General features: G+C 42.0%; 2 protein-coding genes and 1 long non-coding RNA gene across 3 annotated transcripts; all 3 read left to right on the forward strand.

The window, feature by feature from the left end:
* The first annotated feature begins 8601 nt into the window (after positions 1-8601).
* Positions 8602-14431, forward strand: LOC115681351 (transcription factor MYB1-like). The gene is made up of 3 exons (XM_030605271.2): positions 8602-9530; positions 9615-9744; positions 13810-14431. The coding sequence occupies exons 1-3, from the start codon at positions 9413-9415 to the stop codon at positions 14288-14290; spliced, it is 729 nt and encodes a 242-aa protein (XP_030461131.1). The 5' UTR covers positions 8602-9412; the 3' UTR covers positions 14291-14431.
* Positions 14432-32149: 17718 nt separating this feature from the next.
* Positions 32150-38389, forward strand: LOC130136704 (uncharacterized). The gene is made up of 3 exons (XM_056306827.1): positions 32150-32555; positions 32586-33140; positions 38378-38389. The coding sequence occupies exons 1-3, from the start codon at positions 32244-32246 to the stop codon at positions 38387-38389; spliced, it is 879 nt and encodes a 292-aa protein (XP_056162802.1). The 5' UTR covers positions 32150-32243.
* Positions 38390-39614: 1225 nt separating this feature from the next.
* Positions 39615-39860, forward strand: LOC130136699 (uncharacterized). The gene is made up of 2 exons (XR_008815476.1): positions 39615-39695; positions 39758-39860. It is a non-coding gene; the product is annotated as an uncharacterized LOC130136699 (long non-coding RNA).
* The last annotated feature ends 32229 nt before the right edge of the window (positions 39861-72089 follow it).

Genomic DNA, 72089 nt, shown 5'->3' on the forward strand with positions numbered 1-72089 from the left:
AGAATCTGACCACCAGATTGACTTCAGATTCTGACTCAGAATCAGAATCCTCCTCCTTCACCTCCAGCACCAACACCACAGAATGATTCAGCTTCATCTCAAATTGCGATTAAACTGGATGGAACCAACTGTGGCTTATGGTCTCAGGTTGTCGAGATGTACATCACAGGCAAAGACAAGCTGAGGTATATCAATGGAGACCTCCCTCAGCCTTTCCCTATAGATCCTGTTTTTTCGGAAATGGAAAACCGAGGACTCGACTGTGAAAGGATGGCTCATCAATTCCATGGATCCGGCATTGATTGGAAATTTTATCAGATTCCCTACCGCTAAAGCTGTGTGAGATTCTGTAGCTACCACTTTCTTTGATGGCACCGATACTTACCAGGTGTATGATTTAAAGCGCCAGGTATCATGACTCAAGCAAGCTGGAGGACCAATCGAAAAATACTACAATGATCTTCAAGGACTCTGGCGTGAAATTGATTTCCGCAGACCTAATCCTATGGTGTGTCCTGCAGATATTGAGCGCTACAATAATGTTGTTCAAGAGGATAGGGTTTACCTTTTTCTGGATGGACTTGATGATCGTCTCGACAAGGTTCGTGCAAATGTCTTGCAGATGCAGCCTTTCCCCACAGTTGAGGAAGCCTACGCACGCGTCCGCAGGGAAGATGTGCGCCAAACCGTGATGCTGACCAATGCCGATGGCTTTCCTACGGGTACAACAATTGTCTCACGGGGCAGTCGAGGAGACCCGTCTCTACAGTTGATGGCAAGCAGTTCGATGGGTAGAGGTGGGCGCTCTCGGTCTGCTATCAAGGCCAAGTATCAGGTGCCCGGCGGCTGTTCTCACTGTGGCAATTCCAAACACACTGGGGACATTTGTTTTAAGCTGCATGGATTCCCGGATTGGTGGGACGATTTTCAAGCGAAGAAGAAGAAATCTGAAGCAGAACTGGGCAAGAGTGCAAGGCAGGCATCCTTGGTGACTAGGAGTTCGTCTCTTTCCTTTGTCCCGATGGTACCTTCAGCTAATTATTCCACCCTTCCTTCTGAAGGTAATTGTGGTTCTATTTTTGTCACTACTCGTCATGGTGGAAACAATGGTTGGAATATCGACTCAGGCGCTACCGATCACATGACGCCTGACCCCAATGACCTAGTCAACCGTACCTCACCGTGGTGAGACAGTGTGTATAATGCTAATGGACATTGCCATCCGGTCACCGGGGCTGGGAGTGTGACTCTCACGCCATCTCTTTCTCTATCTAATACATTACTTGTGCCCTCTTTGTCCAACCGTTTATTGTCTATTGGACAGATTACTGATGAGTTGAATTGCCGTGTTCTTATGTACCCAGACTTCTGTTTGTTTCAGGACATTCTCACGAAGGAGATTATTGAGCGTGGTACTAAGAAGGAGGGGCTATACATTGTGGATGATCTCAGCTCTGGCTGGGCTTATCACACTCCTGGTCGGTCTGTTAGTAAGGAGAAGGATGTTTGGTTGTGGCATCGTCGGTTGGGGCACCCATCATTTAGATATTTGAAGTATTTGTTTCCTGAGTTGTTTCGTGGTTTATCGGATTTTGCTTTTCAATGTGAAACATGCAGTATAGCTCATCGTGTTTCTTTTTTTTTTTTTAGCTCTAATAAAAGTAGCAAGCCTTTTTGTTTGGTTCATTCTGATGTGTGGGGTGCATCTCCAATTACTACAATGTCTGGAATGAGATGGTTTATAACTTTTGTTGATGACTGCACACGTATGACATGGTTGTATCTGATGAAGCATAAAGATGAGGCTCCTAACATATTCCGTATGTTTCATAAAATGGTTGCCACCCAATTTGAAGCTCGTATTCAGATTCTTCGCACGGACAATGGTGGGGAATATATCAATCAACACCTTACCTCTTATTTTAAGGAACATGGTCTCGTTCATGAGACCTTTTGCACTCAAACCCCTCAACAGAACGGTGTGGTCGAACGAAAGAACCGCCACATTTTAGAGACGGCGAAAGCTCTTCTGGTCGGCGGCAATGTTCCAAAAAGGTTCTGGGATGCAGCGGTGGTCACAGCCGTTCACTTGATGAATCGTATGCCTTCTCGTGTGTTGCAATTTCAAACTCCATTACAAGCTCTATCCCAATTTGTGCTTCTTCCTTCAGTCTTGACAATACCCCCTAAAGTGTTTGGGTGTGTGGCTTTTGTGCATCTTCACAAGAACCAACGCACCAAACTTGACCCGTGTGCGGTACGGTGTGTATTTATTGGTTACGGGACTCACCAAAAGGGGTATCGCTGTTATGATCCGACGACCAAGAAGACACATATTACCATGGACGTGACTTTTCTAGAGTATGAGTCCTATTTTTCTCCACCCCGTTGTTCCTTTCAAGGGGAGAATTATAGTGAAAAGAAAAATTGATGGGACATTGGCATGGAGGGTGCGGAGTCAGGAGGACATGTGGAGTCCGAGGTGCGACTGGGTGGGGCTGGACCATTAACCAGCTCACGAAAAGTTTCAATGGTGCAGTTTGATAAGGATCTAGGCCATGGTTCGATGGCAGGCAATGAAGGGGAGGGTACGATGGCAGATGATGAAGGAGAGGGTGATCGTTTTTCAGCTGAAAGTGGGGATGACCAGCAGCCTATATCCACACCTAATGAGCAAGATCAGCCTGCTCCTTCGCAAATTGCCCCTTCTTCAGTACACGACCACTCTCCTGAGAATGATCCTGAGGTAAGCTCTCTTCCTGATCTTGAGGTTTTTGATGATTCTGATTTGGTTGTTAGATATAAACTCCTTGACAGGCATAACCGGGGCAAGCCTCCTAGTTGGTACTCACCGGATGTCGAGGAACGAAGGTCTAAATATCCCATTGCCGATTTTGTGTCAACAAGAAGGTTGTCGGAATTTTCTAAGGCTTTTGTGTCAAATGTATCAGTTGTTCGAATTCCGAATGGGGTGGGGGAGGCCTTGAAGGATCCAAAATGGGTCCAAGCTATGAAGGAGGAGATGGAAGCATTAGAAAAAAATCAGACTTGGAGACTTGTAGAGTTGCTAGAAGGGAAGAAAGCCGTGGGGTGTAGGTGGGTGTTTACCATTAAACACAAGGCAGATGGTACCATTGAGAGGTACAAGGCTCGATTGGTCGCAAAAGGATACACACAGACTTATGGTGTGGACTATCAGGAGACTTTCTCTCCAGTTGCAAAATTGAATACTGTGCGGGTTTTGTTGTCACTTGCCGCAAATCTAGATTGGCCATTGCATCAGTTCGATGTGAAGAATGCATTTCTTCATGGAGATTTGGAGGAAGAGATTTACATGGAGGTTCCACCTGGATATGGGTGTGTTGGTAAGCCGAATGTTGTTTGTAGACTGAAGAGGTCGTTATATGATTTGAAGCAGTCACCTCGTGCTTGGTTTCGTCGGTTCAGCTCAGCCATGAAAAAGTACGGTTATTCCCAAAGCAATTCAAATCATACTTTATTTTTAAAGCAAAGCCAAGGTAAGGTGACCGCCCTAATCATATATGTTGATGATATGATCATCACAGGAGATGATACTGAAGAAATTTCGAGGCTTCAAGAGAAGTTGGCAGAAGAGTTTGAGATGAAGAACTTGGGAAGACTGAAATATTTCTTGGGTATTGAGGTAGCTAGGTCTAAGGAAGGAATTTTCTTGTCACAGAGAAAATACGTACTTGATTTGTTGGCTGAAGTGGTAATGTTGGACTGTAAGCCCGCTGATACTCCTATAGTGCAGAATCATAAACTTGGGGAGTATCATGATCAAGTGCCGACTAATAAGGAGAGGTATCAAAGGTTAGTAGGAAGATTAATTTATTTGTCTCACACTCGCCCAGACATTGCTTATGCAGTAAGTGTTGTGAGTCAATTTATGCATGCTCCTAGTGAAGAACATATGAATGCAGTATATCGTATCCTTCGATATTTAAAATCGGCTCCAGGGAGAGGGATAATGTTTGCAAAGAATGGTCACCTTACAGTGGAAGGATATACGGATGTGGACTGGGCAGGGAACGCATCAGATAGAAGGTCGACGTCAGGTTGTCTCACATTTGTAGGAGGTAACTTGGTCACGTGGAGGAGCAAGAAGCAAAAAGTTGTAGCCTTGTCCAGTGCCGAGGCAGAATTCCGAGGAGTAGCGAAGGGGTTGTGTGAGTTATTATGGCTTAAAAAGCTGTTGTCCGAACTTGGGTATCCACCAGAGTCTGGGATGATGTTGTTTTGTGACAATAAAGCCGCTATAGCTATCTCTCACAACCCGGTTCAGCATGATCGAACCAAAAATGTTGAAGTTGATAGACACTTTGTCAAGGAGAATTTGGATGCTAAAGTAATTCAGTTGCCTTTTGTCAAATCTGAAGATCAATTGGCTCACATTTTGACCAAAGCTGTGTCAAGTAGAGCGTTTCAGAGCTCACTTGTCAAGATAGGTATCGAAGACATCTTCTCACCCACTTGAGGGGGAGTGTTGGCGTGAGCTGTATTTCCTACAAAATAGGGATTTTTTTATTTTTCCTTTATTACAGTTTTTTCCTGATTTATTGAGATGCTAGGGTTATCCCCTGTATTGTATATAAGAAAGATTGTAATGATGTACAGTATTATTCAATATAGAGAAAAATATTCTTCTACAACTTAATTACGCTAAATAAATCTAACGCCATTTTCATACATTTTCTCTTTAATTTCAAAAATATTTTACAAGTAGTCTTGGTAAATTTTAAATTCTAAACCACTAACATGTGATATGTGACCATGTGGGTGTGCAATCAATACTGTAGCACTCAATAAATTAAAGGTACTAAATAAATTGCTAGAAATGGGGCAAACTTCAAGAGGCGATGAACAGCAACATCACGGACTTTGAACATAACAAGGGGATATTTAGATCTTTGAGCTCGATTCCTTTGGCAAAGTTAAAGAACTAGGTGACGTAGAGGTTTCCTCAAATTCAACGCATTCCGACTTAAAACGAACACATACTTACCCTTTTCACGTGACCGCACGTTAGACTCTCTTGCAGTCCGACCAATAGGATTTTCTCCTTCAAATATATACTTTTAAATATTATTTCACCATCTCCACCATACAAACTCAAGAACAATGTCTTGCCGTACTCTCCATAAGATTGGAGCGCAATCCAATTGTTAATGAATGCATACTCATCAATTTCGTGAAACTGCAAGCTGGAAATTTTCTAGGGGGTTGTGGGAGAGAGAGCTCATGTATGTATTTTTTTTGTTTTGTGCTCTCTTGTGTTTTTTTTTTCTGTTGTGTATTGCCGAACTCCCTCTTGTGAACCGTTTTTTTAACTTCAAGAGACCAATGTGCTTATATAGGCAAAGATTGCGGCTTTTCTTAAGATATCCCTTTCCTAAATTGAAACAAAGAAATTGTGTGATACATTATGTTGAGGAAACCTTCTAATAGATTTTGAAGTTGACAAACTATTCATGTGTTTCATAAGTCTGATAAATACCTTGAACTATTTTGATTCAAGAAGTTATTCTTGGAAGAGAAGCATATGTCAATCTTAATTTTATTCAAGTTCAGATTGTGGAATTTACTTCAAGTAAAAAAGGTTCAAACTTTATACTGGAGATGAAGAACTTCAGACGTAGAGAACTTATTATGTTTACGTCCTGACACAAGTTCAGAATGTAAGTCCACAACGTAAGTCAAGTCCAGAACGTGGCACAAATTCAGAATGTGACATAAGATCATAACATAAATAAAGGCTAGTGATTTGGTTTGAATTTCACATTTATAAAGATTTGATTGACTCAATCTTGAAGATTGTTTTGCAACGGTTTAATATGCAAAACATCTTAAATGATTGGCAAATCGATCTCGAGACAAGTTACTTTCTAAATGGAGAAGCTATGCTTATGGAAACCAAGACTTTTGTTATATGGGTGAGCAGAATCAACGGAGATTCAGATTTTGTCCCTCAACGGCTACTCAATCTTCTTGATACAGTTCTGTCCAACGGGTAAATTGGAAGACGATCCTCTAAATACTGTCCAGTGGCTAGATTGGAAGTAGAGGAGTATAAAAGGAGAATAAGGTACCAAGGAGCAGAAGCAAGAGACAAAGTCCAGAATCTAGAATTCCAAAGTCTGAGCAAAGTTCGATCCTATATACTTATCTTTCTTGAGCTTAAAATTGTAATCATTTAAAAGGTGTAGACAGTGTCATAAGTGTGTGCTTAGGTGTGAGATAGTGTGATCTATCGGCTTTGGTATAAGCAGCACCAGCTTTAGGTAGAAGCGCTTGGGTATAAGTGGCACAACTTAACTGTGATCTCTCATTGATAATCTAGTAGAATCCAACAAGTAAGCTATTAGCATGGGAGAGTGGACGTCGGCTTGATCTAAATCGAACCACTATACGTCTTGTGTGCAAATTTTCTCATCCCTTAAAGTCCAAAGATTGTTTAAAATCTGAACGTTGTACTTCAAGCTCAGACTTTGTACTTGATCTTTTGAATTCCACTTTAAATTTATCAAGAATTGTTAAAAACACATGTTCAACCCCTCCTCTAGGCGATCATTGCTAGCCACCTCATATTCAAGATAGGAAAATAAAATATCTCTTTCATTCCCTATTCAATAACCAAAATTTTGAGCTCAATATTCTTTATTATTCTTCAATTAAAAAACACAATCTTTCCTAATTTGACGTCCCTCAGGTGCATCCCTATGTGAAATTTTGGCTATTATGGGCTTGCCCAAATTTTGTATTCTGTTGGGCTTAGTCCAGATACTGCAATTAAGCTAAGAGCATCCTTGCTTAACTTAATCCAATTATGATGCAATTTATGTTGGCTTATTACTACTAAATGACAATGCTCCTAATATGTTGGTGTAATCTAACAATATTTTTATTTGGAGGTCAAGGTCGATCCTTAATTTTTTTTTATGTAATGAATAGGATCACCAAAATTTAGGTGTCAACAAGTTTAGAAGAGTGGACGTAGGCTTAATCTAAGTCGAAGCACTATAAAGATCTACGTGCACAACCTTCTATCTCTCTGTTTATTTCTATATTTATCTTATAGGAGCAACGCACTTGACATAACTAGTTCATTCTCGCATATATCAAACTGTTTTTGCACATATCAACTTGATTCTCTTTATTCCGCAAAAATATATCAAGTTTCATTATATAACATATCCACCCCCTCTAGGTTATATCTATAGCCATAACAAGGTCAACTTCGATTCATCATCCAGGGAGCCTTAGATCTGAGATCTAGGTTGTGTCGAGCACACCTGAGCCTTCAGTCTCATCTCGAGCTCGTTGCCACTATTGATGAGGACAATCGACGGCTACTACGACACGAACAGTGATTGTGACTCGAAAGAGAGTGAATGAAGGGTAAGGGAGAAAGAGGGCATGTTTGTGTTGAGCCAAGGGAAGAATGGAATGACAATGACAATGCAAACTTGGGAGTGGCGGCACTACGGCAAATTACCAAAAAAGTTCTAAAATTATTATAATTGTGCCAATTCAGTCCATTTAGCCAATTTTGGCCTGAAATTACTGACATGGACGTTGGGCGTCCTACGTGGTGCAGTCAGAGCTGATGTGGATATTTTTAAATAATATTTTAATTATTTTTCGAATTATTTATTTATTCTTTATTTTTTCCTTTTTTCTTTCTTTTTTTTTTCTTCCCTTCTTCCTCTAGTTGGTCATTGGACCTCGGCGACTAGGCAAAGGCAAGGGGCGAGGGCCGGCAAGGGTGAGGCTTGACCTTGCCAACAACGACAAGCTGGGCAAGGCTCAACCTCGCCGGATTTGGCGAGGGCGAACCTCGCCAGGGGAGGGTGAGGCTCGCCCTCCCCAGTGGCTGGCGAGGTCGATCTTGCCAGTCGGTGCCGAGGTCTAGCGACCAGCTAGAGGAAGAATGGAAGAAAAAAGAGAAAGAGAAAGAAAAGAAAAAAAAAGGAAAAAGAAAAGAATAAATAAATAATTCGACAAATTATTAAAATTTTATTTAAAAATGTTCACGTCAGCCTGACCGCGCTATGTAGGATGACCGGCGTTCATGTTAGCTATTTCCGATCAAATTTGATCGGATTGACTGAATTGGCATAAATGCAAAAGATTTAGGACTGTTTTGGTAATTCTGTTGGTGGTATGCGATGACTTGCTAGGGCAGCCGAGCGTGGCAGTTTGCAGCTACTGTGGGTGCATCAACAGAGCTTAGCAAAGAGAGATGGGAGAATCAAAGAGAGAGAATGAGAGGAGAGGTTGGGGTTTTTTTGGGATTTAATTTTGAGTTTGGGATGGAAATTATAGATGGCCGCATGGTGGGGGAATAGTCCCCCTAGCTGTTTATTGTCTGGTAAAGGATAAGTTTGGATATCACTCGGATACAAACTCAATAATTGAGTCATAGTCTTGATTCGCTGCACCATATTGCCACTCTCCCAGCGCCCCCCAAGGGGCTGCTTAGCCGCTCCAGACGTCTACCGAGCCCAAGCTTCGCTCCGACTTCCTCGGAGGAACAAACTTGGTCTGCATAACATCATCCCTCGACATGCCACCTCTGATGCAAAAGTGTCGGTCGCCACTAAACTTAATTCTCTCTGACCTATGTCACTATTCACTAACCCAAGTTATTCGACCATACTGTCTTTTCTACTTCTCCTGCCGTCCCTATGCACCTCGCCTTACTTGTCACCCAAACCACCATGTCTTGCGACGGTCCCCTCCTACTCACAGTGCAACCCTTAAAAGTAGAAGCCTAACAACCCAGAAATCAACCACTTTTCTGATTCCTTGCATGACCTAGGTCTATTCGAAGGATGTTAAATGGTTTGTTCAGGCATCTTCACTCCGTGAACCCGGCTGCTATTGAAACTCAGAGACATACAACATAGTGATAGCATAGCTTCAGCTTTTTAAGTCTCTCTAGCATCGTAGACAAATCTTATAAAAAAAATGGATTGATTAGTTTAATCAAGAGCAAGAACAACCACTCCACATGGCGACAAAAGCCCCGTCAAAGCTCCTACAGAGAAGCACACTTCCAACGGCTAGGATCCAATTAGACTGTTAGTTGACTGGAATGGAGACAGAGAAAACTCTCGCCATCGTTGGAGCCACAGGAATTCGGAGATGGTTGTGTGTGGATGTTAGACATGCACGACACTCACTCTCACTCACTTCGGTCGTACACCCGCAACACTTTATACATGTATCTGGACAGATGGGCCTTACTGAACTTTGATCCCCTGCTTATATATATGGCTTTTTCAAGTGAACCTTCGTTCAACACGTGCTCATACTTTGGTCCTGAATTGTTTCTGCACCAAAAAAGTGTGTCCGCGCGCGCGCGAGAGAGAGACAGAGAGAGGAGACAATGAAAGGAGCAATAGGAGTGAGAAAAGGTGCATGGACTGAGGAAGAGGACGTGTTGCTGAAGAAGTGCGTGGAAAAATATGGTGAAGGAAATTGGCACCTAGTCCCTCACAGAGCAGGTATACAATTGATCACCCCAGAGAAAGAGAGAGCTACTTTCGCTGTTACAATAAGAGTATGTATCAATGGGTTTGAGTTTGCAGGGTTGAACAGGTGCAGGAAAAGTTGCAGGTTGAGGTGGTTGAACTATCTGAAGCCCAACATCAAGAGAGGGGCATTCCAAGAAGACGAGGTTGACATGATCATCAGGCTTCATAAGCTTCTTGGTAATCGGTGAGTAAAGCTCTCCCAAGTTCGTGTTACTCGTCGCATATCATATACATCATGATGTCAACATGTCAACACTAATAAATCATCCATCTCTTCGACCATTTCCTTCGGGTCTTCTAACGTGAGTTTCGCCGGCGGGACCATCACAAAAGATAGAAAAGACTGGGTTCAGAAAATATCGTGTATATAAAAGAGACTTGAAGGACTTGTTGAGTGCATGAATATGAAGCCCATCTGCTTAAATATCCATTTAAAATCGAGCATATACATACATACATAAATATATTTATCTATATAGATCTCATACTATTTCCACTTTTCAAATTGATGTAGAAACTAACTAAAATTTAAATGGCCCAAAATATCCCTCGCTAGCCATTGATGAAAGCGGAAAAGTATACTTTTAATATAGATAAATAATTTAATGATTTTTATCAACCTTTCATATATTCTTGTTTCTTCTTCTTTTGTGTTCAAATCAGAGAAGTTTACATGTTCGTTGTTTTTACGAGAATCATCTCAGATTCTAGTATTCTAATAAATTTAGTGATCGGAAATTATAATTGAAAAGAATATTAATAAAGTATATTTATTTTACAATGTCCCTCTAAAGTTAAATCTCTAATAATTCCTTGTAATATACAATTATTTAGTTCTCTAGGGGAAGTCTTTTGTTAGCGTTGTGAACTCTTTATAATAATTATTTATATTTTATATATGCTATTTAACAGAAATTGCCGACAAAGTTCAAAATCATTATAGAAAAACCTTTATAGAAATCAGTTTAAACACATTGGCAATAAATGAAAATCTGTATAAACATGAACGGAAAACGACATAAGGTGGTGGAATAAAATATGATTGTTTGGATTAATGCGGACAGTCTTATATTTTTTTGACAATCTGTGAATTTTTCGTTCTTAATGAATAGCAACTTTCACCCTTTTCATTTGTGATTTTGATTCAATAGCTTCCTTGAGGTTATGTTCGTCAACTCGTTAAGTTGGAGAACATTTTAGCCATATGAAGTGTGTGGAAATAGGCACACCTTTCAAACACGTAATAAAACTTGCAGAAATAACCTTAGGTTGGGCCACTTGCTAAAATACAAGAACTGAGTTTTGGAATCGTAAGAATGTCAACCTTCACGTCTTTACCTTTTTTTTTTAAAAAAAAATTGAAATCAATGCCCTTCGGTAAACTTCAACATCGAGAAAACATAGTGCTCTCTATTCTCAACGTTGTTTAAAGATGAATTCAACGAGCTCGTGTGTGGAAAATGCTCTTTTACATTAAGTCGACTAGCTTGTCATTTGGCTATCATTAATTAGTCACCGGAACATTTATGGTTTTGGAAGCACCTAGGCACTAGTCGCTTAAAACTTGAGAACACCAGAAGTTGTCTAAAACACTATTGTATTAGAGTTCGTCACGTCACAAAATATGAGTGATTGAGGCAATTCAAAAGTAATTTTAAACCGCATAAATGTCAATTATCTTTAGATGAAGATGTTTTAACTCCCAAAATGGTAAAGCAAGATTAGAATATTTGTCGGATGAATAAATAGATACTGGGTCAGTGTATATGTGTCTCGTTTCGATCAGGCGAATCCCACATTAAGTCTAGCATCACGTGTCTAGTTGAGCAAGTAGTACGAATCCAACCTTTTTTTGTTATAAACTCGTTTAAGAACTTCTTTTCCAGGAATGAACTTGCGCCAAATACCTAGCTGAAATGATGAGGCAATGAAACTAACAAAGAAAAAAATCTTGATGGCATTAAACCTACCAAATAGAGCAAGTGGCGTCGGCAAAGGGCAGAGAGCCCATCTTGATATGGAAAATGAAAGAAACTTCGTGAAAATAAATGTACAAATATTTAGTGGCCCCCGAAAAATGCTTCTTGCCATTATGTGGGGTCACGTAAATTTATGATGATAATGAAGAAAGACTTGCTTTTGTACGGTGAACTTTTCGGTGAGAGCCACACTTTATAGAGTTTTTTTCTCCCTCAAAACACTTTATAGAGTTCAGAAGGGAGCAATTTGCCACGATTGATTTTTATGTACCGATTGCTTTTTTCATGTTCGTCTAATCAATACAATTTCACCGAAATCTGATTATAGTTCATCGATAAAGTGTAGACGTGACAACCACATGAAACCTATGTGAAATTTAAGTATACACAATGTCGATGTTACGTGGTAACCGAATATATGATGATTGATTGACCATCGTTTTATCATTAACTACTCAATAATTTTGATGATCGTCTATGAAAATTAGAAGTATCATATTCTCCATTAGAGTAGAGGTTATAAGTAGTTAAGTGTTAATCATCAATTACCAATAAGACAGGGTGAAAAGGAAACTCTAACCGAGAATGAAATTGATAATATTGCCTATTGAATGCCATATGTACAGTCTCTCGATTTATTGTACATTGTACTGCAATCTGAGTCATTTAGTTTCAAGGTCTTGTGTGTTGCCATCAGTGAATTTTCCGTCACAATTTTTTTTTTGTTTGTGGCAAACGTATAGACTTTTAATAGAGGGTATAATTGTCAAAAATGAAAGTGTGCCATCAATTTTGCCAAAACAGTCTAGTCTTTTGCGTCTTTGAATTTTCCTTGTAGAACTTTCTGGTCTAATAGAGACGGTTGGACGGCTAGATTCGATTGATGTAGAAGCAAGTGTCGTGTCCAAGTAATGTTATGGCCCTTTAGGTTGAACATTTTGCTGGGGAAAAAGTCAAACTTACCTAAAGGGTATTTAGGGAAACGTTACGAACAATTATTACACAAAATTTGACTAATCTCAATTAATCTAAGGGTTTTGTCAAAAAAATATTCCGATGATGCTTGATAAACAACTAGATAAGAAAATCTTGCAATTTCCAATTCACTGACTGCCCTTGTAATATATACAATTAATGTATTTAAAATTGAATATCTAATCAGAAAGGTATGATTAACAAGTGCTCAAAAACACTTATTAATAGAACTCATAAGAATAGATGAGTAACTTGCTTTAGAGGTGAGAGATGGTCTAGTAATACTCGTTGACATTTCCAGATGCAAGGTCATGAGTTCAAAACTACTTGTTATTGTAGTTCATGTATCTCAATTTGGGGAATGATTTATGGACTTCTAGCACTTCATTGAGAAATTATGGTGACATGACTCGCCAACCTCAGACCAATGGGCCATGAGTTAGGCAGAACGAAAGCCCTTTCACAGTCTTAGGTTCGAACATTACATAGCGAGGCGTGGAATTCTCTTGGTAGTGCTTAGAGGGAGCCGTCAATCTGGTTGTCGATGCTCGCCTTTTCGATTAAGGGAAAAAATGGAAAGCAAGAGGTGGCATATGTAAGGCAATTGAAATGATATTCAAAGTTATGCGCATATGATGTATATATATATATATATATAGAGAGAGAGAGAGAGAGAGAGAGAGAGAGAGAGAGAGAGAGAGAGAGAGAGAGAGAGAGAGAGAGAGAATTTTCAGCTGTGAAGTTGTGGATTCCTGAGGTAACCAAAAGGAAGAAACAAAAAACCAAAGTGATTCGATGTTTTGTTTTCAACTGAGAAATGGATACAAATAAAAATGAAATATTAATGTCGTAGTCAAAGTTCTGGACAGATGAATCAATCTCAAATTAGAAATACACTATCAATTATCAATGTGCTAAGAGCACTGAAATTACAAGCTTAAGGGACGTGCATGTCCTTTTCTTAACCAATATTAGCATGTGTGATGTCATTTAAACCTCTAGTAATGTTACTATGATTTGACAATTGAGTTAATTGGCGATATGGGAATCGAAATAAGTCCATGCCCTGCACGGATAACTTAAACAAGCAAGACACAAGTAGGCACATAGAAATATCATATCATATTAAAATTTAAGACACGAGAGGGTATGCAGAATTATTTATTCCAATTCGTGTGTATGCTAACTGAATATAAGTGTTCCATTTTACTTTCGATGGTAACCAATGTTGATCTAATGAATCATCCTTCCCTAATTCTCATATTCTAGATGATAATCTGTCCAAGTTCTTGCAGATGGTCACTGATTGCGGGCAGACTTCCGGGAAGAACCGCAAACGACGTGAAGAACTATTGGAACACACGTTTGGCTGAAAAGTTCGTCTATCACAAGCCGAAGGAAGACAGCCGGCCCGGCAAATGCGCCACCAAAGTGAACGTCATCAGGCCTCGACCTTGGACCTTATCGAAGAGCTCGGCATGGTTCATGGGAAAAGCCACCCTGGTGGCTTCATGGACTCCACCAGGTGAAAACCCTGGACAACCATCCCCAGTGTTGTCTCGTCAGGACAAGGAGAGCACGTGGTGGGAAAATCTGTTCACCAACAGCGGCCCCGACGAAGGACTCCTCACCTCAAGAAGCACCTTAGAAGGACAGCCGGACGCAAATTCTTGGCCTCGGGAATCCATGGAAGAGAGACAAAATGGTTGGAACGAGCTCTCTTTCGATGCCGACGTTTGGGAACTTCTTGGCAATAGTCCTCAAGCCGTTATCTAGCTGTGGCTTACAAGCTATTTCTACTGGGCCAAAGTTGAGTCGTTTATGTGCTATGTAATTATCTAAAAGTGTGCTATAACTAGACCATTTACTAAACTTGCGATTGGTGCATCTGACTATAAGAAGAAGCTTGTTATATAAGTGACTCCTTGCGGTATATAACGGCTGTAAAGGAGTAGTCACGTTCATCTTAATAAGTCATATAATTGGACTATGAAGTTCACGATGGAAATTGTTGGTATTAACATGAGAATAATTGGTCATTCGAATGGAATGATGAGCTGCAATAAGATCAGCTCTCCACACAGAAAAGCAATTGATATGAGGTTGGGCCTGTGCCCATTGACACCGGGCCCAAAATTTGAGCCCAAATGTAAACTACTCCATAGCAAACACAATATAATTAGCAAAATCCATCGATAGAATATCTAATAAACTCATCAATCATGAGAGTCATAATTGTACAATCCACAAGCCCGCTAGTGGAATGCCTGATGAACTCGTATCTTGAGCTTTCAATTGAATGAGTTTAAGTGGAGTAGATGACGCGTGGACACAATCAATTGACTCGAAATGGGAAAGGATGTTGAAAATTGAGTCATGGTGGCTCCACTGACCAAATGATTAAACGTAGCTAGAGAAGAACGGGATCTATGAAGGAACAGCTCATAAATTATAGGAAAAATCTGTGAACGGCTCTCAGCACATTCAATGCAGACAATAGATTGTGAGCAAGAGTCAAAAGACATCACAAAAGACATCACAAATCACAAGAAGCTCATCGGATCTCGAAGAAGATCTTTCGAATTGGGTTTTTAATTTCTTAATTTTAAATTTTCTAATTCCGGTACTTGTCTTGTAGAAGCTTTCCAACCATGTCGTGCGAGGTTTTTACTTTCTCTATGCATTTTATAGATTTCCATTGAGAAGTTTATGTTCAAATACAGTCATCGAGCAAGTATCTCACGTGTAATTAAAAGGAAATAAACACAAAACAAATCAAAAATGTCTTTCAAATAGAAATTTGAAGAAAAAAAATGTAAAATACAATTAGGGGAGAAAGAAATTACGTTGGCGGTGACTAGGGGTCGATGGACACGCCTCTTCAGACTCGAGCGAAGCTGGCCCGGACACCATTGCCACCTCCTCTGCTGAACCAGACCAAAGAATGAGAGATGGTGTGTGTCACCAGTGAGCAAGTGAGGGCCATGGCCCTTGCCACTTGCCGGCGAGATCCGTTGCAACCTCGCCCGATATGGACAGGGGCAGCAGTGGCACAGCTGCAATCAAATTGGAAGGAAGAAAAAAGAGGCGCAATCAATTTACAAATCTATCGCCCTACCAACACCATTTTTGCATTTTGCAAGTATTCCCACAACAAGAACCACCACATGCATCATCAGTAACATCATCAACAAGAAGAAGGGATTGAAATCCTCAAATCTCTAATTGCGATCTCGCCAAGAAATTGAAAACCCACATTGTAGCTCCACACTGCAACCATAACGCGGCCTCTTTGTTCAAGGTCCACATTGGCCAAAAAGATAGTACTGGATGACATTTAACAAATTGGAAAAGGACAAGGTGATGTTGGCTAAAAGTATCACCTAGAGGGGGGTAAATAGGTGACTTCAAGATACTTGACAAAATATTACGGAATTAAAAGTGTCAAGTATGATATAAATGCGACCGGGAAAAACAAAATGTTAATATAAGCAGATTCTGATGATATTCAACAGTGTAGTATAGTGCTTCTATCAATCAGTAAGTAAATAGGATCAAAGAGACAAATAACAAAACACAAGAGTTTATAATGTTTTGGCTTGGTGTAAGCCTACATCCACTCTTCCAGTCTAATAGCTTACCGGTTGATTTCACTAGAAATTTTCTTGAAATTACAATAGAATATGCTGCTTATACTCAAGCACTTCTCCTCGAAACTAATGCTGCTTATACCCAAGCTGATAAATCTCACTATCTCACACCTAAGCATAGCTATAATACTGTTAACACTTCTCGAAATAGTACAATTTGAATGCACTCAGAAGGCAAAGTAAAGAATGAAAAGCTCTCTTTAAATTTGGATTCATCAACTCATGATCTCGTAACCTCTTCCGCACCTTGGTCTTCTTTTATACTTCGCAGCATCCAAACTTCCCGTTGGACAATCCTCAAGAGAATCAATCTCCAAACTAGCCGTTGGACAATTGTTTTAAAGATTAATTAGTCGTTGAAGTCAATCAATCAGAATTCCCGTAGATTTGGTCACCTATACAATCAAATCTTGGTTTTCAGAAATAGAGTAACTTCGTTACGGAAAGTATGCCTTTCGGTTGATTATCAATCAATCAAGATATCTCGCATGATTAGTATTATGCAGATTATATAATCTTCTAATTAAGGAATCCATGCTAGATCACTATCCGTTAAAGATAAGGTATTTTATCTTGGAAGATAAATAAAATAATAAGTATCTCATGTTGTGCTATCGCTCCACGTATAACAAGTTTCCTGATGATATCGGACTCATATGTATAATAAAGCTTCTATTGATATCCAGCCTTCAGTATTCTGCTTATATCCATCGTACATTGGTTATTTCCAGCTTACGCAGTACGCTACTCATATCCACACAGTACGCTGCCTATATTCAAGCAATAGATAAATGTGGCATCTTGGATATATTCAATTGTTCTTCTTGAGACACTTTGATTACGATAGTGTTGTAGATCCTAAAGGCTTACACCTTGGCATATCCAAGATTATATGTGCTCCACATAGGTTCTTCAAGTCAATTAGAATTTTTTCACTGATCATATCAACATTTCTTTTAACGTGGATATTATTGATATCAGCAAAGTATATCAACTTCACTCCAACTTTTATCTTCTAGTCATTCCAAGCATATTGGCAATCGTGGCTCTACCTCGCTGTTCACCCATTCATGGTACCTTCAAGCTTTACCGGAACCCTTGTTTTAGGCTTGTTCACCTTCTACTCAGGTACCTCTAGCTTGTAGACACCTCTACACCCAATGCCTTGTTCACTATTGATAAAATAGTGTACTCCTCATCTTTAGATGATCCTATTAGGACATCATCTACAAAACGACTTGTGCATCTTTCACCTAGCTACTCAACCATTAAGCACATTAGTAGTTTTTGATTATTTTGTTGAAGGATTTTCACATAACGACTAGTACTAAAGGCTTTTCCCAACACAAGGACGACCGGCACCTTTAACCGTCCTTATTATGAAATAATAAAATTAAATGGTTAATTAGAAAATAGTAGGATATCATATTTCTAATGCAAGGCCAGGTTAATTCTTGGAGCATCCAAAACTTTGGTCTTGCGAAAACCCTATTTGTGACCCAGTTAGGGCACTCAAATTGCCCTTCCATCCCGACAGAAACTCAAGTGTTCCTTTCTCATTGATTTCAAATGATTCACTGATCATTTATCTTTGGACCATCCAAGTGTTCCCGATTCTAACATCTACATGTGACCGTACGCCCTATATATTAATGAATACGCGTGACCATGGCCCCATGCTCTTTCGTTGTCTCGCGCAATGCTTGCTTCTGCATTTCATATGAATTCCGTGCTTAATTTCAACGCCACGAAAATATGTAGAGCATGTTTCATCAGAATGCTTTACTTTTGTTGAAATTAGGGCACGATTCATATGTTTCATCATTTTCAATTTGGCCACAAATATTCCACGAATAAGACTGATAATCGGGGGGATGCAACCGAGCCTGCAAAACTGCCTAGCTGAAGAGAGAGCTGCATCGCATGAATGACGGCAAAGTTGTACCAAGGAAGGTTTTCCGACGTTGAGCGCGATGGACTCAAGCTTGAGTTGCAGTGGATCCATGTCCCCGGCGATTCAAGGGGATTGTGAATATATGTTGCTGCGTTTAATATCCCGCAGGAATTATGTATCTTCAATTGGACTTGAATACATATAAGAACATAATACTACCAATTATATTCTGGCTCTTGGATTTTGGTTCCTTAGGTTATCAACTGGAGTGATAGCAAGAAATTTGAGCATGTCATATTCATCTTTTTGTTCACAATATATATGTCCGTTTTCTTGTAAAAAACAATGGTTAATGAGGACATGGTTTTGGAGAAGGTTCTCAATCCATTTGCCGCACCTTTAGTGTCTCTCTGGTAGGGGTGTAACCGCTTGGACCGGACCGGAACCGGCAATTCCTGTGGGGACCGGTCCGGTTCCCAGTTCCAATTTACAAGAACCGGTGAGTACCGGTCTGGTTCCCGGTTCTAGACGTGGAACCGCCCACTCACCCACCGGGACCGGACCGATAATATGTATACACATCATTTTTTAGAAAGATTTCCAACCAAAAAAAAAATAACATTTTAAGAAAAATGAAAACCCTAAAATCTCTAATCTAAAGTTCAACGCTCATCAACTAAGTGCTCGTCTCACCTCTCTCTCTCTCTGTCACTTTATCCTAGTCATCTCTCTATCTCTCATTCATGGTCTCGACTTTTACGCTCATCGTCCATTGACTCACGGCCTCAACTGTCATCAACTCACGACCGCACCTCCGACCGTTCATCGCCTCCCTCTCTCGCTCTTGGTCACCTCCATTTGCGTGAAACTTGGTGGGACCGATTCCATGGAACCAACGAGCGGTTCTCGATTCCAATTTTTCGGAACTGGTTCTTAGTGGGCGGTTCCTGGTTCCATGTTGGGAACCGCCCACTCAAACCATGCTCACCCCTACTCTCTGACGCTCCTACAAGTATTGATAGGAGGCTCTTGCGGAAGCCCTGCCCGCCCTTCTTTATGTTGAGGGATTCCTCATCATGACAAGCTTTGAACGTGCAGGTTCATTAAGTCCAGCAATTCTGAGGTAGGGATCATTAAAGACATAATCATTGTTAAAACCGGTAGTAAGGAAAAGAATTATTGTACTATTTGACTCTATAATGTCTTAAAATTACGAGTATTTATATCCGAACATTATGTACAAGAAAGGAAGTCATCTAAGAACGAAACTAGCTATACTAGGAAATGATGAAATAACAAAATCAATTTAAATCTTTGAAAATTTCGGAATTTTTACAATATTCTCACATCCCTTCAAACTCACCGTGGTTTCAAGGAAACCAATAAAATTATGGAGAAGAAACTAGGAAATTGTGCAGGAGGTGGAGTTCGATCAGCAAAAGAGGCGCATGGACAAGATCAATGGATCCTCGGATTAGACGTTGTTGAGTAAGAAGTGACAGTAGCTCTCAATGTGTGTATAATGCACTCATGAAAAATTGCATTTTCTGGGCGATCCAAGTGGTGGCTTTGTTACGACCAAACAAATAATAATAATAAGTGGTAGCTTTGCTATCGCGCCAATTAATTGTGGGTGACTTCTTAACAATACCCATGTCTTCCAAAAGACAACGCAGTTACACAAGTTCAAAAATCAGTATTAGAGCCAATTCTATTGGTCTCAGAGTTCGTGCACACTCCAGTTCTACTGTGGGGACTTGGTTCACATTCTTGCCCATGTACAGTCGTGCCGATTACGGTCATCTCTCCCTTGAGTAGCCCTGCTAAAACACGTTTCATCCACCGTCTCTATCGTCGGTCGAACCGGCTCGCAAAATAAGATTTGAGGCATATTTGGCTTGAGATATTGCTTCAATCCATAATTCCTTCGCTAAGATCTCATGTAATGACTACATTATCCACTTAAAAAGAATGCCTCTATAGCTATCACGAACAAATAATGCTTCGTCAAGAGAGCTGGATTGAAAGCCAAATTGCCTGACGGTAGTACTGCTAGTGATTTGGCTCGCTAATTTCAATACTAAGGTACAATTAATATGGCTGGGACAAGAACACGGACAATCTATTTTCGATTTTCTCAGCCAAGTGCAAGCGGCGTGGGATCAGTTGGTACTCTCTGAGCCTACATGGGAGCATAACAATGACACGGGAAATTATCAAAAAAGTTCTAAATTACAATTGTGTCAATTCATTCCTAAATATTTTTTTACCGATTCAGTCTTAAATCTTTTGCATTTGTGTCAATTCAGTCCATCTAACCAATTTTGGCTGGCCGATGCTGACGTGGAAAATTTTTAATAATTTTTTGATTTTTTTTGTTATTTTTCCTTTTTCTATTTCTTTTTCTTTTTTTCTCTTCTTCCTTCTTTACTATATTTTCCCCACAATGGCCAGTGAGGCTCGCTGGCTACTGGGCGAGGCCAGCCTCACCGGCCGCAACTGGTGAGGCCATGGCCGTCTTCGCCGGCAACAGCGCCTCGCGATCTAGGCGCAAGGCCTGAGGGCCACGGGTGAGGCCACCTTCGGCCGTAGCCCCTAGGCCTCGCCCTCGCCAGCCACTATGGGGAAAAAAATAGAAAAGAAGGAAGAAAAGGAAAAAGAAGATGAAAAAGAAAAAATATATGAAAAATTGAGAAAAAATATATTATTAAAAGTTGTCCACGTCAGCGTCGATCGGAAGGCTAGTACTGACCTATGTCCACATCAGCACTGGCGGGTCAAAATTGGCCGAATTGACTGAATTGGTACAAATGCAAAAGGTTTATAACTGAATTGGCAAAAAAAAAAGGTTTATGACTGAATTGGCACAATTGTAATAGGTTTATGATATTTTTTATTATTTTCCCATCACGCAGCTGTATTTACCAGCTGGAATTAGTCAACAAATAAGAGCGCACTATGCTCAAATTGGAAAGTGCTGATGCAGAGCTAGTTAGAGCCGATAATAAGAAAATGATTATGTATTTATTGACCCTATAATATGTTGCAATCAATAGGTTTTTGTACCCTGAACAACATGAACGAGAAAAGGGAGCAATCTTCGACCAAAAAAAAAAAGAAAAGGGAGCAATCTAATAAGGAAGTTAGTTGTCCAAGGGTTAACAAAAATTACGGAATCAATTACAATCTCATCAATAAAGACTCGACTGTAGATCGTGATAAGGTCCAGTGTGGGTACACACACCCCACACATGTACAAAAGCAATGCACGTACAAACATCATTATCACAAGGGAAAATTCCAAATAAGGACTCGAAGTGCTTTCATTTTCTCAAAAAAGGGTCTGAAGTGAACCATGTGTTAAATAAGGACCCGAAGTGGCATTATTTTCTCAAATAAAGGCATGAAGTGAACTTTGTATTAAATAAGAGTCTGAAGTGGTCATCTCAGTCTCAAAAAAGGGCCTGACCTCACCGGAGTCAAGGGCATTTTCGTCTTTTCTTTTTTTTCCTTTGTTTGTTTTTTTCCATAAAAAACAAACTCAAAAACAAAAAAACAAAAAAAACAACAACAACAAGGGGGAGAGCCCTCCCCGCCGATGGCCGCCGCCTCTTCACCAGTGGAACAGCGACGACGGCCGGCGGGGTTGCCAGCAACCCTCGCCAGAACCAGGAAAGGGCGGCGACCCTCTCCCATATCTAGGCGAGGATCGGTGCATAGGTCTAGCGGCCCTCTCCTATACCTGGGCGAGGGCCGGCGACCCTCGCCCAAATCTAGGAAAGGGTCACTGCCCTCTCCTAGTTCTAGCGAGGGAGCCCTCGCTGAGGCGCCGACCATTGCTGCCGTCCCACCGGTGATGGGGCGGCGACCACCGGCGGGGAGGGCTGGCTGCTGCCAACCCTTCCCTGTTTTTTTCTTTTTTTAGTTTTTTTAAATTTTAAATTTAATTTAACTAAAATTTATGTTAAATTTATTTTTGGACAAAAATGCCCTTGGTCGGACGGAAAATTTGGCCGGCCGGCGGGATGAAGCTTTTATTTGAAACTGTTATAGCAATTTCATGTCCTTATTTGAGAAAATAAAGGCACTTCATGCTCTTATTCGACACAAAGTCCACTACAAACCCTTATTTGAGAAAATGAGAGCATTTCGGGTCCTTATTTGAAATTTTTCCTTATCACAAACATATATAAGTAGCAGATTGTACATGAACATGACTGTTCTTGGCATAGAACAAGTGGGAACTTCTATTCTCTCTCCTAACATTGGAAACTTGGCTTTTCAAAACAAGGAAAGACAAACTTGGCATGGAAGTGGTATATACGAAAACACATTGGAAAAAAAAAGAAGTAAACATGTTCTAAAAAAGAAAAACACATCGAGCGAAGCAAGGTCTTCGACAGGCTAATATATATATCTTCCATTTTGATTAAATATATCTTGAGCAAATGACTAAGAGAGTTGCATAGTTTTCTTTAACATCCCAAAGGGGAAAAAAAGAAGATAAATGGGGTTTCCATCTTTGGTGCTAAATCCCTTTCCAAGGATCTGCTCTTGGATCTACATTTCCCGTCATGTTCCCATCATCCCTAAGCTTTTGAGCTGCGCTCACAAAAGCTTCGTTTTCTGCACAAATCAGAAGTTAAAAGCAAATAAGAGATGTGTTGCGAAAATCACCAATATGGTAATTATTGGGAAAATCCCCTATGTTGTTTTGAAGATGACAAAGACAATCAAAGGCTATTAATGTGTGTATTGATTGAGTAATACCCGGTGATATATGCACGAGCCGAGATGCAGATGTTTGTCATAATCAGCACCAAAATATTTTGATATGAGGTTTGCTCTGCCACTATCAAGATGAGATGCTGATATCTAAGGTGAACAAGATATTAGGTAAATGAAGATGTCTACAAGCTGGAAGGATCTTCAAATAAGATGAACATTTGGAAGGACCTTGATCGAGGGTGAACAAGCCGAGAAGAACGAGAATATTCATGATGGCTTGGAGGTACAAAGATCCGGTGAACAGTTGGATGGACCTAGTGATGGTGAACAAGCCTAGAATGAGGATGTTTGGTAAAGCTTGGAAGGATCATGAAGATGAACAGCTTGGTAGAGTCGAAATTGCCAATATTCTTGGAAGGACCAGAAAGATCAGCATTAATATCGGGTGAGAGCAGCTGCCTTATACAGGTGAAGTGGAAGACTGTGATGATCTTTAATGACTAGGTGATATCCATGGTGTGATCCATTGGGAGAAGATCGCGAGATATCCTGATACGTTATTCTGTAAACAGCACCACCGGACCTAAAGATTAACCGATTGACGATATTTATATCGATGCTGAGACATCAGGTCATTAGTGATAATGGGTCAATGAACATTTAAGGATGTTTTAGATTATAGACGTTGAAGGGTGGAACTGCGCAACGAGAAGATCAGGAAGTCTATCGGGGAACAGGAGCAAGCGTCTATCAAAATTGTCAGAGCAATTAGCGTAGGGAACAGTAGCTACAAGACCTATTTCCGGGTAGCCTCCAAATGTTCAAGATAAAGGGCCGTATGGGCAGTTCCATCTCTAGACAACAGCACCAACGGATCTCTAACGGCTAGTTGATCTTCTCAAGCAGGTCCAACGGGAAGATTGAAGATGTCTATTTAAGAGAAGACCTTCTAGGCCAAAATGTTAGAGAGAGCACAATGTAGAATCCGAATATTTGCTCTTGAGCTACTTTCCTTGTTGATATTGTTTCGTTCTCTCGGAAGATCTTCACTGTAATGATCTTGCCATATAGTAATCATGTGAAAGATCAAGTGTACAAGAGTAAGTACAGTAGCTAAGTCCTGATAGTATGATCTATCATTTGTAAAGGATCAGCACTTGCCAATTGTAACTTGTTGAGCAGATTACTAGTGCAATCCAGCCCGTATTGCGGCTGTTAGTCTGGAAAGTGGATGTAGGCTTGGGGATAAAGTCAAACCACTATATATCTGCTTGTGAATCTTCTATCTCTTCACTATTAGCATTACCTGATATTTATTATCATGATTTGTCAAACAGCAGCACGCATCTAATTTCTACAAACAGTTTCTACCAATGTATTAAGTTGAACTTGTTATATTTCGCAAATGATTTTCATAGTTCTTAAACAACCTATTCTCCCCCCATCTAAGTTGTATTGTTAGCCCCAACAAGATGTCGCTAGAAGGAAAAACGATGCAAAATAAAATGGAAATTCAAATGACACGACAAAACACATGTACACCTAGTGTGTGGAGCCGCCCCCAAAGAAAGATGTGAACTTCATTTGATGCAATGACACTGCACCAACTGGGATGATGTCTTGAGCACTAGGAAGATTAGAGTTCGTGTGTCTCTAATGCCTTGCCATACCCCATCCCTCAAATACCTGCCCGTTATATCTATGTGTGAACGCATGCGCCTATCTTTATGTAGATACAACATTATTTTCCACTGTTATGATTGTTGTGAAGAAATCGTATCAAATAGGTTCTTAATTTTCTAAAGGGTTAATACCATGAAAAACCTCAAACTGGTACACTTATGAGAATTATATTCCAAACTAATTTTTTGACTATCAAAAACCTCAAACTGGTACATCTATGATAAATTTACCCTCCGTTTCTGTTAAATTGGATTACTACCACGGAAAATCACAAACTGGTACATCTATGATAAACGGAGGGTAAAACCCCAAAACAGTACACCCATCAACTATCACATATCATCAAACTCAGTAATTTGACTGTAAAATTTAACCGAAACTAACGAAGGGTAAATTTGTCACAAGTGTTTTAGTTTGGGGTTTTTTGTGGTCAAAAATTAGTTCAGGGTAAATTTATCACAAATGTACCAGTTTGGAGTTTTTAATGATATTAACCCTTTCGTAAAAGAATATATAGAGATTTTTTTTTGTCGCGGAATAAATTGTGAGTTTCATCGCTTAAAATATGATAAATGATTAGGTGACTGTCCTTAAGCCATTGTGAGATTAACATGTTCTAGACAACAAAAAACTAAATAACACATAATTATAAATTATTGTGGGGTCCACTTCTTCAAGAATTTGTTGCCCAGAACATGTTGTTACTCTCACAGTGGCCCCAATACTGTTATGCTAGCAAAGCCCTTAAAATATTGAGTTTTAGTGGCTTGTAATAATTATTAGGCTATCCTGAAAACATTTGACCATTTGCAGATGCTACAATTGTTGATGGTAAAATCGCATGAATAAAAAGTTTGAATTTATCCTTGAAATGAGACTGTCTTTCTTCTCCACCCCACAATAATTAGTATTTCCATTATCTAATATTTTATTCATACGACATTCTATGTCGACTTATGAAGAAAAGAACTCATGAAACCGATCGTTAGACAATATAATATGTACAAGTAATGTTACTTTGAATTGGCTTACAATGAAAATAAACTGATTTACAGACGATCTATACGACCAGATGAACTCTAAATTTAATATAGATATATATATCTTGTCCTGACACTATAATCTATAATGGTGAGCAACTGGGCCAGTTCTGTTGGGAAAATCTCCTATGTTGTTTTCAAGATGACATTATAATCAAATGCTACTAATGTGTGTATTGGTTGAGTAATAGCAGGTGATTTATGCATTAGTCAATATGCAGATAGGGTCATAACCAGGTGATTCTGATATGAGAAGTACCCTATCACTGTCAAGAGTGCTCTGTCCATATTGAGGGATCGTTGCCCATATCAAGGGTGAACAAGGAATTGCACGTTGAGGTGTCTAAAAGCTGGAAGTACCTTTAAATAAGGTGAACATCTAGATGGACATTGATCAAGGGTGAATAACTCGAGAAGAACGGGGATGTTTATGATGATTTGGAGGTACTAAGATTTGATGAATAGTGGATGGATCTGGTGATAATGAACAAGCCTAAAACGAGGATATTCGGTGAAGTTTGGAAGGATCATGGAAAGCGAACAACTTGGTAGAATCATATTCACCAATATACTTGGAATGACCAGAAGATAGAAAATATGATCGTTATCAGGAGCAGCATATCGTTATCTAGGATAACAAATTGTTGGCAGGAGAAGCTCCCTTTATCGACAAGAGAAGAATAAGTCTGTGTCATATTGATGATATGTACGAGTTCAATGAAGACTGACAAAGATATCGACAAGAGAAGAACAAGTTTAATATAATGAGGATTTCATGAAGACTTGGAGGTTCTATGGTCAATCTTTCATCAACTTGAAGTCTTTGAAAGCTGACATACTCAGAAAGATCGTTGGATAATTGATCACTAGTTGTCCACACATTTTGACCGTGGATAGGCACCAACAGACTGGTGATAATGAGCATGTCCTAATTATGGGTAATAGATCATTTTGATATCAAGTCCTAGAAGGTGCTAGTCACTTGCTCATCGGATTGGAACGTTGGTCACAGCGAAAATAGCCGTTGACAAGGCTTGGAATTCATGAAAAGAGCACTGGAGTTGAATCGGAGTATTACCAATTATGAGTAGGAGATGAACTCTTATTAGAGCAAACTATTTGTTTTGGTAAACTGTCACCGTCAGAGAGACATTCTGAAAATTACGAGAGTCACGTTCTGCTGCTGGCAATGGTAAAACCAACGGCTACTTGAGGGATTTGAGCTGAAAATGGTCATCTAACATTATTGATTTGATTTTGCTGCTAGCATTTGTAGAACCAATGACTACTTGTTCATCAGCAGCATACACACCTGATATCTATAATTTGATTCTCCTGTTGTTTGAAATTTAACTTGTTATCTTCCATAAAAAATTTCATAGTTCTAAAATAACATATTCACCCCCCTAAGTTGTATTGGTAGCTTCAACAATTGGTATCAGAGCTTTGTTGCTAGTTATTTAAAGTGTTTTACTGCTAAGCATAGAGATCCTTATCTATGGCTAACATTATTGGTGTTGATGCTTTTGAGGTACAAGCTCCAAGCAAATCGCCTTACATTGGTGGTACCAATTGTGGATACTGGAAATAGAGAACGAGAGCTTATATCAAAGTAATCGAACTTACAATGTCAGATGTGATCGAGAATGGAACAAGAATTCCTCGACCAGTCGGAGACGAACAACCACTAGCTCCACTTGCTCCTACTCATGACGAGATTCAGAGAAGACTTGCACTAAATGCTAAAACTAAACATTTATTATATTGTGCATTGACTATGTCTGAATTTAACCAAATTTCTTCTTGTATTACGGCTAAAAAAATCTAGGATAGACTTTTAGTTACATTTGAAGGAACAGCCAAAGTAAGAGAAACAAAACGTATATCCAGCTTGGACATAATGGGACATTAAAGATGGAACCACATGAAAATATCAAAGAAATGTTCGTGCTCTGCAATGACAATGTGAGTGGACTTGCTAAACGTGGCAAGATCTATATAAATGAGGAACATACAAGCAAGATTCTTAGAGCACTACCAAAAAAATGGGTTTATGTGAAAACATTAATTTGTGAAGCTCAAAAACTTCAACTCTTGACCTTGGATGAGCTTATTAGAATTTTCCTGGTTTACGAAATCAAACCAAACATTGAGCCGAGATAATCCAAAGGTACAAAGTCTATTGCATATAAAGCTAACACTCTTCATGTAGATTCCAAAGGATCATCCTCCAAAGATGATGACTATTATGATGAGGATATGGCTTCATTGATTCAAGAACTCCCAAGGTTCTTAAAGAAAAAAGAAGAAATCCAAAGGTAATGACATCGTCTATTCAAAGCTCAAAAAGAGGAAGAAAATTAAAAAAGAAAAAGTTTCAAGCGAATCGGAATGGTAGTCGACTAACAAAAGCAGCCAACATGAACAACACTAGAAAGAGGTAAATAAGAGCACTGCCTAGGATCTATGAAAGATGGTGACCAAATCTAGTACTATCCAAATCCCGATGCTATCAACGAAGGATCTTAAGTAAGGATTGATAAAAAACAAAATTCAAATGTGTCGTATTTGTTAAACACCTACATTGGGTAAGAGAATCTAACCTTCATATTAATCCTCTAAAGTGCCTTGCAAGTTTTGAGATGAATTTTATATTGATTCTTGTTGATAAGAATATTTGATAATTGCTTAATTGTTTATGATTACATATAATTCATATTTAAAATATTTATTGTCATAAGTATAAGGTATTACATGCATTTATAGCAAGACATGGCATGCATAATACTTGTATACGATAAAAGCATCAACATCTCCTTATGAAACAGCTGCTAGTGCTACATGTCATATTCTCAATGCATTTGTGATTCTTTTTCTAAAGGAAAATCCCCCTAATGTTGAAAGGAACCATTGCATGCTTTTTCATGTATTTGGATGCAAATGCTATATTCTCAAGAATGCAAATGATAGTATTGGTAAGTTTGAACCAAGATCAAATGAATGTGTTATTCAACTACCAGTAGAGCATATCGAGTATTTAACAAAGCTTTATAGGAAGTGGAAGAATCAATAAATATTAGGTTTGAAGATAAGTTGATGGGTACACGAGCTGATAATGAAGAGGAAGCTGTACAATCATCAGCGACAACTAATGATATCAATCAAAATCAGCAATTTCCCGTTGGCAAAGGTAGAACCAACGGTTTCTTGAGGGATTTGAGTTGGGACAGTCATCTAAGGTTGGATGTCAAAATAGTCAATCCAAGAGAAGTAGTGGTATTAGGGGAAAAAAACTAGCCCATTGTTTTAAGTGTTCTTCATTGCTCTGTTTGTGTTGGTAATTGTTGTGTATTGCTAATTATTCTCTGTGTAGTGTTCTTACTGTTTGTAATCATGACAAGAGCAAGTAGTGACAACAGTACTTGCGCCCCAATAATGTGATCTATCAGTTGATAGGAGCATTACATGTTGATTGTAACTTATCTTAAAGATTACTAGTGGATTTCAGCTTATTGTGGCTGTTAGTATTGGGAGTGGATGTAGGTTTGAGGATAAAGTCATATCACTATATATCTTCTCTCTCTTCACTATTAAGATTATCTGTTCATTAGCATCACACGCACTTGATATCTATAATTTGATTCTACTGCTGTTTGAATTTTAACTTGTTATATTCCATAAAAGATTTTCATAGCTCTAAAACAACCTATTCACCCCGCTAGGTTATATTATTAGCCCCAACAGGTTCAACTCGGAAGAGAAGGAGACCAATATGGTTCGATTCCCGACTTTATACCCTAATCGGCCAATTCTACCCGTGAACTTGGAAACTACAATGCCGGTTTCTAGGTAAAGGATGGAACCGAACCCCTTTTGAACTGGTTCAACTATAACCCTAAGTAAGTTCTTTCTCTTTTTTTAAAACAAAAAATATTTGTTGAAATTGATTATGTTTGACATATTATCCTTAAGTAAAAGAATTGTATACATGTTTGGTACGAGCATATTGTATATATTATAAAATGAAACAAAAAAAATAAAGTTCCTAACAACTCCGAGGTTGACTAGAACTGACTTGGAACTGGTTCCAGGGTCATTACAGTTCCAAAAAACTAGGAACCGATCTTGACAAAGTATGTTCCAGGTCTGGAACTTGGTCACCCTACAACTGATTACCCCTAATCATTTCTCCTTGTTTATAGACACTGGCTTGGAATTATGCAGTATATTCATGAAGCGTGTTTAAAGTATCATTTCCATAGATTATTTTCTCGATGAATTTGAAAAAGTATACTCAATGTATGTTTCCAAGAGTAACCGCCGCAAAAAAAAAATACATGAGACACACCCAAATTAGACAATGTGAAAAGGACATTCTACATAGTCTGTGTCCAAAGTGGAAAAATCCGGTTTCGACCTTTATCGTGAGTGCATTTTCTTGAACTACCTAGAAGGGATATTCTTTTCCCGTGAAATTATCTTAACATAGTAGTGTCATTTTCGTGCAATAAATAATGCATATAGGATATTTACATTTTCATCTGTTGGGTTTCGGCGCCGTCTTTTACAAAATAAAAGATAAAATAACAAAAATGCATATAGTAGTGTCTCGACCTTGTTGTGTATTTCCTGTTGAGCATTAATAAGGACAAAAGGATATCAAATATCATAAACAAGTGGCTTCAGGAGTTCTCAGTATCATAGCGCTGCCATGAAAGATGATGGCCAGAAGATCAAAAACGTCTTGAAATGGACAACCCTGTTCGTTTGAGGCCACAACTTCCAGCGTCTTCCAATTGAACGTCCATTACTCAAGCTAATTAGTATATTTCGAGCTCAAGCATGTGACGAAATATCATGGGCGCAACCTATAACATGAATGCAACTAGGTATGGTAAAGTAAAGTGATTATCTATGCAGAAGTGAACCATATATAGTCTTTTCATTATAATTTGGCCAGAAAACAGTCATAGAATATCATTTGTAAAGAATTTAAAGTTTAGTCCATGTGACAATTGAAATCAAAGCTCCATGTCCCAACTGAAGAGTTGCTTGCTCATTAGAGAAGTTTTAACTCGAGCAAAAGCTCAAATGCCGGAAATTAATGAATAGCCCTTTGCTTAACTTCATACTAGTGTTGTTTTACTGCATAAGAAAGTTATTTTGATGCATACTTTTCTTCCCGCTATGCTCTTTAAAGGGAGGAAATGAACGAGATAAAAATAAAATAGTATGACGCTATCAAGCATATGTCGGAATTTCGTATATTCCTAAGATTATCTTCTCTTTCTTCTCACTATCCTAATTTGCTTCACGTGGAATTTTGAGACGAGTGCTTTACCGACACTACAAAAAACACATGGATTTTGCCACGGAAATTTGCGACGGAGAATTTTTTGTCGCTAATTTGCGACGAAATTTGCGACGGATTTTTTTTTCCGTCGCAAATTAGTGACGAAAATTATTCGTCGCTAATTTGCGACAGAATTTGCCACGAAATAAAAATTCGTCACAAATTAGCGACGGAAAATAAATCCGTCGCTAATTCCGTCGCAAATTAGAGACGGAAAATTGGTCATCGCTAATTTGCGACGGAATTAGCGACGGATTTATTTTCCGTCGCTAATTTACGCAACGAAATTTACTATTTTGCGACGAAATTAGCGACGGGTATTTTTACCGTCGCTAATTTGCGACGGAGAAAAAATTCCTCGCTAATTTGTGACGGATTTTGCGACGAAAACGAATTCGTCGCTAATTTGTAATTTATGACGGAAAATAACTTTCGTGATATCCACCCCCACCCTCAATTTCTCTCTCTCTGTACTGATTCCTCATATCCCCCCTCGCTTTTCTCCCTCTTTCGTTTCTCTCGATAAACCTATCCGTGCGCGCACAAATCAATCTCGGTAAAGCTTTTCTACCGGTAAGTATCATAGCTAACTTCGTGACTAATTGGCGACGAATACGGTTCGTCGCAAAACTATTCATCGCTGGATTCGAATTTTTTTATTTTATTGACTATTTTTTTGTTTTTTTTTCCTAACTTCTTCGCCGGTAGCCGATCCGCCGACCGGCGACCAGCGAGGCCGCTCGGCCTCCCCCCATGGCCGTCGACCTCGCCGTCGCCCAGATATGGGCGACGGCGAGGTCGACCGGCGACAATGGCGAGGCCGCTCGGCCTCGCCCATGGCCAGCGAGGTCGAACTCGCCGGCCTCAGCCGGTCGCCGGACCGGCGACCGGAGAAAAATATAGGGGAAAAAACAGAAACAAAAAAAAATAAAAAAAAAAATTCGAAAAAAATAAAAAATTATTAAAAAATGAATCTTAAGTTATTTTTCTTTTTTTTTAGGTACGTGTCCATTTGAAGGTCTCGCAATCCAAGTGAACGTTGCAATTCTCATCAAATTGACCACTTTCTACTACAAAAATTTCAGTCAAATATTTGAGTAAGTCTTCTTTACATGGTAATTTTTTCATTTTTTTCAATTTCAAAGTAATTGTTGCGTCAAAAATAAAATTTTAATTTTTATAATTTTATGGTTTTAATTAAGAACAGTATATATGATATTTTTAATATTTTACGAGATTTTTCTATTTTTATACAGACACAATGCAAAGAGACAGGGCTTGGATGTATAATAAGAACTTACCTGAACGTCGAGGATTGACCGATGAGTTTCGTACTGGGTTGGAACTATTTTTAGACTTTGCTAGTAGTAAATATGAGTTCATGGATGGAAATAAGTTAAGGTGTCCGTGTAAAAAGTGCAGTAATGGTAAATTTTATGTGTGTGATAAAGTTAGAGAACATCTTTGTAGATTTGGGTTTACTCCGAACTATTATAATTGGACTTGCCATGGTGAACCATTTATATCTGATGAAGGATATCGAAGAAGTGACCAATTTTTAGTTAGGGAAGAATGTAGCTATTATGACCAATTGAACCCATACGAGAGGATGGTGATTGATGCAGCTGGTCAGAATTTTGTTTCAGAATCGAACCATGCAAGTACTAGTTTTACTCCTACACTTGAACAAGTGGTTACTAGTCATGCATCACAATTCGAAGAGATAGGAGTAACGGGTTTTGATGAGAATGTGTGTAATGGAACTTTTCCATCTAATCAGTTCTGGGAAGTGTTGAAAGCAGCAGATGAACCTTTATGGGCAGATTGTGACAACCACACTAAGTTATCAGTGACAGCAAGACTGTTAAATATCAAGGCAGAGCATAATGTGTCTGCGGATTGCTTCAACTCTTTTGTTGAAGTAATGCGGGAAACAATGCCTCATGATAACATCATGCCAAGTGATTTTTACGATATGAAAAAGCTAGTGGATAACTTAGGTCTTTCGGTTGTAAGGATTGATGTATGTAGTAGGGGTTATATGTTATATTGGAGAGATGATGAAAATGCAGAATCTTGCAAATTCTGTAGCCAACCTAGGTACAAGATTAACAGGAGGCAGGGTCGTAATCAGAAGCGTAGACCATGCAAGCAAATGTTTTGTCTACCCTTAATCCCCAGATTGCAAAGGCTTTATGCGTCTCAAGCCACTGCTGAACACATGACTTGGCATGCAAATCATGAAACAGAAGAGGGTCTAATGTGTCATCTTTCAGATGTAGAGACATGGAAACATTTTGATAGAACATACCCTAAGTTTGCGATAGAGCCTCGAAACATCAGGTTAGGTCTCTGTGCTGATGGATTTGCCCCATTTGGGAAATCAGGAAAAAGTTATTCATGTTGGCCAGTTATCTTAACGCCGTATAATCTTCCACCTGGTATGTACATGAAGACACCTTATATATTTTTAACATTGATTGTGACTAGCCCGCAAAATCCGAAAAAGTTAATAGATGTTTATATGCAACCATTGATTGAAGAGTTACAACGGCTATGGGATGAAGGTGTCCTTACATATGATATTTCTACCGATCAAACATTTGTAATGAAGGCTGCTCTTCTTTGGACGATAAATGACTTTCCAACTTACGGAATGTTATCTGGATGGAGTATAGCTGGGATCTTAGGATATCCGATATGTTTGGAGAGATCAAAGTCATTTAGATTAAAACATGGAAAGAAGCCCGGCTATTTTGACTGTCATAGACAATTTTTACCGATAAATCATACATTCAGAAGGAATAAAAAAGAGTTCATCAAGAATAGGACTGAAAGAACACCTTCACCATTGAGGTTGACCGGTGATCAAATTTGGGAGCGGGTGTAGGACTTTCCAACTGTTGTTCAGAACCCTCACGGCACGACTATTGCGTACGGAAGTACACATAAGTAGACTAAACGCAGTATATTTTGGGATCTACTATATTGGAAGGCCCATCTTATTCATCATAATCTTGACGTCATGCACATAGAAAAGAATGTTTTCGACAATGTCACAAATACTGTGATGGATGTCACCGGAAAAACAAAAGACAACTTGAACGCAAGAAAAGATATGAGAGATATTTGTGATCAGCCAACACTAGATGTAGATGCAAGCAGCAGGGCACCAAAATCAAAAGCAGTTTATACATTGGATAAGGAGCAGAGACGAGTTGTTTGTCAATGGTTGAAATCTATGCGGTTTCCTGATGGATATGCTTCGAACCTCGGGAGATGTGTTGATTTGAATGAATGCAAGTTGACAGGTTTGAAGAGTCATGATTGTCACATATTTATGGAAAGACTAATTCCAATAACTTTCAAGGAAGTTCTACCGAACTTTGTATGGGGCGCCATTACAGAGTTAAGTAATTTCCTGCATGATATTTGCTCGACAGTGTTAAAAGCATCACACATGGAGAAACTAGAGAGAGATATTCCAATTATTCTTTGCAACTTAGAAAGGATATTTCCTCCATCGTTTTTTGATTCGATAGAGCATCTCTTAGTTCACTTGCCTTATGAGGCCAAAGTTGCAGGTCCCTTCCAATTTCGATGGATGTATCCATTTGAGAGGTAAAAAAATTTTTAAAATAAAGTTCAAATTACTTTATTATATATTATGTTCCGATAAGCTTCTTTCTATTACAACTAGATTCTTATATCATTTGAAGAAAAAAGTGAAGAATAAGGCATGTGTTGAAGCTTCAATTTGTAATGCATATATTGTGGAAAAAGTGACAATATTTGCATCATACTATTTTGAGCCGCACGTGCAGTGCAAGAGGCAGAGAACACGCAGAAATGATGAAGGCCCCATTGATCCCAATTGCAAATCATTCTCTATTTTTAATTATCTGGGTCGACCAAGCGGCGCATGTAAGTTTCGTTACTTAACAGGCGAAGAATGGCATGCAGCCCATACATATATTTTACTGAACTGCCCAGAAGTCGAGCCATACTTCGAGTAAGTGTAAATTTACAAATATATGTATTCTGTGTCAAATATTTGCTATTATATAAATGGTATTTATTACTAGGATTTTCCAAACTTCAATTTATGGACTACCACCAAATGAGTTTGACCGTTTGTGCGATGAACAATTTGCAGCATGGTTCAAAACATATGTAAGTTGCCTATGGACCAAAACCAAGTTATTAATATTTTATACATCATATATTATTGACTTTGCGTGTGTAACCTTAGGTTCACAGTAATCATGATGAACTTGGAGAGCAAGGATTGCTATATCATCTGTCATGGGGTCCAAAGTTAAGAATACGAAGTTGGCCAGCATATTTCATAAACGGATATAATTTTCACACTCAAGAATATGGAATGGGAAAAGTCACAATGAATAGTGGTGTGTGTGTTCGATCATCTAATGATGGCAGTTCAAAAGATGATTTTTATAGCTTGTTGGATGAAATCATAGAGATAGAATACCATGGGCTATTAATGCGGGTTGTGTTATTTAAGTGAAAGTGGTTCGACACCGTCAAAGGAATGAAGGTGTATACAAAGTTTAATTTGGTTGAAATAAATCACAAGAAAAGATATATGAAATATGAACCATTTGTCTTGGCACAACAAGCAATTCAAGTATGTTATGCATCATATCCTAGTTTGAAACGTGACAAAGCTGATTGGTGGGCTGTATGTAAAATCAAAGCATGGAGAAAAATCGAGAAACACTGGAAGGATAGAGCCTATCAACAAGAGGAAGTTTGTAACACAGTTGAAACTGAGGAATATAACATTCCAACTTTATGAGATCCATGTGGAGCAATGATAGATGTGGATCCAACTGAAATTTGCGAATTAAATGTAGAAGGTGGTACAGAATCTGATTTTGAGACGGATGATGAAGATGATGCTCATGAAGAAGATGAAGATCAAGATCAAGATCAAGACGAGGACGAAGACGCAGATCAAGACGAAGACGAAGACGAAGACGAACACGAAGACGAAGACGAACATGAAGATTAAAATTTTTGTGACAAAACACTAATGATGTGTAATTATTATTGCGACATGTGTTATTTTGGTTGTCATAATTATTATTATCGTTCTTGTTATTTTTATTATTGTTATTATCATTATTGTTGTTGTTATTATTGTTATTGTTGATTATTCTTATTAATGTAATTGATCGTCGGAAAATTCGTCGCTAAATGACGACAAGTCAAATATTATTCGTGTGATGACATTTACGATATTCTATTTTCCAATGGATTTGGATCGTCGCTAATTTCGTCGCTCATTTTGTGACAAAAACTTATTCGTGGCTACTGTTCATCGAAGAATTAGCGACGGAAGTGAAATTCATGGCCATTTTCGAATCCGTCGCAAATTTGCGACGGAATCCAAAAATGGCCGCGAATTTCGAATCCGTCGCAAATTTGCGACGGAATTTGCGATGGATTCGAAAATGGCCTTTATCAACATTTCCGTCGCAAATTTGCGATGGATTTTGCAACGGATTCCAAAAGTGGCCGCGAATTTCGAATCCATCGCAAATTTGCAACGGAAGTGAAATTCGCGGTCATTTTTTCGAATCGATCGCAAATTCCGTCGCAATATCAAGGAATCCGTCGCAAATTTGAGACGGATTTTGCGACAGAAGTGAAATTCGCGGCCATTTTTCGAATCCGTCGCAAATTCCGTCCCAAATTCCGTCGCAAATTTGCGACGGATTCAAAAAATATCCGCGAATCCACATTTCCGTCGCAAATTTGCGACGGAATTTGCGACGGATTCGAAAAATGTCCGCGAATGTGGAATCCGTCGCAAATTTGCGACGGATTCGAAAAATGGCCGGGAATTTCGAATCCGTCGCAAATTTGCGACGGAAATGTTGAAAGAGGCCATTTTTCGATTCGGTCGCAATTTCCATCGCAAACTTGCGACGGATTCAAAATTCGCGGCTATTTTTTGGAATCCGTCACAAATTTGCGACGGAAATGTGGATTCGCGGACATTTTTCGAATCAGTCGCAAAATCGGTAGCAAATTTGCGACGGAATTTGCGACAGATTCGAAAAATGGCCGCGAATGTGGAATCCGTCACAAATTTGCGACGGATTCGAAAAATGTCTGCGAATCCACATTTCCGTCGCGAAATCGAACGTAGACCGTTGGATTCCACTTGAGTGCATATTGACTTTCTTTCCCCCTCTCTCTCTCCCTCTCCCCTCTGCCGCACGCAACCTCACGCTCACGTCCCCTCCTCCTCTGTCCCATGCAGACTCCTTCCCTCTCTCTCTCTTCTTTTTCTTTCTTTTCTTTTTTTCTCTTCTTCTTCCTCCTTCGTTCCTCTTCGCCGCGGCTTCTACTTCATTCTTCCTTGCTGCTCACCGCCTATCGCCATTCGCCGTCCGCCTTGCGCCGCCATTCGTCCGGCCGTCGCGTCACCGTCCGCCTCCGCCCAGCTGCGCCGCCCGTCCACCGCCGTGCCCCCCTCTGCCAACTGCCTTCCCCTTCCCCTCCGCGAGCAAGCAGCAGCTCGCTCGCCGCCGTGTCCGCCGTGACCCGGCGCTGCCCAGCCACCGTGCGTTGTCCCCACCGCCAGCCCGCGCGTCGCCGTCGTCACCTGCGCGCCCGGCAGCTCGCAGCCGCGAGTGTTGCCGCTCCGCCCGCGTGCTCGCCGCTCGCCTGGCCGACCTCGCCGCCGCCCAGCTCGCCCGCACGCCTCACCCTAGCTCGTAGCCGTCGCCGTCGCCGCCCAGCTCCACCGTCGTTCGCCGTTGCCGTTGAGTTCCCCTATTCTGGCCGAGCCTCCGTCGCCTGCTCGCTCATCACCGCCGAGCCGTCGTCACCTGCGCGCCCGGCAGCTCGCCCGTGGCCGAGCCGTCGCCCGTGGCCTAGCCTCTTGCCCAACCGCTCGCCCGGCCGTCGCCCGGCTCGCTCGGCCACTCGCCCGTCCGTCGCCTTGGTTCGCCGGCCACTCGCCGGCCGTGGCCAAGCGCCGTGCCGAGCGCCTGGCCGACTAGCCGCCACTTGTGCCCGCGCCCGCGCCGAGCCTGCCACTGGCCGACCGGCCATTTTGCCCCATTGTTTGGTTTTTTTTGGCCTTGAACCAAGTAAGCAACTCCCTAAACCGTACCTAGTATAATGGGTATTAATTGGACTTGTTTAGGGATTGTTTAGTGTCGGATTGGTTGGCTAAGTTAGGGGCCGATTTCAGGATTGCATGTAACTTTGATCGATGTTCGCCTGGTTAATTTGTCAATCATGTGGCCGATTAAGTGTTCAATGACGATCATGTGGTTGATTAGTTGCTTAATGCCATTCGTATGGTTAATTAGTTTAATCGTGTGGTTGATTTGCTTAATTGTGGCTGATTGGTTAACTATGGCCCGATCGCGTCGGTTGATTGATGATCGTGTGGCCGAGAACGAAAACCATGTGGCTGAAATTGATGTTTCATGGTTGATCTTGTACTTGATGAATGATCGTGTGGTTTGAAAGTGGATCGTGTAGTTAATTATGGCTTTTGTTGGCTTAGCATGGCATATCATGATCATATATTGATGTTTGATATCAAAATGAGTGCGATTCATAGTATATTTGTTCATAGGAAGTTGCACGTCATAAACACTCGGCATTGGCTAATTAAGAGGATACATTTTCTGCTTCGGAAAAGCCTCAACTTTATGTCTTGCTCTCTGAAACAAAATGGTAAGCTTCGTCATGTACGTCATTATGTGTCCCTAATAAGTGTTCATATTTTTTTACATATTTGTCTAACCTTCCTACTTGTCAGTATAAACGTGGAGGCAACATGCATAGAAGACCAGCCCCTTCCTCGTCCTCGTCCCCGTCCCTTTCATCTAACCCTCAATCACTATATGCTGATGGACACATTGGCCCTTCCTCCAACCCTCAAGAACATGTTAGGGGACTTGGACACATCTGAACCGAATCTCCTTCAGTTCCATCTCCTTCAGATCCATCTCCTTCCATTCCACCTTATTATTCAGCGCAACAATCGAATAATGAGGGAAACACAGGTGAAGAAGATAACCGAATCATGATATGCCCATGTGGAGATTCGTAAGTACTTCATTTTTTAAGTATATGTAATATTTATGATTTTAGATATGGATGTCAACTAAATTGTCGATATTGCACAATATCCGTATGTTTGCAGATTCACGAATGCTACGTTTGTTGTGAGGGAACTGAATAAAATAGTCAAAAACTATTGGATGAGGCAGTATATTAATTACAGCAGTGCTCCACAAGAAGTGAAAGATTTGTGGTGGAATGAGTTCAAGGTAAGTTTTAGATATTCTATTTTCTCACCAACTAAGTTCGGTGTAGTATATTGATGGTCAAGAATGATATAAAGGGACCAGAACAACTCTTTAGTTTTCGGTACTAAAGGGACCAGATATTTTCCCCGAGATGAACTTTACAAAATCTATCGCCGAATTGTCTGGTGCATGGTAATGGATATGTGACCATCATAATGACTTTCAATTGTTTTTGTATTGATTGCAATGGAAGTTCAGGTGGGATGAAGAGGAAGAGAATGAAGTGAGAAGAATTTTTAAGAAGAAAGTCAGTGATCACATACGAAATGTGATGAATAGAGCGAAGATCAAGCAAGTGAAGCCAGCTTTCATTACAGCTGACAAGGATGGAAATTAACAGAATTTGGGAAACTGAAAAGAATCAGCAAATCAGTGAGCAGAATAAAAAGAATCGATCTTCTAGTTCTAGTGAAGGGTCTGCCACATATGCTGGGGGCTCTATCAACATTGGGGAGCATCGAAAACGAATGGTAAGTCTGTTAAATAAGTTATAAGTTAATTTAATTCAATTACTCATGTTTACATTTTGTAGGCACATGAATTGGGGACGGAACCGACATTTGCAGCTACATTTGAACGCACATTTCAAAAAAAAGATAAGACATGGACTGGCGATCGAGCAAAAGCTATTAAGGTATGTAAGGTTATACTTTGGACTTTATGGAAACTAGAATGAAAACCGTGAATGCTTTTAATATTTATGGTAGTTATATCTATGAAGTTATTTTATTTTCATCTATATTGTTAATGTAGGAAAAATATGATGAACTTTTTATGAGCAATGCTAGTGGTGGTGATGGTGTTGCTGCGTCTGAGCCATCAATTGACAGTATGGCATTATGGGTGGAGGCAACGGGTGGGATGAAAAAAGGAAAAATATTTGGGATGGGATCCTTGTCAAGGGTATACACGACGAATCATGCTGCAACTTCATCCTCCAATGCGGCTGTTCCAAGGAGGACACGACTTGATGAGCAAATAACCCAAGAATTGAGACAATTGAAAAATATACTTGTAGAGAAGGACGAAGAAATAAGAGGAATGAAACAACAAATGCAAATCATTATGCGACACCTCAACCTCGATCACGATGAGGTTCCTCCTGTACCTCCCGCCAATCCAATAGGTGATGGGCACAATGATGAGCGACACAATGATGCTGAGATTGCTGATGATGATGATGATTTTCTCGGTCCTTTCTAGTTAAGCTTCACAATCTTTTGCGCCATAAGTGCAATTTGCCCAATATGTTCCTGCCCTACAATTACTTTATGTGCACAACTTTCTTACAACTAGGTTCTTTGCTTGCGAAAAACTGAAAATTTAGAGATCCTAGGATGACATGCTTGTTACAAAAAATCATGATATTTGAACATTGTAGAAATACATGCCTTAATTGACTTTGAGTCCTCTCTTCCTGGGAATTGGTGTTGGTAATTCACCTCTCTAAGTCATTAAACTGTTGAATGCTATTTGGAGAAGGATCTAATTTTTCGTAGGTGACAGAAATACGGTTTACAAGGGTGAAAAAACTACAGTGGATGTCAAAGTTGACTCATATTCATATGTAAGAACATTGATGTTCGTCCTGAAACGTTTTTTTGTTAACCCTCCTACTTGTTTTTTTATACCTAGTTCCACATCCATGCATAAACGCTTCTTTTATATTCTGGACTGATTGAATATCTTTATTTATGTATCCACATTTCATCAGGTGTCGACAAAAGTGACTGCTTTTGGTGTCCTACCGAGTACCGAAGCTGCCCAATCTTGTGTCTGGTTTGTCGATTTTTCATTTTTGAAGCAGAATCTATGGTTGTCCCCGCCTCCTTTGAATGTTTTGAATGTATTATAAGATTGGATATCAAATAGCATCATGTCAGACTTTGCAACTTTGCATATATCATTATTTTTTGCGGACTAGCATCTTTCCTTCAGTTATATTTTTCAATTATATGGCATTGTGTCTGGTTTGTTCGTTTTCTGTTTCTGAAGCGGAATCTATGGTTGTCTCGTGTCCTTTGATTGTTTTGAATGTATTACATGATGTTCATTAATGCGTAGCTATTGCTATGGACAAGATTTGATGGCCCAAATGGTGTATAATTTGCGACGAATTTTGCGACGAATATTTAGCGACGAATTTTGCGACCAATACAGTTCGTGGCTAATTTGCGACGAATAAGTAGCGACCAATTTTGCGACCAATTTTCCGACGAATTTTCCGACGAATAAAGGTCGTGGCTAATTTGCGACGAATAAAGTTCGTGGCTAATTTGCGACGAATTTTGCGACGGATAAAGTTCGTGGCTAATTTGCGACGAATAAAGTTTGTAGCTAATTTGCAACGAATTATTTGCAACGAATTTTGCGACGGGTAAAGTTCGTGGCTAATTTGCGACGAATTTTGCGACGAAATTTCCGACGAATTTTGCAACGAATAAAGTTCGTGGCTAATTTGCGACGAATTTTGTGACGAATTATTTGCGACGAATTTTGCAACGGATAAAGTTCGTGGCTAATTTGCGACGAATTTTGCGACGAATAAAGTTCATGGCTAATTTGCGACAAATTTTTTTCCGTCGCAAAATTTTGCGACGCCGAATTAGTGACGGAATTTTTTCCGTCGCTAATTTCGTCGCAAATTCGATTAGCGACGGATTTTGCCAAATTTTTCGTCGCAAAATTCGTCGCTAATCCCTTGTTTTTTTGTAGTGCGATTCCTCCTTTCATTGAATACAATATATTTTATCCTTTTGTGCTATCTTTTTTGTTCTTTTTTGTTGAAAAGCTACTCATTGTTTCGTAAGGTATAAATTTGGACATTACTCAAATATGACCTTAACCATAGAGTAATGTCAAGATTTGTAGCCTACCAAAATTCCAAAATGATACGACTTTTAAAAATGTGTCATGCATGTTGTAGTTATTCATAATGTATCTTTGAACATGTTAGGGAAAGTATGCCCTACAATTAAGCACAAAAGTAATAAATGGAGAAATGAGTGAGAAATAGAGAAAACAATATACTAGAATTTACGTAATTCGGTCTGAGTGATAGAACCTAATCTACGAGGAGAGCAGCGGTAATGAATCCACTGTGAACAACAGAAATATAAGCTCAGATCAAAAGATCTCTCACATCTAAGCCCCATATTACACCCAATTGGTCTTCACTAGGTGTTTCACTCAATCTCTCAAGTGTTTTCCTTACAAAACTCTCAATGAGATACCTTAGAAATATCCTCAAGAGGCTCTAATGTGTAATCCTACTGTTCTCTCTCTGAAAAGCTCTTTTAAATAGGTCAAAAATTTGCGTCTCTAACATACACATCAAGGTCGCACCTAGTGTGTCCAGGTGCCCTGCCCAAGCCTGGGCGGAGCCCATGCCAAGCTTGACGTCACAGGCTTCTAGGCTCTTTTGCGCGAGAGCCTTGCCGTTGCCTGTGCTGCCGCCCAACAAGCCGGTCCTCCATGCCCGGGCACTCTTCCGCCTTCATACGCCTCGCCAAACTCCACCCCGTGCCTATTCACTTCTCCAAGCTCCAATTCTCGCTCAAGTTATTGGCCAAAAACTTGGGATATACACAGCAATCGCCACTTTGGATTGAGTTTGTAGCCAGGTCACAGTCTTGATTCACCACTCCATGTTACCGCTCTCCCAGCGCCCCCTTAGAACCGTTTAGCTGCCACATCCATCTACTAAGCCCAAGTTACTCTCAAACTTCCTCAGAGAAACAAACTCAATATACACATCATCTTACTACATGCCAACTCTGACAAAAAAAGTACTGGTCACCACTGAACTTGGTTCTCCTCTAGCCTCCGTCACAAACCATGTTCTTCAACCCCATCATCTTTTCCACTTCTTCCGTGGTCGCTATGTGTCGGGCCTTACTCATAGCCCAAGCCATTTTGAGGTTGACAAAACCATTTGCTTGTATCAATTATTGGACAAATGCATATGTTGTCTTATCTCACGATTAAACAAAGGCAAGGAAAACTCTATTGCCACTAATAGAACATAAAGTATGAAAGAAAAGACTAAAGATCACTGTAAGGACCTTGATGAAGGTGAATAAGTCAAGGAACGGGAAGTTCATGAGGACTTGGAAGTACTGTGACAAGGCGAATAGTTCATATAGTCACATTCATACATAGGAAGATAAAGTGGATGGCAGCATGCAAGTCGACTAATGGCTTGAAGCCTTGATGGACTCATTGATAGGAGCGGTTCTTTGTATCACCTGAGAAGAACGTGTGTATTGCATAAATACGCATCATGTCCTTAAGACCCAGATATTCCTTTTGAAAACAAGTCTAATTGTTAAGGAATATTAACAGTTAGGAAAAAAGTCATTAAAAAACCCCAAACTATGCACACGATAACACATTTATGCTAAACTTTTTTGTGATATCAAAAACCTCAAATTATGCCAATTATAACATATTTACCCTAAACTTTTTCTTGTGACATAAAAAATCTCAAACTTGTACATATGTAACACATTTATCCTCCATCAAGATACTGTTAAATGATTTTCAGCCAAAATGTATTACAATAGGCATAGTTTAGGGTTTTTTGTGGCTTTTACCCTAACGGTTAGCCTCAAGCCTGGAATTCCAAAGATATACATGCGAAGAGAAATTTAATCCGTTGTCAATCAATTTTCTTAGAAGGATTATTTCCAATTATGAGTGGGTCCATTTGGGGTAACCACATTGTCACTAGAAAGATATGATTGTATGGACGAATAGATCTCCCGATGATTGTGAAACTTATTTTCAACGGCTGAATTGATCATCTTGAAATTTTCCAATCGTTGGTGTGGATCTTGAAGACTATACAAGAAGATCAACATATGCTAAAGAGTACACGAATTACGAGAACAATTTACAGATTGAGAAAGCTTCATACACATCCTCTTATTATTGAGCAGTTCACTATTACTATAACCTCCGTTTCACATTTCATCTCAATAGTCTCAATATTTAATCGAAATTAGGGATATGTGACAACTTATTAACCGAACAAGAGAGGCATGTTAATCATAATAAGAAGCTAGCCATCTAGCCGTCTTATTTGAACAAGGAATGTCGCGACCGAACTCCCGTACCCCTTTTTATCGAGCATGCAGAAAAGGGGGGTTCGCCTGGTACGTGCTAAGTCTAGGTTCGGGACTTAACTCGGGCTCTCCCAAGCCCATACCATATCGCGACTTAGGGTTTAAGTGTTTAACATGCAAGTGGTTTACATCAAGGAGTCGCCACTAATCGATTTGGGGTGGGTCGATTAGAAACCCAAATAGGGTGATGGGAGAATCACCCTATTCCTACGAACCAGAGATTAACCGAATTCGGGGACTTGGTTACACTAGTTAGATAACTAATGCCCTTTCGGTACCTTTCTACCCTGTTCATTTTTTAAAACATTTGTCAGGCAATTTGGATTGATTTTAGGACCTTTCTCCTAACATGTGAGGTGATCAAGCGAGTGCATAATCAGAAACGATTAGCAGTCAGGAACACAACAATTCATGCAGCCTAAGGTTCTAACCTTAACTAAGTCAGATGACATTCAAAAACACAACAGCCCATGCAATTGTATTAAAAAACATGCATAATAATACAGCGATAATAAAAACTAACATGCAAAATACTACCGCGCAACCTCAGGCTTGTCTAATTTAAACAAGACAAAAATATGCATAATAATACAACAATAAATTAAAACACTTAGATATAACATAATTTTAAAAAAAACTTTTTTTTTTAAAAAAAAAATTAAATTTTTTTTTTTTTCGAAAAAAAAGAAAAAAAAATAAAATATATATATACATATATAAATAATAGTACAGAAGAAAAAAAAAAGAAAAAAAAATAAATAAATAAACTTTTTTTAATTTTTTTAAATTTTCTTTTTTTTAAATAAAATAAAATATTAATATTAATATAAAATTAAACCGGGTCGGGTTGCGGATCCGGGCCGGGTCGGATCGGTCAATCCGGATTGGGTCGGAACCGACCCGGGTCAACAGATCCGACCCGGGCGTTGACCCGGGTCGGATCTGTTAATCCGGGTCGGTCGGAACCGACCCGAGTCAACGGATCCGACCCGGGCGTTGACCCGGGTCGGATCTGTTGATTCGGGTCGAATCCGACCCGAATATACAGACCCGCGGGGAGGGGGCGCCGGAGAGGCCAAAATTGGCCGTCCGCCGGCTGACCCAGGCCAGCGCCGCCCCTAAATCGGCTTCTAGGAACATCGCCAAGCCTCGCCGTCCACCTGGGTTGCCGTTTGACCGCCGCTCGCCGGCCGGCGACCGAATTAAAAACCGGCCTCTTTGAGGCATTTTGTCGAACACCGGGCGTGCGCGACCAAAAACAGGAGATTCCGACCTGTTTCGAGGCCCCGCCGTCCTCGGGAAACCTGTTCTTACCTTTAACGATGATGTACGGACGGTGGGGGACGGCGGTATGGGCTGGGACTCGCGCGAAACGGCCGGAGCGGGTCCCGGTCAAACCGGGAGCAAAACCAGGGGAGAACAGAGCAGTTCGGGCCGGGGGACGACTCACCGGTCGACGGCGCGTCTGGGAGGCTTCCGACTGGTCGGGGGGGCGACGGCGACGCTGCTGGTTCTCGTTCGTACTCCGGCGTGATCTCAGTACGCTCTAAACTCACTCTTTCTCTCTCTTTTCTCTCTCTGTCTCTCTCTGCTCTGTTTTTCTCTCTCAAATGGCCGGGAATCCAATCCGGTCGGCGACGTCGGTTCGGCGGATCACTGGCGGCTCTAGCTCGCCGGGGGGGACTCCTGCGACTATACTCTCCTACCCGTGAGCCAAAAGAACGGGAAAAAGCACACCCAATCTCTCCTTCTCTCGGTTTTTCTCTCTTTCCCTGTTTTTGTTCAAAACGGCCGACCTAGGCTCTCTGGCTCTCTGTGTCGCCGCCGTCGGCTCGGCGGCGGGGATGGATGGCTGAAGCTGAGGCGCGGTGGCCGCCGGAAGCTCCCTTTCTCTCTCGGCTCCACTCTCACGCTCTCTCTGTGTTTTTTTCCAAAAATGGCCGACCGGGGGCCTCTCTCTCTCTCTGGCCTTAAGGCGGCGTCCCCCGGCTCCGTTGCGTCGGCAATGACGACGGCCTGCACCGGCCTACGCCACCCCACGACTTTCGTGGCCATGGCAGGCCGGTGCAGAGCAGAGCAGAGCAGGGGGGTCCGGTTCAGCGAGGCAGCAGAGGCGAACAGGGGGGGAGAGAGAGGCTGGGAAAACAGGGAGGACGGGACTGGCAATTAATGCCAGTCCCGTCGGCGTGCTCTCTCGGCCTTCCTCTGGCCAGATAGCGACGCCGAGGAGCGGCGCCGCCGTGCGTCGGCGTGACGTCTCGAGCAGGGGAGAACAGGGGCGAGAGAGCGACCGGCGAGGGGGAAGAAGAAAGGAAGGGCTGGGCCGGGCCAGGCCCAGCTGCGGGGGGGGAAAAAAGAAGAAAAGAAAAGGAAAGCGGGCCGGGCCCGCGCGAAGGAAAAAAAGAAAAGGAAAAGAGGCCGGTCCCGGGGGGAAAAATGGAAAAAAGAAATGGGCCGGGTCGGCCCAGCTCCGACCCGGCCCGACTCGATTTTTTTTTTTTTTTTAAATTAAACTCTATAATAGACTCTATTAGTGCAAATGTACCTAATTTCTATATGCAATGCATTTAAATTGAAATATTTTTGTTTTAGGAATTAAAGAAATTAATTCCTAAATTTTGTGCAATTAATTTTGGGCAAATTAAAAATAGGTGTCAACAGCTGCCCCTCTTTGAAGGTGAGCTCGCAGAGATTGAGCTCGCAGAGGTTACGTTCAAAGATAAAATGGCACCTATATTTGGCCCATGCATGTTCAATGAATGCTATTTTTGGCGAGACCGGAGTCCCATTTTTATGATGCGATATAAGATGATGCATGCTAAAGCAAATAAAAACATACCTGGGGCTACTTACCTTGCCGAAGGGTAGAGTAATTCCAGATAGTTGATATTGTGTGTCGAGGACCCGAACCTGTCTTCGGTCGCCTTGACGGAAAAAATGGTTTGTCTAGGACCCGAACCTTTCTTCGGTCGCCTTGACTGGGGGAAATCGCTTGTTTAGGACCCGAACCTATCTTCGGTCGCCTTGACTGGATTTCATTTGTCTCGGACCCGAACCTTTCTTCGGTCGCCCTGACTGGGGGGAAATCGCTTGCCTAGGAGCCGAACCTATCTTCGATCGCCTTGGCTGGATTTCATTTGTCTCGGACCCGAACCATTCTTCGGTCGCCTTGACTGGGGGAAATCGCTTGCCTAGGACCCGAACCTATCTTCGGTCGCCTTGACTGGATTTCATTTGTCTCGGACCCGAATCTACCTTCGGTTGCCTCGACTGGGGAAAATCGCTTGCCTAGGACCCGAACCTTTCTTCGGTGGCCTTGACAGGATTTCATTTGGTCTGTCTAGGACCCGAACCTTTCTTCGGTCGCCTTGACTGACTGGATTTTGCCTGTCTAGGACCCGAACCTTTCTTCGGTCGCCTTGACTGACTGGATTTTGTATGTCTAGGACCCGAACCTTTCTTCGGTCGCCTTGACTGACTGGATTTTGTTTGTCTAGGTACCTGGGGGTCCTCGCCCGAGGATTTGATGGTTTGCCTGGTGGGTCCTCGCCAGCAGGTCTTGGAGAGACTCAAACGATGAGCACCTGGGGGTCTTCGCCCGAGGATTTGATGTGAACATGGGGGCAGTCCCATGCTCAGGAGGGTGAACAACGGGGTCAATCCGATGTTCAATTGGTGAACAACGGGGTCACTCCGATGTTCAGAGGGTGAAGAACGGGGTCAATCCGATGTTCAGAGGGTGAACAACGGAGTCAATCCGATATTCAGAGGGTGAACAACGGGGTCACTCCGATGTTCAGAGGGTGAACAACGGGGTCAATCCGATGTTCAGAGGGTGAACAACGGGGTCAATCCGATGTTCAGTTGGTGAACAACGGGGTCAATCCGATGTTCAGAGGGTGAACAACGGGGTCAATCCGATGTTCAGAGGGTGAACAAAGGGGTCAATCCGATGTTCAGAGGGTGAACAAAGGGGTCAATCCTATGTTCAAAGGGTACCATAACAATTGTAGGTACATGAATTTTTGGAATCAGGCATGGGTAAAATGTACTTACCTGGGCACGTTCCTGCCTCTTAAGGGCGTGTCTCCTGTCAGACAAGTTTTTTTGGTGCAAAGACATACGTATTCATCGGAGAAATAGACAACTGAGGCTATTCTTGAATATCGTATGAAATATCTTGACCAGCTAGTCAAGATGCTTATCTTTTTCAAAGAAACACCCTATTTACCTTCTGGGTAATTTGAAAAGAAATCTGATGAAATACCTGGGATTTCTTACCCGGAGGTTTGATGTATCATCTGCTGAATACCCGACCTTTTTCAGGGCATCTCTTTTGTGATGATAATGAGGGCTTCTCCAGCGCCCGAATTTTCGTGTTCTATCACTGGGGATTATAACTCTGAGCAGCAAAAGCATGCTGTGTCAATTCCACTTGGGGAGCGGAAGAAATTTTTTGTGACATCTTTGGAGATACTCCAAAGGTCATATGTTCTTTGAGTCTTTAAGGATATTTTACCTGTCAAAGAGGGTTAGCGCAAACATGCATGCATTCATCAAGGATAGACAAGCTAGGCTATCCCAGAATGTGTATTTGAAAGTTCAAGCATGATGATTTTGCCATGTTTGCATCACCAAACATCCACCGAGGGTCAATCAAGACATTTTTTGCTCGCTGGGCGGACTTCTCGAGATGCTGAACGAGGGATCCTCAGTCAGAAAGGACTTTCCACTCGCTCTCATTGAAAAGGGCTATTTGTCCCGTCCATTAATGCGGGAACATCGAAAACACTCAATCTGACCGCTATCACATCCGTAAGGGTCTGAGTTTTCTCGCAAGCGGTACGACGCTGCCAATCTGAGAGGTCTTCTTCAGGGTCGTAATGTAGGCTTGGTCAATGGCTTAACAAAGGAGACTGTCCGAGTCAACGCCATGAAAGAAAATATTCTGCAATCATCTCCGGGTTTACAAGTCAAGAACCCTGCAAAACGAGATAGAAATAGTCTTGCTCGCACTTCCTCGAGCGTTGTTTATAAACATTTGAAATTCCACGTTAAATCAAGTGTCCTAGTCAGAAGAGACTTCATGAGGGACGTAACGTGGGCTCGGTTCACAGGTTAAGAAACGAAAGGATCGTTAGGCTCAAAAATGTGTGTAAGGGTGAGAGTTGGTGATCATCTTGGCATTGTCACCTGTCTTTTTCTTCATCATCAGGATCCTCTTGGACAACTCCCTGGGTAATCCCGTGTTTAGCTTCTTTGACAACTTTTTCTTGAGGAGCTTCTGCGTCAAGCATTTTCCTGGATACCATTCTATCTCTGTTCCAATTGCTTTCTCAAGAATAGGTTTGTCTTCATCTATCATGTGACAGATCTTTGTCAAGACAGAGTTCCTAAAGTAGGAATTTGTATCGAAGAAGAATTCAAGTTTAACCCTTTGGGGTCGTCTTTTTCATCGTTTTTCTTCTTCTCCTTTTTCTTTTTCTTTGTTTTTTATTCATGGGCATTGGCCTTGCTTTTACCAGGCACACTGCTTTTTCATGCCCCTAGTTTTCAGCATTTTTTTTGCTGCTCTTTTGGTGTTGTCAGGACTAGCCTAAACAAGTATGAGCAGACAATGTTATTAGGCTCTTGGAGTCTTCATCTTGATTCGGTACTTTGGACCCTGATGCTCAAGCTGTGGTGACTTTTGCCTTGCCCCGGTGTAGGGGATGATCACCAACTGGGTTGGTACGAAATGAAATCGCCGGCTCAATTGGGCCAGCAAGGGATATGAGTGTATGGGATAGAAGAAGAACCGCTCTTCGTCATCCTAGGGCACTTAAATTATTGTGAGAGTTCATCTGCAATAAAAACACTCAAAGATTAATGCAAGTGAGAGCAAGAAAATTTCTATTCATCTTTTTCACCTTGTGAGAGCTGTTGCAGCTGATGATCATAGAAAATTTTAGATATTACAAACTCCTCATCCTTCTTGTCTTGCTCATCACTGTTATCAATAAGATGTTGGCATTTTGGACAGGCTTTACTTTGCTGCTTCTCTCTTGACAAAGCCCTCTTAACCTCGACTGTCCGGCCGTGGATGGTGTGCTTGTCTTGGAGGACTCTGTCGAGGACCACCGGATCCGTGAAAACCACGAGGCCGAAGTCACAGGGGCGGTGATCGAAAAGGGGAGGAACACTCATATTGCTTCCTCTGCAATGGAATCCTCCCTGTGATGCCGATTTAACTCAAGCTGCCCCAATGTGGGGTGGTTCTTGACAGGGGTGATTTAAAAAGAACCTCCAAGTGTATGGGCTCAAATGGTCAAGCAAAGGATTAATGGTAGTGTATGGGGCAGAGAAATTAACTGCCTCTCGTCATTTTGGCTACCGTACCTTATGCGAGAAATCTCTTTACCTTGTAGAAGTGAAACCTTTTCGCTCATCTTGCAAGGGTTTGGTACTTGAGAATGTGTTTAGGCTAAGGATTGCCTCTCATCATCCTGACACACCTCGTTCAATACATCGGAGCAGTTCGACACCATTCGTCGAATTGTCAAGATTTTCACAGGGAATTGGTGAATTAAACAGGTAAAATTACCATGCAAAATTCCTTTCCAAAAGATATGCGATGCACTTGGGGGATGGTTAAGCATTTATTTGCTTTAACATGTTTCCTCTTTTTTTTTATTCTTTCAACTCTTAAAGTTTTAAGGGAAAGAAATACTTACCTACGCTGCAGCAGCGACGAGGTAAACCTGTAAAGCAATAAGAAAGACCGTGTTAATGAACGGCTCTTTGAGGGAATAGGAATTAGGAACGATACAACATTACCCTTCGTGATTCCCTTCATTTGAAATTAAATTGACAACTTTTTGAGTTTCCTCGGATGTCGATAATTCTTTTCTGACAAAAACATGTGCTTATGTTAGAAATGAGATAATTGAGGGTAAATTGAGAACGATACAAATTACCCTTCTTCCATTTTGCCTTCAAAGCTAGCAGAGTCTTTTCTCCTCTTTACTTTGTTCAGCCTTCTCTGTCTCAGTCTGCTCCTCCATATTCTTGGTCATGAAGCTCGAATGAGATCCTCTATAATTAGGGGTGCTCCCGAATAGAGGGTTCTATTGTCAGCGGATGCTGTGTCAATGCGGCTCCGGTACGTCGGGGAGTTTCTCGGGAATCATAGGATTCCTGACATGCACAGGGTATGTGCAATTGCTTGCATGGGGATCTTCGCAGCAAAGCTAATCTCTACTTTAAAGGTCTTCGACGAACATGGGCATGACTACCATCGAGACTTCTGTGGTTGTCAGGATCTGCCTTGACGCCATTTTGTCATATGCAAAGTCCTTTCCAGCTGCTTGTACCATGAGTGTTCTTTACTCAATTTTGTCCTATGTAAAAGGAAGAGATATGTCATTTCTATGTTAAAGTGGATGAACTTTAGGAACGAAATACACCCTTTTTGATGGACTGGGAGATCGCATGCCCCCTAGTCTACTCTTCCAATTAAGCACTTCTTCGTCATGTTTCATTCGAGAGGTCCCGGCATTGGTGCTCTATCCGGCTCGCTAGCAAGTCAGAGTCTAGCATGTTCCCCAGTTCATTATCTGCAAAAGAAAAGGGATGGAATGTCATTTCCAAAATTTGTTAAGGAATAAGACATACCTTTTCTTTCAAAAGGGATAATCTTTTCTTGATCTACCCCCGACTTTTGTACGAAATGATGTTCCGCTCATCATGGAGTCAAGGAATGCTTAGCATTCTCTTTGACTTTCTGGGGCTGATATCACCCACTGATAGTAATGAGATTTGCCCCATGCTTCATTTGAAGATTGGATGATCTTCGCTCGGACTGCCCCTATCAGATGAGTTGGTCCGCTATCATCACCAGGGTCTGATGTGCTCTTCGGCTTGTGTCATTTCCAAATGTTCCTTTCGTAATAATAAATCAAAAGGGAGTATGCTCTGATACACGAAGTGAGCGAGTTAGAAAGACAAACAGGTCTATGAGCATGCATGCTTTTTCACCACCGTTCTTTTTCGGTCCTTTTGAAAAATGATAAAACGTTTGTTTTATTTTCAAAAGCTTAGAGACAAGGAAGCATGAGGAAGCCCGGGCCTCAGAACACTTTCCTTTTCGTGGCTGGATATCATCAACGGGCCGGTTTGGGATACTTCCTCAGGCCCTCAAAACAAAACATTTGTAATTCTTTTGAATAATTCAGGCGAATTACATTTGTTGGAATGGAAATTGCAATACTAAAATTCCAAGCATAATTACAAATTTAGAAAACTGGGAATCTTAGAAAACAACTGGGACTTTAGAAAGCAAGAAAAGCTCCTACATAGGGGAGGATTCAAACTATTAAATATGCCACTATTTTGAGTCTTCAGTTTACTCAATGACGACATCCGTGCCTCCTGCTTGATTGGGTGGTGCGTTGCGGAATGAAAACATCTTTGCATCTAGCAATTTCTGGACCTTATTTTTCAAGACAGCACAGTCATTGACGGAATGTCCCATTTCACCCAAATGATAGTCACATGCCTTGGAGGGATCGTAGTTGGGGAAACGCTCAGGATTTTCACACTTTGGCTCTTTAGCAAGTAACCTCTTTTCCAGGAGAATAGGCAGGATCTGAGACATAGGCAAAGGGAGTGGCGTGAACTGCTTTTTGTTATTTCGCCTTTGGGGCGGCTTGCGGCCTGAGGTCGGTTGCTGTCCACTGCCCATCTGAATCATTGGGGAAGGACGAACGGTTTGGGTGTATGCAACATCCACATCTGTCAGGGGTTCTTTCTCCTTATTCATGCCGAGTTTCTTGCTTGTGGAAGTGGGGTCTGTAAACCACCCTTCACGCAATCCCATTTCAATTCGTTCACCCACAGGAACAAGACGATTAAGGGATTCAGCAGTGGCACCAACCAGGCGGTGTCTGTATTCATATGGAAGAGACTTTATGAACAATTTCACTTGTTCATGATCAGTGAGTTGTGGGGTAACCTGGGCGGCCAAGTTTCTCCATCTGGTGGCATACTCTTTGAAGGACTCACTCTTCTTCTTCTCAGCGCGTTCCAGATCGTCACGAGTAAAGGTGACGTCGAGGTTGAATTGATAATGCTTGAGGAATGCATCAGCGGCATCATCCCAAGACTTAAAAGTATCCACATCTTTCGACATATACCATGTCAAGGCTGGCCCCGTCAAACTTGCTTGAAAGGTCTGAATCATGAGGGGTTCGTTGTCAACGTACTGGGTCATCCGCACATGATACATGTGCAAATGATGTCTGGGGCATGAGGTACCATCATACTTCTCGAATTCCGGCATCTTGAATTTTTCTGGTACTTTGACCCGTTTGTATATAGACAGGTCAAGTGGGACAGCATTCTGCGGGCCTTGTAGCTGTTTCAGCATCTCCTCGACTTTTGCAAGGCGTTTGTCTTGTTCTGTCATTGGTACAGCTTCAAGTTCAGGCTTCCTAACAGCAAGGGGAAGCGGATCGTCCTCTAGTGGGGGCATTTTATTGTCGCTGGCGGAGGCTTTGTCTTTTCCGGTAGACGGTGGTGATAACACCACCTCAATAGCTGCAGGCGTAGGTGTGAGCTTGCCATGAATGGATTCCACCTGTTTTGTGAGACTTTGGATCGCATTAAGGACCATTTTCATCTCATCTTCCATGTTATTGAGGCGGACGTTTTCTTCGGCCATTTTTTGTAACTACCTGCAAAAACGCGTATATGAATGAGTATAATGCCCAATAAAGAATCATTCTATGACTTATTCATATTATTATTGCATATTTTCTTTATTTGCAAAGAAAAAAAAAAGGGTTTTTATTAATATTAACATTACAGGCGGCGTCTCCGGGGTTCGAACCCCGGTCGCCTCGGACCGTGACGCTACATCCCCGGATACCACTGGGCCGAAGGCCGCGATGGTGTCATCAAGGGGCAAAAAATTTTATTTAAAGCATAAAAAAACGGCCCGAGCTATATTAACATTTGTACAACCCATAAACATTTTTACAGGAGATAACCAAAATCCCTGAACATAATTACTAGGAAATATAAAAGACAGAGGCTTTTAACAAAAGGGTGCCCTTCCCGGATACTCATTTTATAAACGATGGGGAAATCACGGTCTCTCGGAGGCGCTTATTTTTACGGACAAGCTCCGCAATAAGCGTATCCCTGGTATATAGACTGCAATCAACGGGTGGCCTAACAGTAACAAATCAATTGAATAAGTAGGCCGTATATATAAAAAAATGAGAAGGGATAGAATATATACCTTTCCTTGAACCATGGCAATCGCAACAACATGCACATGAGGAGTGAGGTTCGATTTCTATCTAGACTGGCTCAGCAACATGAAGTTAAAAGGGTGCCTGACCGTCGCAGACTCGCGTTGGTGTCAAGTCCTTTTAACCTCGGCCAAATCGAAAGGAATATCTTATAGTCACGCGAATAGCGGCTAAAGATACTTCTTTACGATTTTTAGAAATAAATTTCAGGGAAAAGAAAGGCAACCTCTACATCGCGGGCTCGCGTTCGAGGTCGTATCTTTCTTAACACCATCCTAACATGCCCTATCGCGGCCCAGGTCCGGCAGCATGGTTGTGTGTGCAACGGTGTAGTGCTAAATCATTAAAGCATGCACAACAAATTATAAACAATCAATTCGAACCTGCAAGACAAATAACACCTTAATGTCAGGATCATACCTGGAGTCCTTGCTGCCAAACAAAAATTATTTTGAACAAGACAAAAATTTTTGGCTTAAGTCCACTTTGAAAAAAATGCAAGTCCCCAGCGGAGTCGCCAGTCTGTCGCGACCGAACTTCCGTACCCCTTTTTATCGAGCATGCAGAAAAGGGGGGTTCGCCTGGTACGTGCTAAGTCTAGGTTCGGGACTTAACTCGGGCTCTCCCAAGCCCATACCATATCGCGACTTAGGGTTTAAGTGTTTAACATGCAAGTGGTTTACATCAAGGAGTCGCCACTAATCGATTTGGGGTGGGTCGATTAGAAACCCAAATAGGGTGATGGGAGAATCACCCTATTCCTACGAACCAGAGATTAACCGAATTCGGGGACTTGGTTACACTAGTTAGATAACTAATGCCCTTTCGGTACCTTTCTACCCTGTTCATTTTTTAAAACATTTGTCAGGCAATTTGGATTGATTTTAGGACCTTTCTCCTAACATGTGAGGTGATCAAGCGAGTGCATAATCAGAAACGATTAGCAGTCAGGAACACAACAATTCATGCAGCCTAAGGTTCTAACCTTAACTAAGTCAGATGACATTCAAAAAACACAACAGCTCATGCAATTGTATTAAAAAACATGCATAATAATACAGCGATAATAAAAACTAACATGCAAAATACTACCGCGCAACCTCAGGCTTGTCTAATTTAAACAAGACAAAAACATGCATAATAATACAACAATAAATTAAAACACTTAGATATAACATAATTTTAAAAAAAACTTTTTTTTTTAAAAAAAAAATTAAATTTTTTTTTTTTTCGAAAAAAAAGAAAAAAAAATAAAATATATATATACATATATAAATAATAGTACAGAAGAAAAAAAAAAAGAAAAATAAATAAATAAATAAAATTTTTTAATTTTTTAAAATTTTCTTTTTTTAAAATAAAATAAAATATTAATATTAATATAAAATTAAACCGGGTCGGGTTGCGGATCCGGGCCGGGTCGGAACCGACCCGGGTCAACGGATCCGACCCGGGCGTTGACCCGGGTCGAATCGGTCAATCCGGATCGGGTCGGAACCGACCCGGGTCAACAGATCCGACCCGGGCGTTGACCCGGGTCGGATCTGTTGATTCGGGTCGAATCCGACCCGAATATACAGACCCGCGGGGAGGGGGCGCCGGAGAGGCCAAAATTGGCCGTCCGCCGGCTGACCCAGGCCAGCGCCGCCCCCAAATCGGCTTCTAGGAACACCGCCAAGCCTCGCCGTCCACCTGGGTCGCCGTTTGACCGCCGCTCGCTGGCCGGCGACCGAATTAAAAATCGGCCTCTTTGAGGCATTTTGTCGAACACCGGGCGTGCGCGACCAAAAACAGGAGATTCCAACCTGTTTCGAGGCCCCGCCGTCCTCGGGAAACCTGTTCTTACCTTTAACGATGATGTACGGACGGTGGGGGACGGCGGTATGGGCTAGGACTCGCGCGAAACGGCCGGCGCGGGTCCCGGCCAAACCGGGAGCAAAAACAGGGGAGAACAGAGCAGTTCGGGCCGGGGGACGACTCACCGGTCGACGGCGCGTCTGGGAGGCTTCCGACTGGTCGGGGGGGCGACGGCGACGCTGCTGGTTCTCGTTCGTACTCCGGCGTGATCTCAGTACGCTCTAAACTCACTCTTTCTCTCTCTTTTCTCTCTCTGTCTCTCTCTGCTCTGTTTTTCTCTCTCAAATGGCCGGGAATCCAATCCGGTCGGCGACGTCGGTTCGGCGGATCACCGGCAGCTCTAGCTCGCCGGGGGGGACTCCTGCGACTATACTCTCCTACCCGTGAGCCAAAAGAACGGGAAAAAGCACACCCAATCTCTCCTTCTCTCGGTTTTCTCTCTTTCCCTGTTTTGTTCAAAACGGCCGACCTAGGCTCTCCGGCTCTCAGTGTCGCCGCCGTCGGCTCGGCGGCGGGGATGGATGGCTGAAGCTGAGGCGCGGTGGCCGCCGGAAGCTCCCTTTCTCTCTCGGCTCCACTCTCACGCTCTCTCTGTGTTTTTTTCCAAAAATGGCCGACCGGGGGCCTCTCTCTCTCTCGGCCTTAAGGCGGCGTCCCCCGGCTCCGTTGCGTCGGCAATGACGGCGGCTGCACCGGCCTACGCCACCCCACGACTTTCGTGGCCATGGCAGCCGGTGCGGGCAGCGAGAGCGAGGGGGTCCGGTTCGGCAGAGAGGCGAACGAGGGGGAGAGAGAGGCTGGGAAAAGGGGGAGGACGGGCGCAATTAATGCCGATCCCGTCGGCGTGCTCTCTCGGCCTTCCTACGGCCGGATAGCGACGCCGAGGAGCGCGCGCCGCCGTGCGTCGGCGTGACGTCTCGAGCAGGGGAGAACAGGGGCGAGAGAGCGACCGGCGAGGGGAAGAAGAAAGGAAGGGCTGGGCCGGGCCAGGCCCAGCTGCGGGGGAGGGAAAAAGAAGAAAAGAAAAGGAAAGCGGGTCGGGCCCGCGCGAAGGAAAAAAAGAAAAGGAAAAGAGGCCGGGCCCGGGGGGAAAAATGGAAAAAAGAAATGGGCCGGGTCGGCCCAGCTCCGACCCGGCCCGACTCGATTTTTTTTTTTTTTTTTTAAATTAAACTCTATAATAGACTCTATTAGTGCAAATGTACCTAATTTCTATATGCAATGCATTTAAATTGAAATATTTTTGTTTTAGGAATTAAAGAAATTAATTCCTAAATTTTGTGCAATTAATTTTGGGCAAATTAAAAATAGGTGTCAACAAGGAAAAGGGAAATTCTCTCTCGGGTTAGCAAGGAAAAAAGACTGAGGTACCGTATTTTTCTTCATTACTGATCGGAGGAAAAGCATCTTATTGGGGAGTGGAGTTATTTCCATGTACGGATCTCATCTCTTATGTATTCATTTCACCAACCATTGGACCAGCCCCCCTCACCACACCCCCCCACACCCCCCCCGCCTCTTTCATGAAAAATCTCATTATGATGATAACCTCATATCGACCTCAATTCATCATCGAGGGAGCACTATCCGAGATCTAGGCTTGTGTCGGGCCCCAATAGGCCTTCGATCTCAGTTCAACCTTGTTGCCACTGTTGATGATAACGATTGACGATGGCTGCGACACGAGAGAGAGAGAGAGAATGGAGGGGATGTGCAGTGGAGAGTGAGGGAGAAAGAGGGCATGTTTGTTCCGAGCCAGGGGAAGAGGGAGAACGACAAAGGTTGCGCCGATTTTGGAGTGACGGCGTTACAATGGCGTGCTAGGGCTGGCCATGGCGGCTGGCAGCTACTGTACATGCATCAACAGAACTTAGCGAAGAGAGATGGGAGGATCAACGATAGTGGGTCCAGAGTGTGGGCATAGTAAGCCAAGCTACTCCTTGTTTTTTTTTGTTTGGTAGAAAAGTTATTCCTTGTTTCGTAAGGTATAAATTTGGACATCACTCAAATATGAACTTAACCATAGAGTAATGTCAAGATATGTAGCCTACCAAAATTCCAAAATGATGCGACTTTTTAATAGACATAGGCTTGGTCTAATTAAGCCAAACACTCTGTACAACTCTTCTATCTCTCTCTATTTATTTTTATATTTGTCTAATAAAAGCATATTGGCATTTGATATCATCAACTTACCTTTGCATATATTAAATAGTTCCTACATAACCTTACTTAATTTTAATAATTCCACAATACCTATCAAGTTTCGTTATATAATCTATTCATCCCTCCCCCCTTTAGGTTATATCACTAGCCATAACACATGTCTATGACAATGCCTTCTTACTCATGGTGCGACCCACAACAATAGAAGCCCAGCCCAACAACTCAGAGATCAACCACTCTCCAGGTTCCTTGCGTGGCCTAGGTTTAGTCCAAGAATGTTACATGATTTCTTGAGGCATCTTCGGTCTGTAAATCCCTACTGCTATTGGAGCCTGGATGGATGCAAGCCATCAAAGAATGAGGGAACTAGAATGATGATTCCAGGCACTACGCCAGGAGCAGAGGGCACTGCTCATGCAGGAAGTGTTCCCTTGTGCCTTCTAAAACGAAACGAGCCTGTCGATTCTTCTTAGTTTAGAAGGTTTATATCGAATTAGAGTCTGTAGATGCAAAGAGTCAGTGTGTTTCGATATAGGGAAAAGTCAAAAAAAAAAATCCCAAACTATGTCAATTATGACACGTTTATCCTAAACTTTTTCTTGTAACATAAAAACATCAAACTTATACCAATGTGACACATTTACCTCCGTTAAGATTCCGTTATATGATTTTCCAGCCAAAACAATGTCATTTTTATTTCTCTTAAACCACGTGAGCACCGTGTCAACACAGTTTGCTTTCTGGCATTCAAGTAGGCAGATTTTTAACGGTTTTCATTGACAGAACCTTGACGGGGAGTAAGGGTGCGTTTGTTTCGCAGAAAACTTAATGATAAATGAAAATGGTTTCCAGAAAATCATTTCCAGGAATATGCCTAGTTTTCCTTTGTTTAGTGATATTTGATGGAAATCGTTTTCTGATGTTTAGATTTATTGGAAAATGATTTCAATCTATGACTTTATTTCAGGCAAAAAAAATTGCTTAGATCGACCGAGCTCGGGCTCGCCTAGATCTGGCGAGCCGCTAGCTCGCCGGCCTCAGCCGAGCCTGAGCTCGCCTATATCAACTAAGCCTTGAGCTTGTCGGCCTCGGCCAAGCCTAAGCTCACTTGGATCGGCTAGCCTTGAGCTCGCCAGTATGCGTCTTGGCAGTCTCCGGGCTGCCGGCCTAGCCAGATGCCGCGAGCTCGCTGGCCTCAAGCGAGCTTAAGGATCGCCGCCAGAGGCCTCCGCAAGCTCGCCGGCCATCATCGTTGCCGGCAACTGGTCGAGGAAGAAGAAAAAGAAAAAGGAAGAAAAGAAAAGAAAAGAACAAATAATAAATAATTTGATTTTTTTAAAAATAAAATTGATTTTTTTTAAATAAATAAATAAAAATGTGAATTATTTAAATAAATATTTTTATAAGAACAAACGTTTCATTAACCAAGGACCCGAGCACGAGCGCCGAGGATCTGCACACGGCCTTTGTGAACTCGAGCTGGAGGGTCGGGACTAGAGCTCAAGCATCGGAGACTTGAGCACGGCCTTTATGAACCCGAGTTCGGGTGCCGGAGCATCGGGTATAGGCACCAGGGGTTTGTACTCAGCCTCAATGGACCCAGGCATGGCACTGAGGGCCCGAGCCCTAGACACCGAGGTCTCGAGTTCGGCCGTCGAGACCTGGTCCTGAATATCGGGACGTAGGAACCAACGTTGGGATTTTCGTGTCCAAGCGTAGAGTTTCGGGTCCAAGCGCCGATAGCTAGTCATACTTCGAAAAACGTTTTCCGGTTCTTTCAAAGAGAAAATTATTTTCCTGAATTTAAGCTTTAGTAAGGAAATATTTTCCGAAGTGCTTTCTTGAAAAATGTTTTCCGCTAAACAAACGGATCCTAAATGTATCATACAAGTACAAATTTGGAATTTTTTATGTCACGGAAAAAAGTTCACGATAAATGTATCATAGTGGACATAGTTTAGGATTTTTTATGGCTTTTGCCCTTCAAAATATGGCTTTCTTTGTCTTTGTTTGTTTTTATTGTTTGCATGTATGAGAAAAATCCTAAGGTAAAATGTTTTCAACTTTATTCTATGCTAATATGATAAAAAAAAATGAAGACTTTTTCGTAAAGATGCGCTGAAAATGTAGTTCTTTCCTCTCTCTCTTTTTTCCCTTTCTGTGATGGAGATAGTCGCACGTAATGGTAACGTCAGAAACTCGAGAGATACTCATCACAACATAGTAATAGCATAGCTCCATCTTTTTAAGTCTCTCGTGTTTATTATTTAAACGTAATGGTGATTCACAAATATGTAAATCCTCACTCACTTCTCTCGCACACCCACAACACTTCATACATGTATTTGAACAGATGGACCTTACTGAACTTTGATCTCCCTACTTATATATATGGCTTTTCCAAGTGAACCTTCAAGCAACACGTGCTCATGCTTTGGGTCCTGAAGTGTTTTTGCACCAAAAAGGTGTGTGTGCGCACACGTGAGAGACAGAGAGAGGAGACAATGAAGGGAGCTATAGGAGTGAGAAAAGGTGCATGGACCGAGGAAGAGGACGTGTTGCTGAAGAAGTGCGTGGAGAAATATGGTGAAGGAAAATGGCCCCATGTCCCTCACGGAGCAGGTATATTATTGATCACCCCAGCAAGAGACAGAGAGAGCTATTTTTGCCGTTACAACAAGAGTGTGTATCAATAGGTTTGGTTTGCAGGGTTGAACAGGTGCAGGAAAAGTTGCAGGTTGAGGTGGTTGAACTATCTGAAGCCCAACATCAAGAGAGGGGCATTCCAAGAGGACGAGGTTGACATGATCATCAGGCTTCATAAGTTTCTTGGTAATCGGCGAGTAAAGCTCTCCCAAGTTCGTGTTACTTGTCGCATATCATATACATCATGATGTCAACATGTCAACGATAAAAAATCCATCTATCACTTCGACCAGATCCTTCGGGGCTTCTAACATGAGTTTCGCCGGCGGGATCATTACAAAAGATAGAAAAGACTGGATTCAGAAAATATTGTATGTGAAACAGACGAGAAGAGGGCATGAATACGAATCACATCTGCTTAAATGTCTACTATATTTTTCAAAGACGTAATGAAACTTGTATCTGTTAGCGTGAGCTGTTGATTGCTGTATTTAAGGCTAAATAAGAGGGATTCGCGTATCAAGTCTAAAATAGGGGATCTCCTTTGTATATATATCTTGATGTATTTAAGGCTAAATAAGGGGGATTCGCGTATCAAGTCTAAAATAGGGGATCTCCTTGGTATATATATCTTGCTGTATTTAAGGCTAAATAAGGCGGATTCGCGTATCAAGCCTAAAATAGGGGATCTCCTCTGTATATATATATAGCATCCGTGAACTACCTTATGTTCCAGATCTTGCTCATGATATGAGAATGCAAAGGCTTTTATTCGCACTTGTACCTTTAATATTTGCAGTTCGGTTGTAATCTTTCAATACTGTATATATACCAGCAATCTTTACTTAATTGCAATTTACTTTAAAGCAATTTAATTTACATACCCCACAATTGGCTGATTGAATCGACTGTGGTTGATCTGTCTTTTACTTTAAGGCAATTTACCGCATTCGTTATATATCCTTACTTTTTCTTACTGTTTTGCCATTTTCATTTCTGCTTATCTTAATTACCTACATAGTTGGTTTAGTAATCTTGCTTCTAATTCTTTATGTTGCTTATGGTCTCTATATAAGTTATAATGCTCGCTTTTTTATTTAATTTTATTTATATCATAATCTTTTGCGTAAAACTAATCACTTTTAATTTAGAATTTATTTTTTCTATAGCAAGATCAAGAGACTCATTTGATATATACATAAGAATTTCTCAATATATAGAATACATACTCTATATTGAGTATAGACTCAAAACCGTTTATAAAGTCCTTTTACTCTTATATTCATTTCTTTTCTCTTTATAATCCCCAGATCCTTGGCCACTTATGATATCAGAGCCAAGGGGCAGGTAAAGATATTCTATATAAGATCATTTTGCAGTGAAGGTGATTTCCTTCGTGGAGATCTTTCTGATTGATCTGTGGTTAGATGTGGTCCCAGCAGTAAAACCCAGTGGGGTAGTGAGACCGTTGGTCAGCATCATTTGAGATCTATCAGAAGGAAGAATGTAGTCTTTTACAATGAACTTATTCAGAAGATCCGAGTCTTCCTCTAGTTCTTTATCACAGATGTCCTCAAATCAAGGACCAGTAAATAGAGAAGAAATTAGTATAGAAGATTTTAATAAATCTATAGACAATTGGATCATTCCAAAAATCAAGCTTAATCAAATTTATGAGCATTCAAAGTTTAAAATTTTTGGTCATAATGATTATGTCATTGTTACTGAAAAAAGAGATGTACCACTTTCTAATTCTTTTGCTTCCATACAACTTTTGAATAAAGATTCCATAAAGAAACATTCCCAGAAATGGAATTATATGCATAAAGGTTTAGTTCAAGTTGGTGCTAAACCCCTTACTAAAGAAGGTTTACATACTTCTTTGCTTCTTATTTTAAGAGATGCGAGACTTTTAAAATATGATGAATCCATTCTCGGAGCTATGGAAACAAGTCTCTGCAGTGGACCAATTCATTTTGATAGTCACCCTGGACTTACCGTGTCACGCCCCGAACCCCAACGGGCTCGCGATACCCCTTCGATGGCCGTATTGAACGCAACGTCCCAAGACGCGTCACTGACCCAAACGAAACACACGGAGACAAACGCAAGCGGAAGCGGAAATTAAATAACCCAGATAATAAATAATGACAAAGGGATAGCACAAAATAATAATTTCATAACGACAGTTTGAGACCACAAATTTCATACAATAGGCTCCTAAGGTTAGTATCCACCTTCGTCATCAAAAAGGGACAGGTGGCCTAGTAGACAAAACTAACTGCACAAAAAGGGATTCTACCAAAAACTTCTATGCCTAGCACCCAAACGCTCCTACGGTGTCCAGTTAGGATCAGACCCTGAAGATTCGGACTCCGTATCAGCTTCAATCTCAATCGGCTCTTCTTCGGGCTCCAGCTCCATGGGCTCTCCTTCGAACTCGGACTCAGAGGGTTCGACTACAAGTTCCGGCTCCGGATCAGACTCCATCGGCTCCGGTTCCGGGTCAGGGTTTTCAGGGACGAACTCCGGATCGATAATTTCACCGTCGGGAGGGACAACTTCCATTGGGTCCCAGTCCCCAAGTCCTGCCACTAAACCTCCTTGGGGAACATCAAATCCTTGTATCGGCCCCATCAATTCCCCGTCATTCTCTCGGTATAGCCAAGCCAAAAACCCCATAGGTTTCCAGTTAACTGAGCCCACGTCTACATACACCACGCTAGAATGTGTCATGCCCCGAACCCCAACGAGCGCGCGACACCCTAAGCTCGGTCGAAAAGTGCGACATCCCAGGAACATCGCCGACCCAAACCAACACTTCAGAGTCGAACACGGCGGAAACGAGAACATAAACCCTGACAATATAATCATGGGGTACTAGGGAGAGACAAATCACCAAACCACCAAGCACTATATTACACCGCCATATATACAATATCCATTACAATCCATCACAACCAGCAACCAACCACTTCATTACACCCACTATATTCACAATAAACATATTATACACGCAAACTGGCCTCTACAGTTCACACCACCAACATCAAAAGGAACCAGTAGTCTGGGTATATACTAATTTCAAAAAAGGGCACTTCAAAAAGGGTTACCCTACCCCTACTAACCCCTACGACCTCTAGATGGTATCCACTCAAAGTCGATCTCCCCAGAACCTGAATCTGACTCTCCCTGATCCACCTGCTCCTCTGAAGACTCAGAATCCACCTCAATCTCAATCGGATTATCTTCATCTCCCGACTCCACTGGGACCTCAATCAGCTCCTCTTCTTCAGGCTCCTCCTCCAGTTCTTCCTCGGGTTCTTCCTCTGGCTCTTCTTCCGGTTCCTCCTCGGGTTCTCCCTCAGGTTCTCCTTCGGGCTCCTCTTCTTCTAAATCCACGTCCATCGGATCGAACCCTGCTTGTGACTCTTCCGGCTCCGGTTCAGGCTCAGCCACCGTGGGTTCGGGTTCTGCAGGTACAGGCTGATGACTTGACTATGCGAGGCTAGTATCGAGGCTGGTCATCTTACCATCAGGAGGAGGTATAACCGATGGATCCCAATCTCCTACTCCATCGAAAGGGGCATCGAAACCACGAACCGGTCCGAACTCGTCCATACCCTCCCGGAAACACCAGGCTGTATAAGTATGGGCTTGCCAAAGGGGTTGTTCTATATCTACCCAGACTACTGTGGTGTGCTTAATCCAAGCCATATTGCCATCTATATGATACTCTACTACTACATGATCCGTGTGCATCGGGATCCCAAAACGCTGAGGCGGTGGCGGGGGAGGATCCATGGTCCAGGCCGGGGTTTTGAAATGGTTTGGTTTTACAACCATGAGATACTTCTCAATAAGCAAAACCTTAAACCCCACCTAGGCTAACACGTATCTCTGGACAAGTTCAAGCACACAATCAATCAGCAATTGACATGCTATAATATTCACAAGCACACTGGCCTTACCTCGGCACATGCACCACCCTGCACGTTAATCCAATCATTATAACAAAACAGTCACCACAAAACACACTCATCCTCATAGCATGGCCAATGTATGCACATGTATCATCGATAGACCGAACACTTTCCATTCTCACATTCGCCTAACAAACACAACATCATACGGCTCCCATTTCACTCGAGCACACGCATCCAATTCATTTCTGACCCGCGTAAACACGCCTCAGGTCCACTTTCGATCCACGGTCCACGTACAACCGTCTCATTTTCACAACACTACTTAGCCCGCGTTACAGTACACGCCTCAGGCTATGTCTCTTGCCCGCATTACAGTACACGCCTCAAGCTTAACATCCTCCACCTACGGCACAACCCGCGTAAACGAACACGCCTTAGGTTGGCGGTCTTCCGGTAATACCGGGCATCGTCTCGCGTTACAGTACGCGCCTCAGGACGGGTTCAATTCCCCGCATTACAGTACACGTCTCAGGGATTATGTGATCAAGCGAGCACGTCAACAAACCACATTTTATCTGGACCCCGCGTTACAGTACACGCCTCAGGATTTTTAGTGATCACGCACACGCCACATCGCATGCCAATTTCATACGACCAACTCGCACACGACACCCAAAGTATTCAAATCACCAACAAGCCACATCAACCCACAAATTCATCAATTTCACTTACACAAGCTCATTTTAACACACTTTTTATATTCTAGGCCAATTTTCACCAATCAAGGGCGTCGCACTCGTGCCACAAATCCTGATTCACTACATAGAGTAATTTAAATATAAACACGCCGCAATTCAGCCACAATAAGCACGTCAACTCAGCCACCACAGAAAAATCACTAAAACGTCACATTTAGGCCCGTTTTTTATGCAATAATTTCCGATAATAACTCGTAATCATCCCGATCACCAACTTAATCCATTCTAACTTCAATTCCACCTCTAAAATTATCACAAATCCATCCAAACAACTCAGCCAACTCAGTCCACTAATTTCTCCACGAATAACCCCTAAAACTCGCTAAAATGGCCCCGAACTAATCCGAAATTACCCGTTATCCTAGGCGAGGTTTAGGATATCACTTACCCGGAGTCCTAAGCTAGATTTAGCAACCAAGGGTGGCAGAACAAGGGAAAAGCAGCAACGGCGGCATCAACGAGCGGCGAGGGGCACCGACGGCCTCATGGCGACCACGGACGGACGTGCGGCAGCGGCCAAAGGCGTGGCCGGCTGGCCACTTTCATGTGAGGGAGAGAGGGAGGGGAATTCGGCCAAGGGGAGAGGGAGAGGGTGGAGGCATGAGAATGAGAGGGAGAGAGAGAGAGAGAAAGAGAGAGGAAAAGACTTATATAAGTGACACCAATAATTGGTGTCCTACCCCAAGCCAAAATTACCATTCTACCCCCCTCTCAACTTTCCATCCAACGGCCAAGATTCAATCTTATCCAAAAATCGACGGCCAAGATCAACTCTCACCAAAAATATCTAAGGGTAAAATTGGAATTTCACAAAAAGTGCAGGGGCAAAATAGTCCAAAAATTTATATCTCTAAAGTGGGGGTGAAATGACCAAAATGCCCTTCCACTTTTATACTTAGCCTTAACAAGGTCCTAGGGGCAAAACGGTCATTTTCCACTTCCTGTCAAAATTTCAGTTTTCTGACGAATCCGGACAAATCCGAGGCTGAGCACGATAATAACGACGTCATCCAATTACTCTGTCATGACTTTCAAAATTTTCAACACCCAACTCAGTCTCTATTTAATGGCCAAACTCAAACAAACGCGACTTGAGCTTATCTCAAACTAACGGGCTGCTTTCGGGAAAATTCGTACATTCGACCCGTGGTCGATACTAAATCGAGCCACGTTTAAGTTCACTTGAGCCATGGCGACCTCAATTGTCACGTAATTGCGAGGATCAATCATTAATTCTAAAGAATGCGATCATTTGGAATAGGTTTGAGATCGTTCGCAAATTTCGTATTCTGGCGAGGAGGAATCACCCGCGATCCAATTATACGACATTTGCAAATCGATCCATGACCATCCTTAGATCGGTTTCTATTAGCCCAAAATATCACCTCGACAATCCTTATGGTCGAAAGTCAGTCCATGGTCAAGTTCTATGGTCGCGTGAATTTAGATCCCTAATTAGCCTTTCCCTACTGGTTAGTGTCCCAAGAGCGATCAAATCTGGGCGAGATTTACGACAAGTGCGTTATCGAAATTACACATTTCATAAATACCAAGTGGGTCGAAATATAGAATGTCACAGCATGCCTATAGTATACCATGTTCTCCCCCACTGGATACTCCGTCACCATATGATCGATATGCATGGGTATCCCAAAATGCCGAGACGGCATGGTCAAAGACGAGGATCTGAAAAGGTTTGCACTACAGCAATGAGAATAAATCTCAATAAGCTGACAACCTATATCCCACCTAGGCCAATGCGTACCCAGACGAGTCTAACATGCAATCTAACCTCCGATATAACACACTCGCCAATTCACACTTACCTCGACCCGATTCACACGTCAGTTCTGTAACGTCCTGAATTTGACCCACTTTCGTGATCAATAAAATGGATATGTGTTTCTCATTTCGTTTTAGTAAGTCTCGCCCGGAACTGATCATTCTCGGGATACTGACCAATAGGGAATGGCTAACTAGGAAAACGGTACGTGGACCCAAGAACTCGACCGTGAATCGGGTCCGATTCCGAGGAACGACGAGGGAATATTTTGGGCCAACGTGGGCCGATCCAAGGAGGGTGACAGATTTGTTTTGGCCAGCGACGTACGATCGGATCGCGGGTGATTCCGCACGATCGAGAGTACGCATGGCAAACAATCCCGAACTTAATCCGAACGATCGCAACCTCCGGAACTAGCGATAAATCCTCGCGTTCTCTTGGTAATCGAGACCGTCGCGACCCGAGTAGCCCTAGGTCGATACGCGTAACCCCTAAATAGTCGCCCGTTAGTGAGAGACCCTAAAATTGTAATTGAGCAATTTTGATCGTTGAATTTGATCCGGACTTGAACGTCGAATTTCGTGGACGTACGCGACTATTTTGTGAGGACGACGTCGTTTTTGTGTGGCCAACTATATTTGGGATCAGTACGGTCGAAAAATGAAAATTCGGCCCGGAATCGGAAAATTACCATTTTGCCCCCAAACCTTACCCTTGTGTTCCGAATTTTGGGAAATTATTGGAGGGCATTTTGGGGTTTAAATTTGGACTAATCAGCCCCTCATTGCCGAAAATAATGGACAAGTTTGTCCCTAGATATTTGGATGAGATTCAATCATAACCCTTGGATTGAGGACATGATGGTCATTTGTGGGGAAATTAGCTCAACCACCCCACTCACACTTAGCTTAAACATTCATCTCTCTCTCTCTCTCCCTCATTTCTCACCACCTCTCCTCCAGCCAACTTCTCCCCCACGCCATTCTCTCCTCTCTCCTTCCTTCCCCTCGGCCGCGTGTGAGGAGCCATCGCTGCCGCTCGCCGGACCGCCGCGCGCCCGTCACCGCCAGCCACCGTCCGCGCAAGCCGCCGCCGCGCCGCCACCCTCACTCCTCTCTCTCTCTTTCCCGACCACCACCGACCAGCACCACCCTCTCCCCTTCGCCTCCGCTCGCGCCGCCGCGGGAGCCAACGTCCGCCGCCGTGAAACCAGCTCAGCCGCCCGTTCCCCCACCTGTTCAGCCTTGTTTGGGAGCTTAGGAATTAAGTGAGTATTAACCCTAAACCCTAATTAGACTAATTAGCATTTCTAGATAGGTTTAGGTTAATTTATGGGTAATTTTAGGGGTAATTAGTGGCTGGTTGTTGTGACTGATGTTGTGGTGATTTGGTTGACCTAGTGTGATGATTTGGAGGCGGATTAGTGCCCTAGAATGGGCTGAGTTGTGACCGGCAAATGTGGACTTAATTGGACGAGATTTGGCTAAGTTGTGGGATTAATCGTGAAATTTCCGTTCGGGTCTTGAGTGTCATTGTATTGGTTGAATTGTGATTGGTTCTTTTGAATGTTGTGATGCCATGTAGTGTGCCCCTAGAGTGGCCGAGAATGGAGTAGCGAGGCGGGCCTCGAGTGTGCATAATTATATTGTCCTAGTCGCGTGAATTATGTGCCGTGCTTGAATTGGATTAAATCGATTAATTGAGCATGATAAATTGTGGCTTTGGGCATGTTGTGATTAAGTGAGCATGTTATGGCATGAATTGGGCACGTCGTGTCCAGTGAGCATGTTATGGTATGAATTGAGTATGTTGTAGCATCACTTGATTATGCGATTATGCTTGGAATTTGGATGCGCATTGTGGATCATATGGTTGCCCGAGTGCCGGAATTGCATGGACACGCATTTCGTATGCTGAGCATGGGCATGATACGAGAATTGTACGAGTATGCGTGCCCAACATGAGCATGTGATCACCTAATCGCCCCGATGAGTTTTACGCAGGGTTCAGATAAAATTTGGTGTATGTACGTGTGATCACATAAAGCCCTGATGCGTGTTACACGGGGTATGGAACCCGTCCTGATGTGTCTTACGCGGGACGATGCCCGGATTGCCGGAAGACGGCCAACCTGATGCGTTTTACGCGGGTTCGGTCCGTATATGGAGATCGGTGTTGCGCCTGATGCGTTTTATGCGGGCTAGAGACACTGGGCCTAACGCGTTTTACGTGGGCCAGGAAGTGTTGGATATTGTTAGACCTGATGCGTTTTACGCGGGTCGATTAATAAATGAGAAATTGGCAGTGTGCAAGTGTGAATTATTAAGCCGGATCATGAGCACGAACATATTGATGGCATATGTGTGCAAGAGTGCATTGGCAGGTGTGCAAGTATGTGCGTACCGGTGAATCGTGTGCGATGCAAACATTAAGGAGTATGAGCATGTGCATGGCGTACGTGTGGTCGTGTGTGTTCGCGTATGTGCCATTATTGCGATTATTATATGCCTAACCTGCAAGGTCATTTGTGTGCTCGATCTGGGCCTGAGGGCCTAGGTCAATTAATTATTGGTCTGTTCGTGTGATTATTTGCCTATCAGGAGGTACATGTTAGCCTAGTTTAGGTTTAGGGGGTTTACTCGCTGAGATTCGTTCTCACGGTTGTTAAAATCCACATTTTCAGACCCCCGGCCCTGAAGATGTCCGACGTGCCTATCAGTTTTGGGATCCCGTCCCGGATAGACCGGGAGGTGATCGAGTACCCCGTAGGGAATGAGGATACGTATATTATGCATTTTACTACCGTATGGGTTGATGTGGGCGAGCAGCACTTCCAGGCCCACGAGTATATAGCTTGGTGTTTTAGGGACTACTCCGAGACCTTCGGACCTCTTAGAACCTTTGATGTCCCGTTCAACGGGCTAGGTGATATAGATCCCCAGTGTGCCGATGGAGATCTGGCGAGCCCCGAGGCCTCATTCGGAGAGGATTCGGACGATGGATCTGGACCAGTTATCTGGGAGGTTGACGAGCCAGACCCGATGGATGAGGAGCCGGTAGACTGGGATTCCGACCCGGAGCCTATGGAGTCGGATGGCGAGCCAGAGCCGATGGAGCAGGAGTCCGAGCTGGATTCCATGGACACTGAGGTTGAGTTGTCTGACAGTTCTTCCGAGTCCTCGGGATCTAATCCGGACTGGGTACCTTAGGGTTTAGCCGTATCCCTAGTTAGGTCGGGCCAGTACCTTTTTGACCGGAGCCCTCCCTTAGATTAGTGTTTAGGCTGACCGCCCGGGCCACCTACCCCTTTTTTGTCAGTAGTGGCCGTTGACCCACTTTTTTATTTACTATGTATTTTGCGTAATGGATATTGTATATGTTTCCCTGATGTTAATGCATGTGTATATTTGTAATGTTGTTTGTTGTTTATGCTATCCTTGGTCACAGGTTTTAAAATTGTATGGGTGTTTATGTTGATTCCGCATGTGCCTTGTTCTCTGTGTTGGATGTTGGGTCGGCGACGCGTCCTGGGACGTCGCACAAATTCGACCTGTGTTGGGATGCTCGCACGCCGTAGGGTTCGGGGCGTGACAAGCTCTACATATTAGTCAAATCACATGAATATCACAATAACTCAAAAACACATTGTCATCACTCGGGCGCCATACATACGTATATTCACTCAATTCAATCACACTCATTTCGCATTCGTGGCCGAGCAACTTTCCACGACCCGGGTCAACACCTCACAGGTCAGCCCTCCGATCAATCCGGGCTCCGTCCTTCACTGGGCATTTCATACTTTCTCACGACCCCCGTCAATACGCCTCAGGTCAGCCCTCCGATCAATCTGGGCTCCGTCCCTCATTGGACATTTCGCATGCACATACACCACATCACAATTCGCCATTCTCACACGTCGTACAAATCCAATTCCAATCACAACTCATCACCGTAGCCCACCAATTCGACACTCAAGTCGGCCCAATCAAACGTCAATTTCACCCACAAATGCCACCACAGTCCGATCGTCGCACCCACATAAATTAGCCACTAAACGTGCCACATAATCACCACAATTTAATCTACCAATTAACCACATTCATAAATTGGCCCTAACCCAAGTTTAACCACTAAATCGGTACTAATCACACCCTAAACAAGTCTAAAAATACCCATTATACTAAGTAGGGTTTAGGAAGTCACTTACCTAAATTTGGCCCAGGAAAAATCCACACGGGCTCAAAATGGCTCGGGTGAACAGTGACGACTCGGCGCGGGCGAGGGCTCGATGGGCACGGTGGCCG

The sequence above is a fragment of the Syzygium oleosum genome, unplaced genomic scaffold, assembly GCF_021117445.2.
Source record: "Syzygium oleosum isolate NSW1041296 unplaced genomic scaffold, Sole_v2.1 Sole_v2.48, whole genome shotgun sequence".
Classification (NCBI taxonomy): domain Eukaryota; kingdom Viridiplantae; phylum Streptophyta; class Magnoliopsida; order Myrtales; family Myrtaceae; genus Syzygium; species Syzygium oleosum.

Bases quoted from the DNA above. Each gene is read 5' to 3' on its own strand.
- LOC115681351 (XM_030605271.2), top strand. From the start codon at position 9,413: ATGAAAGGAGCAATAGGAGTGAGAAAAGGTGCATGGACTGAGGAAGAG. The intron at 9,531-9,614 runs GTATACAATTGA...TTGAGTTTGCAG, and splicing joins CCTAGTCCCTCACAGAGCAG to GGTTGAACAGGTGCAGGAAA. The intron at 9,745-13,809 runs GTGAGTAAAGCT...AAGTTCTTGCAG, and splicing joins CATAAGCTTCTTGGTAATCG to ATGGTCACTGATTGCGGGCA.
- LOC130136704 (XM_056306827.1), top strand. From the start codon at position 32,244: ATGGATGGAAATAAGTTAAGGTGTCCGTGTAAAAAGTGCAGTAATGGT. The intron at 32,556-32,585 runs GTTACTAGTCAT...CAATTCGAAGAG, and splicing joins CTCCTACACTTGAACAAGTG to ATAGGAGTAACGGGTTTTGA.